The 60,948-nt window shown below is 37.6% G+C and overlaps 3 protein-coding genes and 1 pseudogene across 5 annotated transcripts; 3 read left to right on the top strand and 1 right to left on the bottom strand.

Moving 5' to 3' along the window:
- Nucleotides 1-2,570: 2,570 nt before the first annotated feature.
- Nucleotides 2,571-4,474, top strand: LOC148554087 (uncharacterized). The gene is made up of 3 exons (XM_088494979.1): nucleotides 2,571-3,161; nucleotides 3,377-3,922; nucleotides 4,373-4,474. Exons 1-3 carry the CDS (start codon nucleotides 2,571-2,573, stop codon nucleotides 4,472-4,474), a joined length of 1,239 nt encoding a protein of 412 aa, XP_088351105.1.
- Nucleotides 4,475-13,916: 9,442 nt separating this feature from the next.
- On the top strand, nucleotides 13,917-20,292 carry LOC107605837 (uncharacterized). Of its 2 annotated transcripts, none has more exons than XM_021106243.2 (3): nucleotides 13,917-14,163; nucleotides 19,598-19,814; nucleotides 19,922-20,292. In XM_021106243.2, exons 1-3 carry the CDS (start codon nucleotides 14,035-14,037, stop codon nucleotides 20,056-20,058), a joined length of 483 nt encoding a protein of 160 aa, XP_020961902.1. In that variant the 5' UTR covers nucleotides 13,917-14,034; the 3' UTR covers nucleotides 20,059-20,292. The 2 variants fall into 2 exon arrangements, with proteins under 2 accessions (XP_020961902.1, XP_016163243.1); XM_016307757.3 differs by lacking the exon at nucleotides 13,917-14,163 and adding an exon at nucleotides 18,299-18,643.
- A 192-nt stretch (nucleotides 20,293-20,484) lies between these two features.
- LOC107605835 (uncharacterized) lies at nucleotides 20,485-23,934 on the top strand. 2 transcript variants are annotated; one of them, XM_088492615.1, is made up of 6 exons: nucleotides 20,485-20,948; nucleotides 21,450-21,772; nucleotides 21,885-22,195; nucleotides 22,317-22,512; nucleotides 22,987-23,118; nucleotides 23,474-23,934. In XM_088492615.1, exons 3-6 carry the CDS (start codon nucleotides 21,897-21,899, stop codon nucleotides 23,594-23,596), a joined length of 750 nt encoding a protein of 249 aa, XP_088348741.1. In that variant the 5' UTR covers nucleotides 20,485-20,948; nucleotides 21,450-21,772; nucleotides 21,885-21,896; the 3' UTR covers nucleotides 23,597-23,934. The 2 variants fall into 2 exon arrangements, with proteins under 2 accessions (XP_088348741.1, XP_016163242.1); XM_016307756.3 differs by lacking the exon at nucleotides 21,450-21,772.
- A 422-nt stretch (nucleotides 23,935-24,356) lies between these two features.
- Nucleotides 24,357-34,859, bottom strand: LOC148554086 (thioredoxin-like 4, chloroplastic pseudogene; annotated as a pseudogene).
- Between the last annotated feature and the right edge of the window lie 26,089 nt (nucleotides 34,860-60,948).

Here is a 60,948-nt window from a genome sequence, read left to right as displayed (position 1 = left end):
TTTGAATAAAAAAGCAGTATTTCGAAACACTCCTCCACTCCCAACTCTCTTAACTTTTTTGAAGCTTACCCTATATCCTATTTCACTAAAGGTAATCTATGTTGCCATCTTCGTTACTCTACGTGAATTATTTTTTTTTACAAAGAGATTAACTTTTCTGTCACTATTCTTGATATTTTGTACAAACTTAGATAATATACTAACAAGCTATTAAGTACTGACTTAATAAGAATAAATTTACCTATTTTATTGAGAGTTTTAACTTTTCATAAACTAAATTTTTCTTTTATTTTGTCTATTATTATTATTATTATTATTATTATTATTATTATTATTATTATTATTAGTAGTAGTAATAATAGTAGTAGTAATAGTCTGTCTCAAAATAGTTACATGCGTTTATTAAAGATTATATTATATACCATAATAAGATTATATTATATACCATAATTAGTTTGAAAAAATCAAAGAATAAAAAAAATTAAATTTGAATTTATTTTGAAAATATTAAATTACTCTTTTCATTGCTTTTTAAACACTAAAATAATATTTTAGGATTAATTCTAAGAAAAAAATAAAATATTAGTTTAGGATTAAGCTAGTTTAAATATATTAGACCTTAAATAATTTAATTTTTTCTTAAGAAATAACAACACCTTTTAAAGCTTTTAAAAGTGCGTAAATATTGATTTTTGTCTCCGAAATTTTTGAAAAATTTAAAATAAAATTAAACATTTAATTTGATTTATTTTTTTAATATTTGAAATCAACTATCAATTTTATCTCTATAATTATATCCCTTATCTCAAACTTAAATTATTAACACTTCTCTCTCTTCTATAATTTAGTGTCCCCATTTAAATAAATATTTAGACAGTGTAAAAATAATTATATATATTCCTGTGTGAGTAACTGCTTCTAAGGTATAGCTCGTTCTGTTGGTGTCTTAACTTGCTTATGATGATCTCTAAAGAGAATATGAAGCAATAGAGCATACCTCTGACTTAGTAAGTCACTCATATATATTGGGTTACTTTGAGACGGTTATTCGTATCTTTTTACTTGTTTTTTGGAGTCTTTCAGCTGATTTAGTGGTTTAGTTGGAGATATTTTCGAGGAGGTTATTTCGTCTAATGATTTTCGATTCCGAATTTGTTGCTTTAAACCGATTTTGAGGTCACGGATCAATACCAAAATTTAATTTCTAAAAAGAGAGGCGAATCTTTTTTTTTAATTCAAATAAATCAAAGTTATCTAGGATTCCTGAAAACAGTCTCTGAGCTCGGCTAGATTCTGGCTGGACTCTGACTGTAGCAAAAAAAAATAATAATAATAAACCACAAAAAATAGAATGATAATAAAAAAAAGAAATATAATAAACAAAAAAATATTATTCTAATATAAACATCAACAATAAATTTTTTTTAAAAAATTCATTTGACAAAATATTATTATTATTATTATTATTATTATTGTCTTCAATTTACCAGTCTTCAATTTTCATCATAAATTCATCTTTTTTTAATCTTTACCAAAACTATTACTATTACTATTATTAGGTCATTGTTCATGCCTTGACCCAATACTATGATCCAAGTCCAAGTAAGCTAAAAAGGCCCAATCCAAAGGTTGGCCTTTACCACCTACCCAACCTCCTCAAAGAGGTCGGTTCCGATATAAGCTCCTCCCCAAAGAGGTCGGATTCAACTGGCAGATAACGCTTATTCAAATAAGTAACTACCCCCTAAAATCTCTCTTCCACTTCTAGAAGAGATATCTCAACAACCCTAAGATAAAGGGACGGTTATCCACCTTCAGAAGTGGAACTACTCCAACAGTAGTTATTGGATCATCACCTATAAATACACTGACACACTCAGGTAAACCTAAGTTCCAATACTCTCAAAACCTGCTTACCCCCTTGCTAACTTAGGTATCGGAGTATCTTTACAGGTACTATCCCCCTCCCCCTCCCCCCATTCTTTCACATACACAACTCGGGCGGCGGCTCTCAGATGCAAACCAAGTCGGAGACCATCCTCTTTTAGCATTTGGGCCTCTCCTTCAAGCCCAACCGTCCTATTCCAGGTTACCCACGTAACATTGGCGTCATTGCCGGGGACCTGGGATATCAACTCATAATGGCGGATGACCAAAACGAGGACAGACATACTGCATCGGAGTCTGAGCAAGAGCATCAAGATGCAATCAACAACGACAGAGCCATAATATCTCTGCAAAGAGCGGATAGACAACATAGAGAAGGCCCCTCAGGCGGTCAAGATTCAAGAAGAATCCCCTTTGAAGTACACGAACCAGAGAAGGAGGGACAACCTCACACTGGCGATCTCATGGGACTGCTCCACAGCCACCAAAGACGACTGGAACAGCTGGAACAAGAACTGGAACGACAGTGAGAAGTGGAAAAAAACTTGAGGAGAGAAGTTGAGCGACGAAAAGAGCTTGAAGAAAAGCTCTTAAGACTAGAATACAACCTCCGAAATAGGAATTCTCACGCTGACCAAGAAGACACCCCATTGGGGGGAGAAGACCCATTCAGTGAAGACATCATGAGGGCAAAAGTTTCCAGGAACTTCAAAAGCCCTGAGATAGATCTGTACGACGGGACTACCGACCCAAAATATCACTTGAGCAACTTCAAAAGTTGGATGTATCTAGCTAACGCCTCTGATGCTACCCGCTGCAAAGTCTTTCCAACGACTTTGACAAAGGCGGCGATGAAGTGGTTCGATAGCCTTCTCCCAAGGTCGGTCACCAGCTTCGATGACCTCTCGCATAAGTTCCTTATGCGATTTTCAATCCAAAAGGACAAAGTGAAGCACGCGCCTAGTCTCTTAGGAACAAAACAGGAGATCGGAGAACCCCTAAGAGACTACATGGAAAGGTTCAACAAGGCGTGCCTAGAAATTCAAGACCTGCCTACAGAAGCAGTGATCATGGGCCTAGTAAATGGACTCCGGGAAGACCCCTTCTCTCAATCCATCTCGAAAAGGCATCCGACTTCTTTGAGCGATGTACAAGAGAGAGCAGAAAAGTACATCAATATGGAAGAAAATACCAGACTACGGGAACTAAGCTGGCGATCCGGGCACCCTGACTTGTCAAAGGAAAAGGAAAGGGAGCCCAAGAAGAAAGAAGAGGTAAGATCTGAAAGGCCCAGAAGATATCATTCTTACACTCCCCTACGAATTTTCCTAGTTGATATTTATAGGAAAATTTGCCACACTAAAAAGCTACCTCCCCATCGGCCTATCAAGAACAAGAAGGGGGGAGTCGTAGCGAATACTGTGAATATCACAAGTTATATGGGTACTCTACCAATGATTATTACGACTTAAAAAATGTGATCGAAAAGCTGGCCAGGGAAGATCGGCTCGTCAGATATCTCATGGAAAGGTCGGACAATCATGGAAAAAGAAAACGATATGAGGAAGATCGGAGAGATCCGCCACCACGAACCCCAGAACGACATATACATATGATCTCGGGAGGGTTTGCTGGAGGAGGACTCACAAAGTCATCTCGTAAAAGATATCTGAAGGAAGTTTACCAGGTCGGGAGTGAACTATCCGACCTCTCAACCATCTGTTTCACCAAAGAAGACGGGCAGGGTATTGTTCCCGGACATGCCGATCCGGTGGTAATTACCATGATTCTCGCCAACACTCATCTACACAGAACCCTGGTGGATCACAGGAGCTCGGCAGACATCCTGTTCAAACCAGCATTTGACAAGTTGGGATTGGACGAAAAGGAGTTAAGGACATACTCTGACACCATCTTCGGATTGGGGGATACACCAATAAAACCACTGGGATTCATGCCCCTACACACCATTGTTGGAAAGGGAATGAAATCCAAAACTCTAAGCATCGACTTCATTGTCGTCGATGTGGGCTCGGTCTATAATTTCTTGATAGGTAGAACGACCCTAAATCGGCTTGGAGCAACGGTATCTACCCCCCATCTTTGCATGAAATTACCAACACTAGAGGGAATAGCAACCATCAGGGGAGATCAGAAGCTGGCAAGAAAGTGCTACAATGAAAGCCTAAACTTGAGGGGTAAAGGCAAGAAGGTGAACACTATTGAGCTCGGAGGCATCCGAGTTAAAGAAGAGTTGCGACCACATCTCGAAGGGAAGACTGAAGAAGTTTAGATCGGGCAAGAGGACGGAAAAAATACTAACATATGAGCCAATTTAAAAGGAGATTTGAAGCAGAAGCTGATAAGGCTCCTACAAGAAAATTCCGACCTCTTCGCTTGGAAAGCCTTCGACATGCCCGAGATAGATCCCGAGCTCATGGTGTATAAGTTGTCAGTATACCCAGGATCTTGACATGTTCAACAGAGAAGACGGAAGCTCAGTCCCGAACGAGCTCAAGTGGTCGAAGAACAAATACAAGCCCTTCTAGAGGCCGGATTTCTCAGAGAAGTTAAGTACCTGGCCTAGCTGGCGAATGTGGTGCTAGTCAAGAAGCAAAATGGCAAGTGGAGTATGTACTTTGATTACACCGACTTGAATAAGGCATGTCCAAAGGACCCCATATCCTCTTCCAAATATTGATACCCTAGTAGATTCCAGCTCAATATATCAATACTTATTGTTCATGAATGCATACTCGGGATATAATCAAATCCCGATGTATAGACCAGATCAGGAGAAGACATCCTTCATCATGCCTAGAGCAAATTACTATTATGTGGTCATGCCCTTCGAGTTAAAAAATGGAGGAGCCACATACCAGAGGCTGATGAACAAGGTGTTTGCACCTCACCTTGGGAATTTAATGGAGGTATACGTGGACGACATGTTAATAAAAACCAAGGATGAGGCCAACGACCTGACTGACCTCTCCCAAGTCTTCAGCATCATAAGGGCGCACGGGATGAGATTAAATCCCACAAAATGTACCTTTGCAATAGAGGATGGAAAATTTCTAGGGTTTATGCTAACACAAAGTGGGATTGAAGCTAACCCCAATAAGTGTAGAATAGTCCTGGAAATGAAGATTCCGACATGTTTAAGGGAGGTCCAACAGCTGAATGGCCGACTTGCAGCTCTCTCCAGATTTTTAGCAGGATTAGCATTGAGATCCCTACAACTTTTTTCCCTACTAAGAAAAGGATGTCAATTCGAATGGACTCCGGAATGCGAAGAAGCTTTCCAGGAGTTCAAAAGGTTTTTAAGCCAACCTCCCGTTCTGACTCGACCTAAAATCGGGGATGAACTCATCATGTATTTGTCTGTAGCCAAAAAGGCTGTGGCGTCAGCACTGATACGGGAGGATGAGGTCGGGAAGCATCCTGTATACTTCACCAGCAAAGTTCTGCAAGGCCCCGAGTTAAGATACCAAAAACTCAAGAAGTTTGTGTATGCCTTAATAGTGGCGTCTCGAAGGCTACGGCCTTATTTTCAAGCTCATACAATAAAAGTTCGAACGAACCAGCCCATAAGCAAATTCTTCTAAAACCAGATATTGAGGGCAGAATGGTTCAATGGGCTATATAACTATCCGAGTTCGACCTAAAGTATGAAACTCGGGCAGCGATTAAAGCCCAGTGACTGACCGACTTCATGGCGGAATACGCGGGAGATCAAGAGGAGGCCTCCACAACTTGGGAGTTGTACGTGAACGGCTCTTCCAATAAAATCGAAAGCAATGCAGGCATAATACTAGTCAACCAAGAGGGGACCCAAATAGAATTCTCCCTGAAATTTAAATTCCCAGCCTCCAACAATCAGGCAGAATATGAAGCCTTGATTGCCAGGTTGAAGTTAGCAGAAGAAGTCGGTGCAACCAAAATAGTGGTCTTCAGTGACTTTCAAGTGGTGACTTCTCAAATCAATGGAGAGTATCAGGCTAAAGACCCAAATATGAAAAGGTATTTGGACAAAACTTTGGAGTACCTTAGGCGATTCTCAGAGACCAAAGTCAAACACATAACTCGGGATCTTAACAGCAGAGCAGACGCCCTCTCCAAGTTAGCAAGTACCAAGCCAGGAGGAAATAACAGAAGCTTGATCCAGGAAACTCTCCAAGAGCCCTCTGTCACAAAGACAGAAGCTAAACAAGATGTCCTAGAGGTATCCGGCTTAGACCTCGGGTGGATGACCCCATTAACCGAATACATAAAATTTGACATCCTACCCAAGGAGGAAAAAGAAGCCAAGAAAATCCGAAGGGAGGCACAAAATTACACCTTGGTGAAAAATATCCTCTATAGAAAAGGAGTATCCACACCATTGCTGAAGCGCATCCCTACCTCGAAGACAACAGAAGTTTTGGAAGAGGTGCACAATGGCATCTGCGGAAATCATCTCGGAGCAAGGTCTCTAGCCAGAAAAATTATCCGAGCCTTGTTTTACTGGCCGACCTTGTAGAAGGATGCTACCAACTTTGTGAAGAAATGCCAGCCATGCCAAATGCATGCTAACTTTCATGTCGCTCCCCCCGAAGAGCTTATCAGCATAACTTCTCCATGGCCTTTCGTAAAATGGGTGCTGGACCTACTCGGACCTTTTTCCCAAGCGCCTGGACAAGTAAAATACTTCATAGTGGGAGTAGATTACTTCACGAAGTGGATCGAAGCAGAGCCCTTGGCCACCATCACGGCTCAGAGAAGTCGGAAGTTCCTCTTCAAGAATATCATTACCAGGTATGAAATTTCCCATTCCATCACCACGGATAATGGTACCCAGTTCACCGACTCTACATTCAGAAACTTGGTAGCTAGTATGAGGATCAAGCACCAGTTCACCTCGATTGAACACTCACAAGAAAATGGACAAGCAGAAGCAACCAATAAAGTCATACTGGCCAGATTAAAGAAAAGGCTTCAAGACGCAAAGGGGGCATGGGCCGAAGAGCTCCCTCAAGTGTTATGGGCCTATCGAACTACACCTCAATCAGCTATTGGAGAAACACCCTTCCGACTTGCTTATGGCATAGAAGCCATGATACCGGTTGAAGTCAACGAGCAAAGTCCAAGGGTAAGGTTCTATGATGAAGTCGGCAATATTCAGGCACATAAAGAAGAGCTCGAACTACTCCCTGAAGTCCGAGAACAGGCACAGATAAAGGAAGCAGCACTAAAGCAAAAGATGACGAACAGGTATAATAAGAAAGTCATTCGTAGAAGCTTCACCTCAGACGACTTGGTCTTGATTAGGAATGACATCGGCGTAAACAAGTCAGGTGAAGGAAAGCTCGCTGCCAATTGGAAAGAGCCATATAAGGTAAGTGAAGTCCTTGGAAAGGGATATTACAAAGTATCCGACTTGAGCGGTGCCGATCTCCCCAGATTGTGGCATGCCTCCAACATGAGGAGGTATTATAGCTAGAAGCGAACTCCGCTCCCTGATGTACTCTTTTTTCTGACTTCATGGTTTTTTCCCAAAAAAGGGTTTTCCTGAAGGGGGTTTTAACAAGGCATCAAAGTGGGGACTAAGGGTAAAAGTTTTAAATCCCTTAGTAGCTAACAACAACTTTTATAAAAGTTATCTCCATCAATCAATAAGCATTTATTTTTTCTCTTCATAATTCCATTAGTAATATTATTCTATGAAATGCACCGATTTAATCTCAAAAAAGCGTGAAAATCCTTTGACCGACCTGAGTGGTCGGCGAGATAAAACGACGAGGTACAAATCGGTGTAAAGAGGTTATAAAAGACAATCATAATAACTCAGAAATAATATTGCCAACGACTCACAAAGTCGGAAAGCCAGAGAAAAAATAAAATGCATCGCAAAAATGACCTAAGTTATAAAACAATTCGATAAGCAAAATTGAATATGTAAAGTCAAAATAATGGAACACAAAAAAAATATGAAAACCCCTCAAAGATAGAAGCGAAGGTTCTCTCGAAATAACTTGGTAAAAAGTTTTGACGATAGTGAAATTGTCTAACAATCCATATGATGAAAAGATTTCTTTACAAACTTGGAAAATTAGAAAAGGTTTTTCACAAAAAGCTTTAAGAAAAGCATCAAAGACACCAGCAAAGCATATATAATAAAAAAATATTTTGTTAAGGCCCTTATCCAAAAAAGGACCAGCAAAATGAATAGTTGTTGTTAATGACCCTATTAAGGGTCAAAAGTCAGGAACCACCACATGAAACAAACATATAAAAATAAATTGTTCAAAAAGGACCCACAAGTCGGGCCCTAGTAGCTGAAAATCATTGGAAACCAAGAAGAGAATTGGAATCATCGGCAGGAGTGGAAATCGGGTCTGCTGCAGGAGTCGGAAGGGTCTGAGGGGTCTCTTCAGCGGCAGAAGTCGGAGCTTCAGAAGAGCTCGGCAGGAATCCTTCCTGTTGCTCCTCACGAGGAGGAGACTCAACAATATGCTGCCCACGAGTCTTCAGCTCGGAATCGGTTTCAGGACGAGGAGGAGAGACAATCGCCCCATCGATGACCACTTTGTCAGGATGGAGGGGTAAAAGGTCCAAGTCGGGAGCGATAACTCCGACTTGTTCCTTGAACACCCTGAAAGCCTCTTCTGAGCTCTCGACGATAGAATCCTCTAGGTCCTGATAAGCCTCCCGGTTCGACTCCAGCTGCTTCTGTAGATCAATATTCTCAGAAAAAAGCCTAACAAAATTTTGCTCCACCTTCTCCTTCAACCCCTCGGCCGTGGCACATTGGTCCATCAATTTTTTCTCCCTTTCCTGGAGTTGGGCAAGCTCCTCCTTCAACCAGGCATTCTCCCCCTGTAGCCTTTTCTCCTCCTCCTGATACAAGACAATCCTTCCTTGAAGGTCCTCTAGGGATTTTTTAAAAGAACTCAAGGGAGTTTTGTCAAGTATATCAAGAAGGTCAGTACAGACCCTAGCTGTCCGAATTCCCCCCTCCCCCGTGCAAGAATTTGAAGATGGTTTCGTAAGGAAGCATCATCCATGGAGATTTGGCTAAAAGGAAGGATATGATTCCTTCCGAACTTCGGACCATCGAAGTTGGCCTCCCCAGCAGTGGAAGAACCAGACTCCGAGGTCTTTCGCTTCTTCTTTTCAGGCTCAGCGGAGGGCTAAACGGGTGGGGCTGGAGCAGGAGGAGGTAGGGAAGAAGTATGAATAGGGTTTACCAGAATAGGACGAGAGGAGGAGGTCCTCAAACCTGAATCTCGGAGAGGAGGAGTGCCAGAAGCTTCGACCTTTGCAGCATCAGCTCGAGCATGGGCCTTTCTCTTGGCCTCCTGGACTTTTTGATAAGTAGCGCTTGACCCACTCTTCATCATTTCTGAAAGAAAGAATAAAAATTGATCAGCCCACAAAGGAACACATTGCAAGTCGGAATTCATCAAAAGCAGCCACAAAGAAAACGAAAATCACCTAACTCAGTTTGGACGAAACTCGGAGCGCCAATGAGGAATTTTTTAGTATCCAGATTTGGAGCTCTCTCCCAGACCTCTCGAAAAAACTCAACAACGGCCTCCTCTACCTCATCCAAGTCATCTGGGCCATATTTATCTACGGGGGAAGCCTCCGACCAGTACAAAGGAAATCGGGATTCGTTATTCTCATTCAGAAAAAGGAATGATGTCCGTCTACAGCTTGGACCTTGAAGAAAAAGTGAAAGGGTTCGTCAAAAATAGAAAATACCTTCCGACCTTGGATAGCTCGAAAAGATACTCATTGCTGTGTGTTCTGCTTACTAAAAGGTCGGATAAGATGAAAGATATAGAAAAAGATTTTTAAAGAAGTAGGAAAGTCAAGCTCTTGGCTGACAAGCTGGTAAATCTTCAGAAAACCCCAGGAATTGGGGTAGAGTTGGGTAGGAGCAACTCGGCAGTGGGACAAAACTTCTATTTTGAAATCAGAAAAAGGAAGGGAAACCCCCAAACGGGTGAAAAGACAGTCGTACATGAAAAAAATGAGAATCAGAATCAGCAATCCTCCTACAGCAAACCTGGTCCTCAGGATCCGGGGCCACTAATTCATACTTGGGCTCGTCAGCCTCAAGACTACAAATCCTGTAATGTGTACAAAGCTCGGTTATGAAGTCAGTATCCACTAAAGGTTTCTCAATAAGTACGGAATCATCTACCCATCTCAAGAGGGTCTCAGGGATACGGGAAGACATTTTTTCAGCAATGAGGGAGTATATATAAAAGCAATAAAACCTACAAAGAAAAATAAATCATCAAAAAATAGGGACCCAAAAATAAGACAGTTTCTTCCAAGGCAAACAAGGAAACAATCACTAAGCGGCAAAAGAAGCGATTTTTGTAAAATAAACATGCAAAAATTCTAAAACTTTGTAGAGGAACGACAAAGGCATAAAACTTCCCTCAAACATGCAAGTGCACCAAGTAGAAATAAAGAAAGCACTACACAAATGACAAGGGAAGATAAAGAAGAACCAACTTTTTTTGTAGAAATCGAAGAGAAGCAGTCACGACGAAAGAAAGCGATGAAACACCCGAGAACAAGAAGACCAAAGGGAGTTTTTGAGTGAAAAAGCAAAAGAGCAGGAAAAGAAACTTCAAAGAGAAGACGAAAGAAAACAAAGAAAGAAGAGAGAAAAGTATTTATAACAGACCAGGGACACAATAGTAAAACAATGCAATCATTAAAGAAACGCGCCGTTACCAATGTAACTGCCCCTACGTGTAAATGCAAAATCCCAAACGGACGCGACGTTTGATTAGACGCGACGCTTGAGAAATTCAAAATCACGTCGGTTTTAAATTAAAATCACGTCGTTTTCTGACTTGAATGGACCCGAGTTTAATTAATACTCAAATCCAACTCATAGCCAAGAGATCGGACTCAAGTAGAGGCACTGTTCATGTCGTGCCCCAATACTATGGTCCATGCCCAAGTAAGACAAAAAAGCCCAATCCAAAGGTTGGCCTTTACCACCTACCCAACCTCCTCAAAGAGCTCGGTTCTGATATAAGCTCCTCCCCAAAGAAGTCGAATTCAGCTGGCAGATAAAGCTTATTTAAATAAGTAACTGCCCCCTAAAATCTCTCCTCCACTTCTAGAAGAGATATCTCAATAACCATAAGATAAAGGGACGGTTATCTACCTTCAGAAGTGGAACTACTCCAATGGTGGTTATTGGATCATCACCTATAAATACACTGACACACTCAGATAAACCTAAGTACATAATATTAATTTAAACAATATATTTATACATAAGTACATAATAATTAATTTGACGATTGATATTTTATATATACATAATATTTTTTACAAATATTTAAAATGATAAGATTTTTTTTTTTTTGTCTTTAGAATGATGAGATTTAGGCTTGGTTTAGTAAAGTTTTTATTTTTCAAGTAGCTTATAAAAGCTAACTTTTAAAAGATAATTTTTTAAAAGTTATAGCATCTATGTTTAGTAAATTAAATTAAAAATAATTTTTAATAAACATAAACAACAAGTATGCTTGATAAAATAGGTTTTAAAATTTAGAAATACTATAATAGACATTAATTTAAGAATTAAATTTGAGTATTAATTAATGTACGATGTTATATTAGACTTTTTAATTTTGGTAAGTACAAGCCAACTTTAAAAAGCTCATTCTTAGATACTTTCAAAAGTATTCTTATCTTTTAAAAATTGCAAGTAACACATTAGCTTTTTAATTTACCAAATATAAAACGAGGTGCTTATGCTTTTCAAGTGTTTGTGCTAAAGCACAAGCACATCTTCAGAAAGTTTTGCCAAACTAAGTCTTAAAGCCCAGTTTAGGTAAACAACTTAATTAAGTTTCTTTTGACAAAATAGTTTAAACAATAAATACTTATATTAAAAGTAACTTATAAATAAGTTTTTTTGTTTTAAAAATGTTTATTTTAAAAAAAATATGATAAAAAGTTTTTTATTTTGAGAGAAGTCATTTTTTTTAATTTATCCATAAGCACTTAAATAGCTTATTAGAAAGTTACAATTTAATTTTAAAAATTGCACTAGATATTAATTTTTCTACTTTCATAAGTCAAAAGTTCAAAAAAATAGTTTTTGAAACTTCCCAAATAAACCCACGAATAGTTATTTTTTTTATGAGAGAAAGAGGATCAGGGACCCCAAAACACAAAAAACAAAATACGGCTACGCAGAGTCTCTAAACTTGTAAGTCCCAGCACAATCAAATAACAATGACAAATAAAGCTCAAGAATATGATGATCAAACAAATATAATCTAATGTCAAGCTGCTGACCCTTCTTGGCCATGACGTCTGCACAAACATTTGCTTCCCAGAGGATGTGGACCAACCTCACATGGTGAATTCTACGAACAAGAACAATAATATTCTGTATAAAGGAGTAACACAGGTGCGACATAGGGCATCCTTCCCAGACAAGTTTCATTTGCGAATCCAATTGCACAATCACATGAGTCAATTCATTTGTTACTGCAATTTAGAACCCCTTAATAATAGCTTACAAATCGACATGCATGATCGAGGCTGTCCTCAAATTACAAGCGAAGCTCGTGATGCAAGACCCTATCAAATTCCTGAAGATATCCTCACATGCGGCATTATTTGTATGAGAAAAAATTGAACCATCTACATTTAATTTAATAGAACTCTCATGGAAAGAAACCATTTGATACAAGTCTCGGAGTTGGTATTTATAGAAGCAGCGACATTTTTTGGTATAATTTTTTAAGTTGTTTAAACATTATGTTTTGCGTTAGATATTTAAAAACGATATATCTATGTAATAAATTTTGTGATTAATCCTAAAAGTAAATTTGCCAATGAGTAATAGCTCAAATGGCATAGTCTTCCCATACTCAATTAAGAGGTTGCGGGTTCGAGTCTCCTATCTTTGGTAAAAAAAATAAAAATCCTAAAAGTAAATTTAGACATAATAAAAAATTAATCATCCAACAATCAAGACAGAGTTTAAGACAATGGGATTATGTCCTCCCAAAAATTTTATAAAAAAATAGTTTTCACTTGTTTCATATATATAAAGTTGTTGGATTAATGTTCATTCTTCTCATAAGTTCTTCACAATGTTAGTCATAGATTGAATTCTTACTTCAACCACATTCTCTTCTTTTATTGTCCATGAGAGAGATATTTTTTTTCTCTTTCTTTTAATGAAATTAAATCTTTTTTATTTTTATTTATTTATATCTTAATTTTATATTATAATTACAAGTAATATTTTGTAAGTTTATAATTAGAAGGATAAGGTAATTATTTTAAATTATAATAATTTTATTAATAAAATTTAACTATGAAATAATAGATAAATTAATTTCACATGATTTATTAAATAAGTAATATATATATATAATTTAAATAGGTCTAATCTTTTAATTATCTATGTTATTATCAAAATATGTTACACAATAGAATATTATTTTTATGTTCGATTTTAAATTATTATTTTATATTTCTTATTGATCTTTAATAATAAAAAAAGAATTAATTTGGATAAACAAAATATAATTCTAAACGCTATTATGGTAATTATAGTTTTTTAATTCTTTTAAAATTTATTTCAATTTTATAATTAAAATTTATAATGATTGAAAAATTAAAAAAATGACATATTTAACTTGACTATAAATACTTTTACATAATTTATATATTTAAATATATATTTGGCCTTCCTAAATCTTTTTTTTCAAGATCCCTCACCACCAACTAATGTTCTGAAAATCGGATCGGACTGGTCGGTTTAACCGAATTAACTAGAAATCGATTACTTAACCGATCCGGTCTACCTACAAAATTATTCTACAAAAAATCGATGAAAAAATTGGTCGAACCGATGGTTAACCAGCAAATCGGACAAACCGACCCGATTTTTGAAAGCATCGGTTCTCTTCCCAGGTTATGAAAACGGCATCGTTTGGATTTAAAAAAAAAATTTAAAAAACGTTGAAGAGCTCCAGCCATACAGCCACTTGCCCACTCCACCAAAATCCCTAATCCCCCAAAAGGCCAAAACCGTCGAAGACACTCACATTCCCAGTTTTCCACCCTAAGCTCGAGGCTGGAGCTACTGCAGACGGCGGACAACGGATGCCGTGTATCGAAACAGACGCCGGAGCAAGCACCACCGTCGCGGGTCGTCGCTCACCGTCACGGGTCGTCTTGTTCTCTGCTTCGAGGCTCGAGTTTCGTCACCTTCTGTTCGCTGCTTCTCTTGAAGTAAGTTCTGGGTTTCTGGCTTTTGTTCGTGGCTTTTTGCTGTTTTTAATTCTTGTTCTGGGCTTCTGTTCTGCTATTTTTTTATTTTTTTATTTTGTTTTTTATATGATTAATCAAATGTTGAATAAATTTGTTGTATGTTGAATTTGAGAATAAATTTGATGTATGTTGAATCTGAGATTCTAGGTTCTTGGTTAATTTTTGCTTTGTTCAATTTTTTATTAATTTCAATTCTGCTCTGTTCAATCACTTGAATGGCATATGAATTGTATGAACTATGAACTATGAAGTGATACATTGGTCTGGATTCTGGGTTGAATTCTGCTCTGTTCAATTTTTTGTTAATTTCAATTCTGCTCTGTTGAATCACTTGAATGCCATATGAATGGTATGAACTATGAACTATGAATTGATATATTGGTCTGGATTCTGGCTTGCTGGCATTCTGAATTTAGTTGAAGTATTGTTTGTTGAATATTGTTTCTTTTGGTTGCAAAACATTGTGTTTGTCATTTATGTGCATTTTAATTTCTTTAGTTATAAACTTTGATATTTGAAGTTGTTTATGATCTATTAATAATAAATTATGTATTGTTTATTTTGTGAAATTGTTAAATTTTGAATTTTATTAGTTTAAAATTTATTGCATTTAACTTTTTAAAATTATGTATTAAATTTTTTATAATTTTACTCTTTATTTAATTAAACCGATTTAACTACAATTCAACTCCAATTAAACCATTAAATTATTGAATCAATCACTTGACCGATTCGATGACCGGTCCGGTTCTCGCAACCTTGCCGCCAACCATATGAGGATAACCTAAACAAAATTAAGATAAACATCCCGCAAAAGCGTCTGTCTGCGCCGTTTGGTTTGGTCTGATATTAGGCCAATCGACCAACAGATTCAAGTTTTCATTAATGGAATTTGAATGCATTATTAACTTCCCAATCCTCCAGCTACCAAGTACCAACTCAGTGGAATAAAAAGATAATAAAATAAAACACGACTACTGACATAGATTAAAAGATATACATTTATATAAAAAAAATTAAAATATTAGTACATATTATATTAAATAATTTAATAAAAAATTTAATTTTAATATACAGACGATAATATAAAATATTTTATGTAATTATGTTGTCATATTTATTTTTTAAATAACTATTTATACTATTAATATAAAAACTAAAAAGTAATATTATAAGAGTGACAATGTGTAGAGTAGAATAGTATTTGGATCTAACTCTTGCTTGTATGTTGAGATTTTTATATAAACTCAACCCTATTCTATCTGTTAATTGAGAATATCTCAACGCTAATCTTATCTGTTTTTAATCCACGGGTATCCGATCCTATATGTGGGTTACTAAAAAGATACAATATTATTATATAAGTTAATAATAATTTAAAGAGAAAATTCCACTCATTTCTCTTGAGAAATGCTAAAATGATACTTTTCTTCTCTCTATTTGTAAAATGTACATTTTTCTCTCTTATAACTTTTAAAAACCTCCTCTTTAATCTATTTTAAATTTTTTGTGTTAACTAATGTTAACTTTATCTATTTTTCAAGAAAATATAAATATTTTTTACAAAAATACCCTTTAACAAAAATTTTACCTTTTGTCATTAAATTTTGTTTATCAAAATACCTTTTAATAAATTATTTTTTATTGACTAAATTGTATTTTACCAAAATATTTTTTTTTAAAAAAATTTAATAATTAAATTATTTTTTTAAAATATCTTTCAATAATTTTTTATTATTAAATTGTGATTTTACCAAAATTTTTGTTAATAATTATTTTTATATTTTACTATTAATTTTTTGATATTAATATATATTATTTTAACATTAAATTAAAAAATTTTGGTAAAATTATTTTTCGATATCAATATATATTAATTGTTATACATATTAAAAGTGGTAAGATTTTTTTATTTAATGTTAAAATAATATATATTGATATCGAAAAATTAATAGTAAAATATAAAAATAATTGTTAACAATAATTTTGGTAAAATCACAATTTAATAATTAAAAAATTATTGAAGGTATCTTAAAAAAAAATAATTTAATTATTAAATTTAAAAAAAAAATATTTTGGTAAAAATATTAATTAATAGAAAATGATTTATTAAAGAGTATTTTGATAAACAAAATTTAATGACAAAATAGTAAAATTTTTGTTAAAGGGTATTTTTGAAAAAAATAATTTATTTTTTCTTGAAAAATGGATAAAATTAATATTCATTAACACAAAAATTTTAAAATAGCTTAAAGATGAGGTCTTTTAAAGGTTATAAGGGAAAAGAATGTACATTTTACAAATAGAGAGGAGAGGAGTATCATTTTAGCATCTCTCACGAAAGGGGAGTGGAATTTTCTCTAATTTAAAATAGAATTAACTTTTTTATAAAAAATAAAAATATATCAAATTATCAATTAATGATCTTCTCTTAGTGGGTAAAGATCTTTTGTATTTAGTATTAGGTCTTTTATTTATATAAAAAATTAAAATATTAGTATATATTATATTAAATAATTTAATAAATGATTTAATTTTAATATGTAGATGATAATATAAAATATTTTATACAATTATATTATCATATTCGTTTCTTAAATGACCACTTATACTATTAATGTAAAACTAAAAAGTAATACGGTAGGGGTGGCAATGGGTAGGGTAAGGTAGAGTTTGAATCTAATTCTAACTCTACTCGCGGGTTAAGAATATTCCAACCTTAATTCTACTCGTTCTTAATATGTGTATATCTGATCCTTCCTGCGAGTTACTAAAAAGACACAATATTATTATATAACTTAATAATAATTTAAAATAGAATTGATTTTTATGTAAAAAAACGTATTAAATTATTAATTAATGATCTTTTTTTGCTAACTAAAGATTTTTTGCATTTAATAAAAAGTCTTTAATTCAACATCTATTTAAAATATATTTTTATATAAATATATAACTCTACCCTATTTGTCACCCTTATAATACTGACATCATTACATGAAAGTTAAATTATGGTTTAATTATTTTGTTGGTCCTATAGTTTCGCGAAATTTTCAATTAGATCCCTATACTTTTTTTTTTCCTTTTAATTGGGTCCCTGCACCAAAATTTTTTTTCAATTGAGTTTCTACACTTTTTTTCCTTTTATTTGAGTCCCTGCACCAATATTTTTTTTAGTTGGATCCCTATATAATTAAATCAATTACTACTAAGAGGGACCTAATTAAAAAAAAATTACTGTAGAGACTCAATTAAAAGAAAAAGAAGTATAAGGACCTAATTGAAAATTTTGCGAAACTATAGAGACTAACAGAGTAATTAAACCTTAAATTATTTAATAAATTATTATTTACATCTTGTGTAGTTACTATTTTATATCACATTCAATTTAAGAGTGCTGTCACGATTTTGGATATACTCCAACGCTCAATCTCTTGAATTAAAACTAAATTAGTCTAACTCTTAGGATTTAACAAGAAAGATAAGAATACAAGAGAAAAAAAATTTTGGTACAAAGAACACTTTATTACTCAAATATTTATTATAAATGACTCACACTTTCAAACTCTAACTCTCACTTCCTATTTATAACAGCCTATTTTTTTAATGAATAGTTAGTATTAAATCTAATTAACAGTCTAAATTAATCATTCAAAACTTTTATTATAAATATTTATTCTACTACAACTTTTTAAATATTTTTAAATTATTTTATACTACTCTTTATATTTCTATATATATTTAGATTTTTCTAAAATAATCTATAATTTTTTAAAGTGTTCTAAATTTTTTTTAAAAATTTTTAAAATTTCTAAAAATATTTTAAAAAATTTTTAAATTATCTAAAATATTCTCAAACACTCCAAAAAATTATACAAATATTATGAAAAGTATACAAATACAGTGGAATCTAACTTTTTAAAATTTTCTGTGACAGTGCGCTATCATCGCCCATTCGCCCACGTAAAATCAAAGGCATATCATAAATGGAATATACAAAACAATGGACCAATAAAGACGGAAATAAAATGTACTAAATTTATAATGTGCCCAAAAAAGAAAGAAAAATAAGAAAAGAGAGTAGTAAATGATAAGTGATAATAGAGATATTTTGGGATGAGAATGAAAATATCTACTGCACTGTGATGACCCGTTGGGTTGAGCTGATTCTAAATGAAACCCCCACCGGTTGACGTGGCGGTGCTTTGGACCCACTACGGTACTACACATGTAAAAGTGCTCATATCTCCGATCTTCACCGCTTTCTCTATCTCCTTCAATTCCTCCTTCACTTTTCTTATTCTTAATAATTCATCTTTCTCTGTTTCATCACGCCCACTCCCCCCAAATCCCGCAAATGAAGAAGAACAATTTCAAGATAAAAGAAAAAACTGCCATGTGTTCACCCACCACTGATCTCCTTTTGCCACCACAACAGATACAGGTAGCTAGTTTCCTTTAACTACTTCTCCATGTTCATTCCTCCTAACAATTATTAGTACAAGACTCTGCCATTAGTTTATATATTCACAGTGACGAAGCAACCCATAAAATTCATCTTCAATAAATAGAGGTATGCCTAAGTAAATTGTGATCATAATCATATACGCTTTACAACTTCAACCAGGTCTAAGATTTACTACTGTACATAGTTTAATTTATCTCCATTTTTGTTTAATTTATTGCCTACCTCTAATTTTCATTGGTACAAAGACATAGACAAAGATCCTTTTCTTTCTAAAAACTCTTTATCTTTTTGGGACAAGGCATTGCAATACTGATTATGTTGTTAGTAGGCTATAATTTTTTTGGTTCTTTAAAAAAAGTGCTGAACTTTTTAATTACTTAGGTTTTCAATCGCCATTTTTCATTTGTTATTAGTTTAGATTTAGATTAAGAAAGTAAAAGTTATGACCGAAATTTTCTATCAGTGATAATGCATTATATTTCTTCTGTCTAATTAGCTATATTATCGGGATTTAGAATTCGATTTATCTGAGATCTAAAGGACGAGGTGACCAAAATTAGTCCAAATAGCATCAAATTGTTCCGAAGATTTTTCTTTTTCTTTTTCTTTTTTTATTTTTTTAAAGGTCAGATTCTTAACAGATATTTCATTACCTGAGGAGATAATTCTCTCTTTTCCTTTTTTGGAAAAGGAGAATATTCTAATAGGAAAGGATGTGTCATTGCTAATTTGCTGTATAGAAGCTAAGGTGCAATATAATGGATTTTGTTGTTTTGACAAATGCAATATAATATCTTTGTTGGGCCCTATAAAGCTTCCAACATTGGACCTAATCAAATTAGATTACCCGGCATGTTCTATGGCTTATTAGCTGGTTGAAGCAACAACCAACAACTTTGGTTTTGTGTTTGATATCATTATTATTATCAGGGATCAGTGTCTACAGCAGAGTGGACAGACGAGAAACACAGCATGTTTCTTAACTCTATGGAAGCATCATTTGTCCACCAATTATATGACTTCAAGCAAACATTCGCCTCAATCACTAGACTCAACGAGTCTCATGATTTAAAAACAAATCCGTGGATTCAGCACTATGGATCTTCACACAAACTAGGTGCTCCACATGCTCCAATTGTTCATGCAGGTGCGTGGATATCTGAAACAAATATTTGGGACTTGGGAGGGTGGTTGTGGTTCCATTATTATTTTATCATTACTAACTCAATAAAGCTAAGCTCTTATAAATTACAGAGATGTCGGATCAGAACTTTGCCGATGAAGAAGCTGAAGAGCAACAAAAGGAAAACAACAAAAGAGATGTAAAAAGACTTAAAAGGCCTTTGATAAATGATGATGCTGCTGCAACAATGAGATACTGTAAAACATAGTTTTAGTCGCTATGGATATTGGAGATGAGTGGGTTGATATCCATTCAAAATGTTGCTTCAGATATCCTTAACAAGTGGTGTAGAATGTAGAGATTAGAATCGAGAGAAGCTAAGCTAAGCTTTTAATGTGCATGCTAGTATTAGAATCATGAGAAATTTAACTATGAATATATATGCACACGCACTTATGGTTATGGCCAGTTTCAGATTTATGATAGCAGCTAATTTGAGTAATTTCTTCGAAAGTCCAGGAACCAAGGAAACACAAATATAAACAACAATTGTTAATATAAGTTTTTTAATTAAAAAATGCTAACCAATAACCATCATATATATCAAACCCGGAGACCCGGCCGGTTTATAAAACCCGGACCGGGTCATGTACTATTCTTTTTTTTTTTTTTTTTGAATTTGGAATGATCTCGCATGAAGCATTGAAGCTCGCCCCACCCCCATCTCTCTCTCTCTCACAAACGGCACACCACCCCAGCTCTGAAGCTACTCACCCCAACCCCATTTCTCTCTTTCTCTCACTCTCAGCTTACCTCGGTTCACCGTCACCACCGCACGCTCGCCGCCGTCGCCGCGCCTCTCGCCGGATCCTTCGATTCGTGTTCTCGCGTCTCGCCTCTCTCCTCCGTCTGTGCTCGGCTGCTTCGCCTCCCTCCGCCAGTAAGTGCTCGAGCTGTGCGTGTTTGTTGCTGCTCGTCGTCCGTGGTTGTCTCTGCTCGTCTCAGTCGCACTGACGGCGTCTCGTCGTTCGTCTTTCTCGTCTTCGGCGTGTCTCGCCCTTTCCTGGGCGCCTCGTCGCCGGCAGCAGAAGCAACTCGTGGGGCTGTCGCTTCTTTCGTCGCCTTCCGTGGGGTCGTCGCCGTGGACCGGGACCGTTGGTGAGTTTCTGCATCATCGCTTCTCCTGTTCTGTCTTCTCCAGATTTTCCTTCTGTATTTTGAGATGTTGAATTGCTAATCAATTAATTTGACTGATTGATATCTAAATGTTGCAGTAAATCATGACTGAATTAGGATTTGTTAAATTTGTTGCTGATTTTGTTGCCGTAAATATCGCTGAAAATATCATTGAGCTCATTTTTTGGTTAACAAAAATTATCATTCAGTTGAATTTGTTGTTGACAATCATCATTAAATCTTAAAATTTTTTTTCTCTTACTAAAATAATTAGTTAGATAAATTTTTTGCATTATTAATTAGTTATGTTTAAGAATTAATATTGATATAATTAATGTATTTGTGAAGATTTATTTTTGAATTTTGAATTTAAATTTATTTTTTGTAATTTTATATTTATATTTAATTATTATGATGGCAGTATGGCACTATCAATTGAATTAGTAATTCACTGATTCAGTTATATGTCCGAATCGATTACAGATTCGGTCCTCATAACTACAGTTTCTTAAGTTAAAAAAAAGGGGGAAGTTCAGGCGTTAACGACAAGGAAGGGGGTGAAGTAGTCCACGTGTATGGTCAACTAGTATGATAACATAAAGGGGGTGGCGTGTTAACCACGTGCGGTGTTTAGATCTTTGAAGTTTGGACTTTGAATCCCACCGTCATCACCGTCTTCGCCTCCTTTAACCAACGCCCACCAAATCTTCACCCCTTCTCTATTTCTATCCCAGCGTTTCTTTCTCGATTCCGCGTCTTCTCTCATTCCAAGATTTTCTCCATTCCCCCGCTTTTCCATATTTTAGGTTTCACTTTGGATTTCCAATCCCAATCTGCCATCCTCCCATTCTTATTCTTTCATTTTAAAAAACTTGCCAATTTCTCAATTTAAGTTTCCTTTCTCCAATTATTTACCAGTTGAAGAGAAAAATGCCGGCATTCTTATCCACCGCGAAGGCACTCCGCTCCTTAGCGTCATGCAGAAGCGGCGTCGCTCAATTGATTAGGAGGAGCAGCAGCCACAAATTCGAAGGCTGCCGGTGTCTTACCTCCATCGCTGGCGGCGCCACCAATCAGATTCAGTCCCTTGGATGCCACATTGGCGGTTCCCCGTTTACGGGAGCGTTGAGTAACAGCAATGCTGCTCTCCAAACGAGACACTTCCTTGGATGTGGAGATGGTGAAGAAGGTGTTCTCTCCAAAATTTACGAGGAGAAGCGCGTTTTGGGGTAACACCCTTCTCTTCCTTCCCAAGCTTTAATCCCTATGCATGTTTTAGTAGCTTTGAATTTAAACAATTTGATCATTTTGGTGCGTAATAGTTGGAATTTGACACTTTCTGATTATCAGGTATTCGGCAGAGCAATTATTTGATGTTGTTGCAGCTGTTGAATTCTACCATGGGTTCGTTCCCTGGTGTCAAAGGTCGGAGATACTTAGGCACTATCCAGATGGATCATTTGATGCTGAGTTGGAGATTGGATTTAAATTTCTTGTTGAAAGTTATGTTTCTCACGTTGAATTGGATAGACCAAAACGTATAAAGGTAGTTCATTTTCTCTACTTTGGAATATTATGGTTACCTTCTCTTTTTCCTACCATTAAAATCTGTTGGATTCTACTTTTATAAAAAGTTGGCAGTACGTTGTTCATGCTAATGCAATGGGGTCGCTTTGCCAATATGTCGTTGCTACACAACTTTACATAATGTATTACATCATCGGCCATTGGTATCACTTTGATGTGAAAACTGCTAAAAGAGAGTTAAGAGGGTATCATGTTACATCTCAAAACTAGAGGCGGTGAAAATGCATGTGGTATTTGGGTTTTTGGCAATTGTTCCCACTTTTATGGGAGTGGGTCAAGCCAAGTGACCACTATCAGGATTGGGGTTGGCTGCTTTGTTGAAAGGGGCAGCCCGAAATCAACTTGTTTACGGCAATAGAATTTGGTTCTTCGTTTCTATTGATTGCTATTTTGTTGTGCTTATAGCCTTATACTATATGTTTTGTATTTTCAGACAACCGTTTCTCAGAGTACCCTGTTTGATCATTTGATAAATATATGGGAATTCAATCCAGGCCCAGTTCCAGGGACGTGCAATCTTTATTTTTTGGTGGATTTCAAGTTTCAGTCACCACTTTACAGACAGGTATGGTTTTGTCATTTTGTATCTGTCTTGATCAACTTGTTTTTATTGTCATTATGCTTTCTTGGAATCAATGTTCTTTCCTCACTTTTATGTTTTCCTTTCCCTGATTTTTGAGGACTTAATCTGTTAGTTCATGTATATATGCCAAGGGTTTATTTGCTGATAAAATACTGCTGAGTATTATTACCAGTAACTTGACTAACCCTCTTATATACCTGCATCCGTGTTCATACAATCTGCTATGTAGCCCATTCCATCACAAGAAACTCCGTTAATGTTAACATTATAAAATCAATGTTAACATTATTATGTATTTCGGATGATGACTAATCAATGTTCCTTTTCTGTTGGTTAGATTGCATCTATGTTCTTCAAGGAGGTAGCCTCTAGGATGGTTGGTTCATTTACGGAGCGTTGCCGTTTGATATATGGACCAGAGGTGCGGGTCCATGAAAGGTCATATGGAGAAAGGGCATAATTTAATTGGTTTAGACATCAGTTTCTTGTCTCGAACAGGGCTAAGGTCAATTTACAGGTTCAACATTAATTGGGAAGGTTTTTGATTGTGTGCCGCCCAATGCCGAATGAGTACGATTGATCATTTCTCTTTCTAATCCCTGGTGATATTTGTAATTTGTGTAGATGAATTCTACAATACACTCTGTACAGTCTTAAAAGTGACCTGAATTTAACATGAATTTTTTTTCCTTGAAAAAAATGTGACCTGGAATGGAAAAAAACTATCGCAGATCCCTTCTTGGTTTATGTAAAATGGACATTTATTTCTTCCCAATACAATACACACAAGTTATCGTATTACTAGCAATTGAATAACATTCACAGGCACTGTAGACCTGTAGCCCTGTTAGCCTGTACTATTATTTAAATCTATATGCAGTGAAAGGTTTTCATCAAATATAAACAAACGAGACGCATAGGGATAACAAGAAAAAAAAATTTATTTATTGTAGTCTTTGTAGATTGTTAAATTGAAACCCTCTGAAGGGGTCTATGAGAAATTGAGGATTTCTGTACTAAGTAAAAGGCGAGGGTATGTTCTACTTCTATCCATGTCTTCGAACTCTACAGTCTACACTCGAGATTTTGCAAACAAGTGTTCCAATTAAGTGAAATACAATTGCATGGCTAAAATATTTAATGTATGGTCTACAAATTATGTTTAAGGAACTTGTGTCATGTAGAATTAATTTTGCATGAGAGTGATCCTTCCCATGAAGTTAACACAAAATATCTTGGGGTTCTAGAGATGAATACTTGAGGATGGCTATGACAATCTTTTCTTTATTTTTGGTTGGTTCTAGAGATGAATACTTGAGGATGGCTATGACAATCTTTTCTTTATTTTTGGTTGGAAATGCTTCTAACAGGACTCCATCTTTGTAGAATTGAAAGAGAGGCGAGGCACAACCTGCATCAGTTGAATTACTATTTTAGAATTCTTAGGATCATAAAACATGAAGACTTAAAATGTTGTTTTCAGCACAAATGAATGAATAATACATTATCAGATTCGTACTCCCATATATAGAGAAGATCGAATCATCCAAAAAGGAGAAGGGAGAAATACTGATATTTCGAGAGAAAAAAAAACACTCAAGTTAGTACTCAAAATCTCTAATAAATTTTTATTTTCTATAAGTCCTTAAAGAGTTATTCATGTTGGACATATTGGTGCTTTTATCATTTTAAAGAGAAACTAATTTATCTTATAGTAATATTCTTTTATGTAATTGAAAATGGTGGAGGGACCAATTTATCTTTATGAGAATAGTTTTTGAAGACTCCTAGTGAACAAAAATTTATTGGGACCAAACTCTCGGATTTAAAATTCTTTGAGAATTCACTGTGAAAAAAATTACACAAACATGTTATAACAAACTGTTACGGCCTGGCCCAAATCTTTCGCTGGTTTGGGCCGACCCGAGCTCCACCCGACCCGACCGGTCAGGGGCAGGGCGCTCCGTCACCAACCTGGACACACGTCCGTAACAGCTCACCCTTAGCTGTGAAGGAAACGTCTCGGGAATAGTGGGCCTGCCTTCACAGGGCCCACCTCTGACAATATATAAGGGGAAGATTTACTCTTCCCCAGAGGTACGTAATACACTCTATCACCCTTTCCGCCTGCACACCTTACTGACAAGAGCGTCGGAGTGTCTTTGCAGGTGGCACCCCCCTCTCACGTGAAGTACCCGAGACCTCACGCACCGCTGACCGGCAGTCCACGACCTGACGAGCCCCTACCATCATCCCGGATCACAACCCGAACCGTTCAGCAACCGACCTACCGAATATTGGCGCCGTCTGTGGGGACTCGTCCATGGATTTCGTGCTAGTCAAAACGGAGGCGAGCCGCGAGGCCGTACCCGGAGGCGACGCCGCCGGGACGGGAACCCGACAACATCCGAGGTCCCCCCCAGGGACGCAACCCAGGAGCACGAGAGACGCCCCTTCGGGGGGACTGGCGACAACCACGCCAGAATAATGCAAGAGCTACGCCATAAAATGCAAGACTTAGAACGCCGGTTAGCAGACAGGGAACGCGACCAGCGTACCCCGGAACAGAGTCACTCCCGCTCTCGCTCTAGGAGCCGCTCCCGGCGCACGCCTAGCCCCCAGGTCGAGTCAGAAAGCACTGGGGAGAGAGGGCGCGCGAGAAGGCGTCATGACCCCGTCATTTACGCCAGGCGCGAAGGGCGGCGTACCACAAACCGAGGGGACGAAGACGCTCGTCGGGAGAACGACGATGGGAGAACGAACACCCGGGGACACGTGATAATAGGGGCCACCCCATTCCACCGCTCCATACTCGAGGTCCGGCTGCCAAAACATTTTGACAAGCCGACGGACATGAAGTACGATGGAACGCAGGACCCCCTGGAGCATCTAACGGCCTTCGAGGCCAGGATGAACTTAGAAGGAGTAGGAGATGAGGTAAGATGTCGCGCTTTCCCGGTCACTCTGGCGGGACCTGCAATACGGTGGTTCAATAATCTCCCGCAGGGCTCGGTGACCCAATTCTCCGACATCAGCCATGCCTTCCTGGCTCAATTCACGACCAGGATCGCCAAAGCCAAGCACCCGATCAATTTGCTAGGGGTGACCCAAAGAGCCGGGGAGCCGACCAGGAAATACTTGGACCGTTTCAACGATGAGTGCTTGGAAATTGATGGTTTGACGGACTCAGTGGCGAGTTTATGCTTGACGAATGGGCTCCTGAATGAGGACTTCAGGAAGCACCTTACTACAAAGCCAGTCTGGACAATGCAGGAGATCCAGTGCGTGGCTAAGGAGTATATCAATGACGAGGAAGTAAGTCGGGTCGTGGCTGCCAATAAACGGCAGCCCGCCTACAACCAAGCCCGGCACTACGAAGGCAGAGAAAAACCAAGGGAACACGCCAGGGACGGCGGCCCAAGCAAAGCCTCGAAGCCGTTCCCCCGAGTCGGGAAATTCACCAATTACACCTCCCTCACGGCACCGATCACGGAAGTCTACCAACAGATAGCAGAGAAGGGGATACTGACGAAACCCCGACCTCTGAAGGGCAGGACGGGGGGAGACAAGAGCCTCTACTGCGAATATAATAAGGGATACGGACACAAAACCCAAGACTGCTTCGACCTAAAAGACGCCCTGGAGCAGGCAATCAGGGACGGAAAACTTGCCGATTTCTCCCATCTTATAAGGGAGCCGAGGAGACGCAATCGGGATCACGAAGGTGAGGACAGCTCGCGGGCGGCAAGACAACGCCGAGAACCAGAGGGGCACGACCACGGTCTCACGGTGGTGAACGTAGTAACAGCGAGAAACTCCGCCCCAAGGTCGAAATCAGCACAGAAAAAAGATGCCAAGGTCCTCGCGGTCTCCTCCTCGTCTGCCAGAAGTTCCCGGGGACTCCCATCCATCTCCTTCGGCCCCGAAGACCAATGGTTTGACGAGATGCCAGAAAGTCCCCCCATGGTCATCACGGCCAGGGTCGGAACCGGCCTTGTCAAGCGGATCCTGGTGGATACGGGGGCAGACTCGAACATCATGTTTTGAAACGTTTTTGATGCCCTGGGACTACGAGACGCCGATCTGGCGACCCACCAGCACGGTGTGGTAGGATTGGGAGACCACTTCATCAAGCCGGATGGAATCATCTCGCTCCCGACCTCCGTGGGGCAAGGGCAAAGGCGAAGGACTGTGATGGCCGATTTTGTAATCTTACGAGATTCCACAGCTTACAACATTATCTTGGGGAGGAAAACCATCAACGACCTGGGGGCTGCCATTAGTACTAAGCTGCTCGTGATGAAGTTTGTTGCTGATGACGGATCCATAGGATCCATCAGAGGAGACTTGGAAACGGCGGTCGCCTGCGACCACGCCAGCCTCTCTCTCAGGAAAAAGTCCAAAGAAGCTTCAGGAGTCTTCCTCGCCGACCTGGACGCCAGGATAGAAGATAAGCCCAGACCTGAGCCAGAAGGGGATTTGGAAAAATTTAGGGTTGGTGATGGGGACGAGAAATTCACGTTCATAAACAGAAACCTTCCCCATGAATTAAAGGAGCCTCTGATGGAGATGATCAGAGCCAATGGCGACCTCTTCGCTTGGACGCCAGCCGACATGCCAGGGATAGATCCCCAGCTCATGTCACACCATCTGGCCGTCAAACCAGAAGCCAAGCCAGTGGTCCAGAGGAAGAGAAAGATGTCATAGGAAAGGGCAGAGGAGGTGGCCAGGCAGGCGGCCAGCCTCCTTGAAGCAGGGTTCATCCGGGAATTGGACTACTCGATCTGGCTGTCGAACGTAATTTTGGTGAAGAAACACAATGGGAGGTGGAGAATGTGTGTAGACTACTCTGACCTCAATAAGGCATGTCCTAAGGACTACTACCCGCTGCCCAACATTGACGCACTCTTCGACGCAGTGGCGGGGTACCGGTATCTGAGCTTCATGGACGCCTATTCTGGGTACAACCAGATACCGATGTACCGACCCGACGAGGAAAAAACGGCGTTCATAACGCCAGGAGGGACCTATTGCTACAAAGTAATGCCATTTGGTCTGAAAAATGCTGGCGCCACATACCAGAGATTGATGAACAAGATATTCAGTGAGCTTATAGGCAAGACAGTGGAAGTCTACGTGGACGACATCCTCGCAAAGACCACATGACCAGACGATCTCCTGAGCGACCTGGGGGGCGTATTTGCATCCCTCCAGCAACACGGCATGAGGCTTAACCCACTCAAATGCGCCTTTGCCATGGAGGCCGGAAAGTTCCTGGGATTCATGATCACCCAAAGAGGAGTAGAAGCCAACCCCGAGAAGTGCCAAGCGATTCTCCAGATGAAGAGCCCGGGTTGTATCAAAGATGTCCAACGATTGGCGGGGAGACTGACGGCATTATCCCGTTTCCTCGGTGCATCGGCAGCAAAAGCCCTGCCCTTCTTCAATCTGATGAAAAAGGGAATAGCATTCGAATGGACCCCAGCGTGCGAGGAGGTATTCAACCACTTCAAGGAGATCCTAGCAGCGCCTCCGGTGCTCGGGAAGCCCAAGGCCGGAGAATCACTCTACCTCTACCTGGCAGTAACAGAAGAAGTGCTTGCAGCGGTGCTTGTAAGAGAAGAAGGGAAAGCTCAGCAGCCGATCTACTTCGTGAGTAGGGCTCTACAAGGAGCCGAGCTGAGGTACAGCAAACTGGAAAAACTGGCGTTGACACTCCTAACTTCATCCCGAAGGTTAAGGCAATACTTCCAGGGTCACCGTATAGTCGTGAGGACGGACCAGGCAATTCGCCAAGTACTCCAAAAGCTTGATTTGGCTGGTAAGATGATGACCTGGGTCATCGAGCTCTCCCAATATGAATTGCAGTATGAGCCCCGGCACGCAATCAAGGTCCAGGCAATGGCAGACTTTTTGGTTGAGGTCACGGGTGATCCCCCCGAGGAAACAGGCACACGGTGGAGGCTCCACGTGGACGGGGCCTCCAACCAAACGTCCGGGGGAGCCGGGGTCATCTTAGAAAGCCCGGCAGAAGTCATCTACGAGCAATCGACCAAGTTCGAGTTTCCTGTGTCGAACAATCAGGTGGAATATGAAGCTCTCCTAAGCGGACTAATACTAGCTCGGGAAGTCGGAGCAACAAAGATCGAAGTATGCAGTGACTCACAGGTGGTCACCTCGCAAGTAAACGGAAGCTACCAAGCCCGGGACCCCCTCCTGCAAAAATACTTGGAAAAGGTTAAAGAAATGACAAGTCAGTTCCAAGAGGTCACGATCCAACACATCCCAAGAGAAAGGAACACATGGGCGGACCTCCTGTCCAAACTAGCGAGCACGAAGCCAGGAGCAGGTAACCGGTCTCTCATCCAGGGCATGGTGAAGGAGCCAACGGTTGCCCTCCATCTGACGGAGTCAAGCCCCTCATGGCTGGACCCCATCATAAACTTCCTGGAATTCGGCAAGTTGCCTGACGATGAGATGGCAGCTAAAACATTGAGAAGGGAGGCGCCCAGATATGCAATCATACAAGGGCAACTGTTCAGAAAGGGGCTCAGCCAGCCCCTATTGAAGTGCTTGCACCCCGACCAGACGGACTACGTACTTAGAGAAGTCCACGAGGGATGTTGCGGCCACCATATCGGGGGCAAAGCCCTAGCGAGGAAGCTCATCCGAGCTGGATACTACTGGCCATCAATGATGAAGGACTCCAGAGAATTCGTTAGAAAGTGCGTAAAGTGTCAACAAAACGCCAATTTCCACAAGGCGCCGGCCTCCGAGCTGAGCCTTCTGACGACTACACGACCTTTCTCTCAATGGGGAGTCGACCTTCTAGGACCCTTCCCGGTTGGCCCAGGACAGGTCAAATATCTCATAGTGGCCATCGATTACTACACCAAATGGATAGAGGCTGAGCCGCTCGCCAGCATATCTTCCTCTAATTGCAGGAAGTTCATGTGGAGACAGGTGATAACCCGGTTCGGCATCCCGGAGGTCGTCATCTCGGATAATGGAACACAATTCACTGACAAGAAATTCACGGAGTTCCTCACCGGCCTAGGGGTAAAGCAAAAATTTTCCTCAGTTGAACACCCCCAGACGAACGGACAGGTAGAGTCCGCAAACAAGGTCATCTTACTTGGCCTCAAGAAACGCCTAGACAACAAGAAAGGCGCATGGGCCGATGAGCTCGCTTCGGTCCTGTGGTCCTACCGAACAACCGAGCAAAGCGCTACGGGGGAAACTCCTTTTCGCCTAACGTACGGGGTCGACGCCGTGATACCCGTCGAAATCGGCGAACCGAGCCCGCGGCTACTGCTCGCAGGTGTGGACGAAGCGGTAGAAAAGGACCTGGTTGAGGAGACGAGGGAGATGGCCCATTTGTCAGAAACAGCATTGAAACAAAGAATAGCCCTGCGCTACAACGCTAAAGTCCTCAGGAGGGACTTTGGGGAAAGAGACCTCGTTCTGCGACGCAACGACGTCGGTCTGCCGACCCCTGGGGAAGGAAAGCTGGCGGCAAATTGGGAAGGTCCCTACAGAATTAGAGAGGTGCTTGGCAAGGGTGCCTACAAGCTCGAGAGACTTGATGGCAAAGAAATTCCTAGAACATGGAATGCAGGTAACCTGAGAAGGTTCTACTCCTGACTTGGGTAAGCCGACCAGGAGGCCTAACGGACTTATGCATGCTTGTTCTGTTCACATGTTAATTTTTAATCACTTTCTAGCTATTTACTCTTATTGAATACTTACCATATTAACAAGCTTTCCTAGCTGACGATTAATTCTCACTTGTCAAAATATTCTCCTACTTATCTATTGCTTCCCAATACGCGTTTCACACGATTGCGTCCTAAAACGGCAGCTCGGGATTGATCACCCCGAGAGCCAGATGGACCACTGCCATAATTAACACGGCGACAACACGACCAAATCGGTCCGAATCGTTACCAACGTAAAAACGACAAACGGGCACAAGCAATAAGCCCACCACGAAAAAGGCGGTAACAAAAATAATACGACGAGCAAGGCGAAAGATAGTAACGGCCACTCGGCCAAACGACTAACCGAACATAAATGTTACGGAGTATCAAATTACAAAACACGCAACAAACGTTCAACAAATCTACATCAAAATGTTCAAGTTATAAGAAATCACTTCCTAGGTATGTCGACAATCTTGCCATCTTGGATCATTTTGAAGACCCCAATAGCCGAGGTGTCGAAGTCTGGTGCCACGATCTTCACCTGAGCCTTCAGGGCGTCCTCAGTCATAGAAATCGCATTCTTCCCTTGCTCTTTGGTCGCTTTCAGCTTCTTCCTGAGCTCCTCGACCTCGACCCTAGCGGCTTTAGCCGACAACACGGCTTGGTCCCGCTCCTTTTCCAAGGCTGCCACACGCCCTTGGGCGGCGTTCAGCTGGCTCTCCAAGGTCATCTCTTGCTCAGCTAAACGGGCCACCGTCTCGTCGGAAGCCTTCAATTTCTCCTCGGCAGATGTCGTCTTTTCCTCGGATGCCTTGAGCTTCTCCCCCATCTCAGACAACTGACTCTGGAGCAGCTCAAGCTGCGCCTTGAAGTCATTGTTTGCTTTGACGGAAGACTCGAGCTTCCTCCGGAGGGCCTGCATTCCCGACAACTCGAACTCAACCTTTTGAGCTATCATGGCCCCCCGGACCAAAGTCCGATACATCCATCTCGCCTGCCCGGCTAGGTTGGTCCCGTGGAAATGCTCCTCTATCCCAGGGATCAGCTGCGAGTCAATAAAAGTTGTGGCATCGAAATTCCTCTCCATGATGGTAAGAGCTCCCTCCGGGCTCGAAGACGCCCTCCGCCTCTTAGGGGTGTGGATGAGTTCCACATCGTCATCTACCTGAGGAGCAGAGGGCGAATGCCCGCTAACGATGACCTCGGGAGGGGGAGAAGCTTGCACCCCCTCTGGGTTCAGACCGGACATATCGGTATCCTGGGGAGGGGGCTCAGTCTGGTCCTCCTTCTCCCCAGAAGGTCCAACCGATTTCCCGGCATCCTTCCCTTCAGCTTTCTCGTCATCGCTTTCTTCGAAGAAGGTCTTCATCAGGTTCTCGAGACCCGTCACTGTAGCAGACATTTCCACTGCAACAAACAAACACATCAGCCGTTAGATCGTGTAAAGCAAACAATAATAAACAACACAAAAATAGAAAACAAGACGACTCACGGATATAGCTCCTGGCGGCCTCCCGTTCACCCATAAGGAGATGAGGATTTACAGGGTTCTTTTCAAAAATAGCAAATAGCACATCGGCTATTTGCTTATCTACCGAGGACATCCTCTTATATGTTACCTTAATAAAAGAATTTGATCCCGCCCCAAAGCTCCAGTAAGTGGGGATGAGGCGCTCCCCCTCCAAGGATAACTAAAAGGGATGGCGACCTCTAACGGGACGGACTTTGAAAAACTTATCTTTAAACCCATGGTAGGAGTCCTCAAACAAACCAAATATTCTCCTACCCTGGGCAGACCGGAAAGAAAGGAACCGTTTCCTCGCCTTCCCTTGTTTGGAAGGGTTGGTAAGGTTGAAGAAGAAAAGGAAGACATCCACCGACACCGGCAGCTCGAGATACTCGCAAACCATCTCAAAACAGCGGATGGAAGCCCAACTGTTCGGATGGAGCTTTGACGGAGACACGGATATCCGATTCAAGAGCGACATCTGGAATTCGGAAAACGGAATGCGAACCCCAACCTGGGTGAACATGGATTTGTAAAACCAAATCCAGTCGGCAATTCAGGGAGAATGAAGATTGACCTCGTACAGCCGCTCATGAGGGGCAGGCACGAAGGTCTCATAATTGGCCTCTTCGTCTGTTCCCCCGCACAAGTACCCAGCCTGCCGGAACTCCGTCAACTCCGCCAGATCCATCTGGTTTGGCGAATCCTTTACATCCGAGGTTATCCAAGCGTACGGATCATAGCTCGCCTTGGAAGGGGAAGCCCGGGAGACGACACGAGGCATACCTACAGTGGGGTACCATTCCGTTAGTCTACGAGATCGGGAGCCCGGAAAATACCCAGAAGCTATGATTCGTCCTACTGAACAGTTAAAATCAAGTATGAACCAAGCAAGCCGCCTAAAAATCTACCCTGGAATGGTACCCCTCCCCTAATACTCTACCTATCATCAGAAAGCCATGTAGCAACAAAACCCAAATAAGGCAGCAAAAACAAACACACGCAAACAGCAAGCATACAATGCCAGAACGAAGAAGAGGAAGGTCCGAGGATTACCTGGATTTTGTTAAAAACTGGAAGGACAAGAGGAAGATGTTCGTAGAAATTGCAGCGACACTCTGGAACTTCTGAGAGAAGAAGAAGGAGATAGCAAGGAAATGGGAGAGGCAAGAGCGTAAAAAGAAGAAAAGTGGGAGATAAACTATTTAAAACTGCCTCCCAGGAAGCGCGAAAGACTGGGGGCAAAATGGTCTTTGCATGCGGGGTTTCCCAACCCATTATGAGCATTCAATGCTCAGCACGGAGAACGAAGCAATGAGCGGTTACCTTAGTAACCAAAAGACACGCGCGCAGGGGGCACGTTCCCCCCACGGACGGCCGGTCTGACGACGTGTGGAGAAAGAAGACAAACGCGCCACCAATAGTCCTCACGGCTACCACTGGCGCGTGGGGGCACTGTTACGGCCTGGCCCAAACCTTCCGCTGGTTTGCGCCGACCCGAGCTCCACCCAACTCGACCGGTCAGGGGGCAGGGCGCTCCGTCACCAACCCAGACACGCGTTCGTAACAGCTCACCCTTAGCTGTGAAGGAAACGTCTCGGGAATAGTGGGCCTGCCTTCACAGGGCCCACCTCTGACAATATATAAGGGGAAGATTTACTCTTCCCCAGAGGTACGTAATACACTCTATCACCCTTTCCGCCTGCACACCTTACTGACAAGAGCGTCGGAGTGTCTTTGCAGGTGGCACCCCCCTCTCACGTGAAGTACCCGAGACCTCGCGCACCGCTGACCGGCAGTTCACGACCTGACGAGCCCCTACCATCATCCCGGATCACAACCCGAACCGTTCAGCAACCGACCTACCGAACACAAACTAAAGAGAAATACCTTGATTCTTAGCCGCTCTGCAATCTCGGATTGCTCATCATACTCGTTCATTACCTGCAAGGAGTAGCATTATAAAAGACTTTTAAGAGAGCATGAGTGCTCAGTCCAGTAATTAACGAAAAACAAGAATCACTGATGTTTATATATACTTACATTATACTTTAGGAAAATAATCAGAGTTTCATCATCACTAGCCTTCTTGCACAACTTGGCAAAACATGCTCTATATATTTGCAGCTTCCACAAGAGGTACGGTAGAAATATACTATCACAAAAGATCCTGTTCCTTTAGCCTTGTCCAGAATTCTGCAGAACTCTTCATCCGTGGTGAATTCCCTTACACAATCAACGGGACACAGGTCCTCATCTACATTAGGAAAGTCTTCTTGATGTTCATCTGCAAAAACTCATGTACTACTACACGGGCAAAATGTGCCCCTCATCCTTTTTAAAGGCTTAATTTTTGTGTCACCAAGACAAAGTTTGCTATGATTGTGCCTTGAAAGCAAGCTGAAACCCACATGGAAAATTCTAGAATCAACTGGTTTCTTCAAGTCCTGTCTAAAACGGGCAAAGGAATAGGTATGCAAAATGTCCTACCTCGGATTTACAACTTGTGGCATCTTTTATATGTATGACTTGTGATAAAAATTTTGTAATCTTTGCTGCTAACTTTTGGTATCTCTTAGAAAGGACTAATGGAGTTGAGCATAAGCGCGTACATGACTTTCACTTTCCCAAGCTAGATTGATTACTATTTCCAAACGAAATGTCGCAAGTAAATACATGACCTATTTGGAAAACAAAAATAAATAACATTATAAATGGTAGTGATGAATAAATTACTAAGATTAGAACAAAACTATTGAAGGGTTAAGCATTTAAAGTGAATCAGCAAGAATTGTAGTTACCAATCAGTAGTATTTTGATTTAGGAAAAGTATAGGTAAACAATAATTCTAGTGAATAATATGAACAATGAGGTTACAAAGATAAATTACTCATAAATTTAATTAACGATGTAATTAATTTAATTATAATAATAACCATTTTTCAAAATTTTAAAAATAAGATTTTTGAGTAGGGAACAGTTACACGTTTCCCATCCTCTCACACCATATCTCTTCCCTCTTTTGGTGGACCTTCCCAACAACGAAGCCAGCCTTCTCCGCCCACCCACGATCAACGCTGCCTCTCCTTGTGCCAACGTCCGGCCAGCCCCCAATTGGAGAATTTTTTTTTCATCACACCCCACAACCCTCTTCGCCTACCCCCTCTCTCTTCCCTCTCTTCTCTTTTTCTTTCCTCTTTCTCCATTTCTCCTCAATCCCCTGTACGCTACCTGACGTTCGAGATTTTTGCTGGTAAAGAATTTTATAAAAATAGTTGCGTTGTAGCTATAGTTTCTAAACCAACAGAAATTCCTTCGTACAAACATTTTGGTTGTCATAAGTAACAAACCCCTAAATAAATTGATAACCGAAGTATTTAAATCTCGGGTCGTCTTTTCAAGGAACTGCAGGGAAGTATGTTCTTATTATTGGTTATGGAGGTTGTAAATTGGGGTTTTGAGAATGAGGAGCGAATGGTTTAATTAGCAATTAAAGTAAATGAAGAACAAGTAATTTAAATGGCAAGTAAAATAAATAAATGACTGTAAATAAATAAATAATTGTAAAATAAACTTTTGGCAAGGTATGAGAAATTAGAGGTCCTATCCTAGCTATTCTTATCAATGATGATGAAAATTGAATCTTAATTCCACTTTGTTAACCTTTACTAAGATAAAGGAAGGTCAAGGGATTAATTGGTTTGATCTTCGGATCCTATTTATTTCCTAAGAAAAGATTGGGATTATTGAAGTTCAATTTAATTAACAAAGATAACAATTATCAATCATGTTTGAGTTTGATAACTCCTGAGTTACTGATTTCTTAACCAAGACCAAAAGGAGAAAAGTAAATCTACTGGAATAAAAATGTCTTCAGATGGGAATAACAATAATGTAAATAAAATAAAGCAAGATTAAACTGAAATACCTCAAATAACATTAATTCAAAAGAGTAATCTGTAACATGGAAGAATTCATAAATTAAATTACAAAAGTAAATAAAAGGGAATATTGAACCTGATAAAGAGATAATCCTGAAAGCGAATAAAATCCTAATTCTAAATCCTAATCCTAAAGAGAGGAGAGAGAGGAGAGAACCTCTCTCTAAACTAAATCTAAATCATGAAAACTAACTAAAGTGGAGACTCCCTTTGAATGGATGCATTCCCCCACTTCATAACCTCTGGTCTATGCCTTCTGGACTTGGATTTGGGACAAAAAGGGCTTCAGAATTCGCTATTAGCATTTTCTGCAATTTTTGGTGCGTGGCCTCTATTACGCGTCCGCGTGGGTCACGCGGTCGCGTCATTCGGAGTTTTCCTTGTCACGCGGTCGCGTCAGTCATGCGGCCGCGTCGATGCCTTTTCGCGCTAGCATGCGGCCGCGTCGCCCATGCGATCGCGTGGCTGCCAGTTTCTTCAAAAACTCTGTTTTGTGCTTTCCTTCCATTTTTGTATGTTTTCTTTCCATCCTTTAAGTCATTCCTGCCTTAGAAGATCTGAAACTACTCAACACACTAATCACGGCATCGAATGGAAATAAAGGTGATTAAAATAATTAATTTTAAAGCATAAGAAACGTGTTTTTCACATACATCACATAATAAGGAAGGAAAAGTAAAACCATGCAATTAATATGAATAAGTGGGTGAAGGATTGAATAAATCACTCAGATTAAGCACAAAATATATCATAAAATATGAGTTTATCAACCTCCTCACACTGAAACAATAGCATGTCCTCATGCTAAGTCCAAGAGTAATGTTAGGTTAAAGTGGTGGAATGCCATGCAATGCAATTTAATCTAAATGCAACTACCTAGATGCATCATGCAATTCTAATTTTTATTCACTTGTATATAAAGCTTGCATGTAGTTGAATTAATTCACATTCTCAAAGAGTCATATATATATATACATAGCCAAACCTTAGATAGTTGATAAAGTGCCTTTACAATTGAAATGGGAGAGAAAAATATTTTATAAACTTGCAAGACAATTAATAATTTCAGCAGAGATATATGTTAATGAGCTATTGAACCCTCACTGGATTTTGTGTTTACTCTCTAGTCACTCAGTGTTTATTGGGTTAATCACTCTATTCTTCTTTTTATTCTTACTTTCTATAACTTTGTTCTTCATCTAACCAATCAACAATTATAGAATATAGACATACCAAAAATCATGAGGTCTTTAGTTAAGGTTGTAATGGGGCCAAGGTAAAGGTAAGGGTATATGTATAAGACTAAGTGAGCTAATAAGTGAATCCTTAATTAGTCTAAGATCTCACCTAACATACATACTTTGTAAAGCAAAGCTTCTTTACCTATGTTCCCACTTTTTTCCCACTTTTGATGTAACATGCTCATGTTTCAATATTTATTATTTTTTTATCCCATGTGCATTGCTTTATTTCACATTTGAGGAATTCTTTTGTGTCCCCTTTATTCAACTACTGAAAAATAACATTTTTTTTTATTTTTTTTTAATGCACATATATTATTCAATTATTTGATTTTACATGAGCATGCTTCCCAAAATTTTTATTTGAATAATTTTATTCTTCTCAACTTTTTTACCTTTTGTTTTTATCATCCATGTTTCCAATAGGTTTCCCACACTTAAACAATTACACACTTTCTATCTTAAACTAACCAAGGATTCAACTTGGGATTTTTATTTTATTTTTCTGCTTAAGGCTAGTAATGTGGCTGATAGAATAAAAGGGGATTTAAAGTTTCAAGGGGCTAACAAGGGTGATGTAAAGGGTAGGTTAATTTGGGATAAGTGAGCTAAAATTAAACAATGGCCTCAATCACTCTCTTGGTATGTATTTCTATTCTATAATCGGACATATAGATTAAAACAAAATAAAGAACATCAGAAAAAAAAGAAGGGCAGAACACACAAGAATAAAAATTATGGTTTGAATGTAACCATACAATTAAGCTCAAAACTCACAGGCTGTGTATTCTCTAGCTCAAAAATCATTTATCAGTTATGTATGTCATGCAAGTAAAATTAAAAGTTTCCATTATTCTCAATGTAAAACTTAAGGTGGCTTTAAAGTTCTAGTGTTTCTCCTTGATGAAATGTTGTTAACTAACTAACATGTAATGCTATATATACAAGTCGTGTGGATTGTTTCTATTATGTTCAAGTTCCTAGTTTACTTCCTTTTTATATTTTCAATATAAACTAAGCTATCTTATGCTAAAAAGGATAAACTATACTAATTAATCCACAATTTCTATAACTAATAAGTTAGAATTGCTACTAAACTAAATGGCTAAAATATGAACTAAAAATACAAAATGCAGAAATAGAGTAAAAATACATAAAAATAGCAATATATAAGTACTGAGAAAAAATAATAAAAATAAAAAGAAAAATACAGAAAAGTAGCAAAATAAAATAAAAAGAATCTGTAGTGGTTCACCAAAAAAATACGCCAGAGATGGCGGCTTCCCCACACTTAAAATGAAGCATCATCCCTGATGCTCACTCAAGCAAGGTGTGAAGGGGTGTCATCACTAGAAGGACGGGTAGCTGGAGTCTCTGTGGTGGTGGTCGGAAGATCTGCCTGCTGCAGAGGAGGTGCTGACTGGATAGGGATCTCGGGGTCTACAGCCTGAATCTGAGGCGGAGCCTCCTGATGTGATGCGGCCTGCTCTGTGCCTGCCTGTGCAACCTTGCTCTGTGGATGGGTCTCTGCCTCGTGATCATCCGCCTCCTCCTTAGATGCCTCGGATGGTGTGTCAGGCTCGGAGGGATGTCGCCAGATCGTATCATTAGCTTCAGGTGCTCATAGCGTCGCTTGTTGCGACGCTCCATCTGGTCAAGCCGTCAAAATAGGCGGTGCACTAGATGATAGACGGGCTCTGGGGCAGGTGGAGGTGGCATGGTGGTGGCAGGGGTAGCTGTGGAAGAAGAGGGGCCGGCAGATGGTGTGGCTGTCTCAGCAGTAGCAGTGAGGAATGGAGGTCTGTAGCCCAAAGCCAGAAAGTTCCTATTGTGAGGGATAATCTTCTTGCATTCTGCAGCAGGTGGCTTTTCATCAGCATCCTCCCAAGGCACGTCAGCTCGATGACCTAGCTGTGTAATCAGATAAGGAAAGGGAAGAGTACCTCGGACGTGGACCCTGGCCATATAGTACCGGATAAAGCGTGGCAGGTACATGTCCTTACCCTCCATCACACACCATAGGAGGGTGATCATAGCGGCTGGTATCTCAGTCTCGTGAGTACTCAGCATAATGAAGTTGCTAAGTATCTGATGCCATAGCCGAGCCTCATCATTCAAATAAATCCGCTTGATTCCCTTTGGCATGGTGGTGTTCTGACCCATAATCCAAGGAACGGTCGGGTCAAGGGCTATCCTGGCCTTGACTGCATCCCAATCAAACTTCATGAAGCGCATATCTTCCTCAGCTTTTTGATAACCATCCAGCTGATCAGATTTAGGCAGAAGTTTCAGAACATCTTCAATGGCCTCTTCAGTGACCAGAATCTGCTTCCCTCTAAGGTTCACTGCATCTAGGGAAGTTTTGAAGTAATTGCAGTAGAATTTCCTTACCCAAGATGCATTGACCTTAGTTAGGTTTCTTTCCAGGAAGAACCAGCCTCTTTGTTTGATCTGATCAGAGGTGTATTGCTGGAGTTCTTCTGGGATCTTCAGAGTCCTCTCCAGGTATAGGTTCCTGGAGGCTGCAAACACTGGATACTTCAGCTCACAGTATCGGTTTGTAAACTTTACAGGATCAGTAGCAGGTAGCAGCTGGTCGGCCTTCTCCTGCGGGGTAAAGTTTTTCTCCCGCTAGGAGTCATCGTGCATGATATCCATGATGGACATAGCGGATTCTCCTCTTTTACGTTTTTCAGTAGTAGCCTTTGCTTTTTCTTTTCTTTGGCTGGCAGACATCCTGAAAGACAGAAAACCAGGATATAAAAAAAAGGGAAAACAAATAGGTAAATAATCAAAAGAAACACAAAGTGGCAAAGGAGCAATAGCATAATGAAAATGAGTTAAGTAAATGTGCATTAAGGATTGTATAGGAGTTAAAAGTCCGAAAAGAAGAATTCACAATCCAAAATGTAATAGAGGGCATGTTAATTAGAAAAAATTATCAGTATGCCATGGTTAGAAGGTTAAAGAGAAAGTGAAAAACCAAGAAGAGAGAGTATGAAAGGTTAGGTTGGTTAGAATTGAAAAAGAGTTGAAGAAGTTAAAATTAGTGAGTTAGTAAAAAGTGGGTTAATGTAAGTGGCATACTGATAAGTTTCTAAGTAACAAGCATTCACAATTAAAGGCTACAGGTAACTCATAACCAAATAAGGCATCAAAAATGCAATTTATGAACTAAGAAATCAAAAAGGATAAGAAAGCTTGCCCTAGCATTCATGAATTGGTTTGGTAAAAGCAGAGTAAAGCAGAGTTTAAACAGCCAAAACCAAAACATGAATGAAAGTCAAAAACATTTTATAAAAATTTGGGCAGCATTCCGGCTGAAATTGGATTGTCCCGGAAAATAAACAGCAACAGAATAGTTCATATGAATCAAAATTAAAGCTGCAATTAAATAGTATGAATAAAAAAGAGCATAGCAGCATGAACTTGAAAAGCAGCATATGAACATTACTAAACTACACAGCAACAGCAGAATTGCAAATTGATAAAACAAGAAACACGAACAGTGCAATTAAACAGGCCTAAATCCACTAACCACATCCTAGGCTACCTAACAACCTAAAATCCACTACAACATGCATATCTAACTAGCCTAAATATGAACATAAACAGAAAAATATGAATTAACTACGAATGGATAGAAGGGTGGCGTTCGTCAGAACCTGGTAGGTGAATTAAGGAGAGTGGGGCAGAGAGGTGGCTAGGGATGGTGGCGGTGGTGTCTGGCGCGGCAGCGGTGGTTGCTGTTCGGAGGCAGGGAGGGAAAGGTAGGGGTAATGGGGGTAGGGGGTTAGGGGAAGGAAGGGGGCGTGGGTGGCGCTGGGCGGTGACGGCGGCGCGATGGTGGTGATCGCGGAGGAGGGCAGGGGCGGTGGAGGGAGGAAGAAGAAGGAAGAAGAAAAAAGAGGGGGGGGGGGAAGGAAAGGGGTGGGTGGCGGCGGCGTCTGGGTGGTCGGCGGGGTGGTGGATGGTTTGTGATGGTGGCTGGGTGGTGGTTGGGTGGTTGGAGAAGAAGAGAGGAAGGAGAAGGGTTTGGGGGGGCGCAAATGGTAGGGTTCGCGTGACTGGGGGGTTATAAATTTGAATCCACACGATCGCATGGGGCACGCGGTCGCGTGGCTGGAGTGAAATGGGGGTCGACGCGATTGCGTGAGTGGCGCGATCGCGTGGGATAACTAAAAGAGTGAATGACGCGATCGCCTGGGGCATGCGATCGCGTCGCTGGAAATTGTATGAGCTTCCTGTTATGGTGGCTTGTGCTTAAATTCATCCAGAAATCTCCACCAACGCTTGGAATGCCAATAGCCTCCGGGGTCCCAAACTAGGCATGTAAAGCTTCTGAGCAGCTTCAAATAGATTCTCAGGCTCCCGGGGTGACGAATGTCAGAATAGATTCCAGGATCCCAAACTTGGCTTTTAAATCCGCCTTCGTCTTGATCTATATTTTTCCATCCGGGCGGTTTAGAAATTAGATTCTCACCAGGATGACCAAACATTTTCCAAGATCCATCCGATTGATCATGATGCCAATCCGTGCACTTCGAGTTGAAGCATGGAACCTTATTAAACCTTGTGCACCAGCTCTGAGTACGAGCTATTTTCCGCTTACTCTTAAAGCCGTAGAGAGCTCTAAGCTGGCCATCTGTTTTAAGTAAACCGTATTCAAGTGGAAAAACACAGTTAAAGGTTAAGGATTGTACCCACTTGAAACTTGTATTGGGTGGTAATGGCCTTGGGATAGGTGGTTCCAGTGGTTCTGTGAGTTCTACTCCCTTGTGCTCTTCTGTGAAATTCTTCACTTCTTTGCAAGATTCTTCAGATGTATCCATGTCCTGATTAAAGCCTTCTATGTCTTCCTCGTCACTTAAGTCATAAACGGGAGGTTGAGAGAAATCTACCTCCGCATCGTCTTCGTATTCACTTGGGGAAGATTCTTCGATCTCAGAGAATTCACTTGCTGGTGCAAGTTCACTACTGGGAGAACTTGACTTGAGATCATCATCATCAAGGAAACTTGCTTCTTGGATTATTCCGTCCAGTTCTTCATAAAAGACTTGCCTTGGGGGCTGTGTACTATCCTCCTTAGAATTAATTGTAACGTCCTTGACAGAATTCTCCACAACTCTGGATTCCCATGGAGGCTCAGCGTCTCCTAGGTCTTTAACCAACTCTTCTTCTTGTGTAATGACAGCTTCCTCTACTTGTTCCAGTACGAAGTCATGCTCTGTTTTGTCCACTGGAATTTCTAGTATCTCCTTCATGCTACGCTCTTTGTTAGATTGTCCACATGGGGCTGTGGGAGGTCCTTGAATGTTCGAACGTCTAGAAGATAATAGACTTACTGCTTGCTCCAGTTGATGAAGGGTTGTTTGAAGTTGATCTACTGTTTCCTTGAGGCGAACCTCTGATTCTCAGGGAGATAGATTTGGATATGGTACATAGGGAAGTGGTGATGTTTGGGAGTAATTGGACTGGAATCGGGGTAGATGAGGATCATACGGTGGTGAATGTTGAAAAGGAGCTTGTGAGTGTGGTGGTTCGAAGTTATGTTGAGAGGATGGTCTATAAGCACATGGTGGGGCTTGTGGGTAATTACAAGGTTGTCCACCATGTCTATTGGCTTGGGCATTGTGGAATGGTCTTTGTCCATGATATCTTGGAGGGTGTTGTTGCCTAAAGGGTTGATCAGATCCTCTTGGCTCCATCCATCTTTGATTGTTCTGACCTTGATGCATGTTCCTGTTATAACTTTCATTCCTTTCAATAACATTAGAACCAAACTCAAAGCGAAAGGGGTGAGAATTCATAGTAGCTAATAGAAATAAAAGGGGAAAATAAAGACAAATAAACAAGTAAAAGAAAAATATTTACAATAACCAATAATAAGGCACACGATTGCAGTTCCTCGGCAACGGCACCATTTTGACGTTCGAGATTTTTGCCGGTAAAGAATTTTATAAAAATATTTGCGTTGTAGCTATAGTTTCTAAACCAACAAAAATTCCTTCGTACAAATGTTTTGGTTGTCACAAGTAACAAACCCCTAAATAAATTGATAACCGAAGTATTTAAACATCGGGTCGTCTTCTCAAGGAACTGCAGGGAAGTATGTTCTTATTATTGGTTATGGAGGTTGTAAATTGGGGTTTTGAGAATGAGGAGCGAATGGTTTAATTAGCAATTAAAGTAAATGAAGAACAAGTAATTTAAATGGCAAGTAAAATAAATAAATGACTGTAAATAAATAAATAACTGTAAAATAAACTTTTGGCAAGGTATGAGAAATTAGAGGTCCTATCCTAGCTATCCTTATCAATGATGATGAAAATTGAATCTTAATTCCACTTTATTAACCTTTACTAAGATAAAGGAAGGTCAAGGGATTAATTGGTTTGATCTTCGGATCCTATTTATTTCCTAAGAAAAGATTGGGATTATTGAAGTTCAATTTAATTAACAAAGATAACAATTATCAATCATGTTTGAGTTTGATAACTCCTGAGTTACTGATTTCTTAACCAAGACCAAAAGGAGAAAAGTAAATCTACTGGAATAAAAATGTCTTCAGATGGGAATAACAATAATGTAAATAAAATAAAGCAAGATTAAACTGAAATACCTCAAATAACATTAATTCAAAAGAGTAATCTGTAACATGGAAGAATTCATAAATTAAATTACAAAAGTAAATAAAAGGGAATATTGAACCTGATAAAGAGATAATCCTGAAAGCGAATAAAATCCTAATTCTAAATCCTAATCCTAAAGAGAGGAGAGAGAGGAGAGAACCTCTCTCTAAACTAAATCTAAATCATGAAAACTAACTAAAGTTGAAACTCCCTTTGAATGGATGCATTCCCCCACTTAATAACCTCTAGTCTATGCCTTCTGGACTTGGATTTGGGCCAAAAAGGGCTTCAGAATTCGCTATGAGCGTTTTCTGCAATTTCTAGTGCGTGGCCTCTGTCACGCGTCTGCGTGGGTCACGCGGTCGCGTCATTCAGAGTTTTCCTTGTCACGCGGTCGTGTCAGTCATGCGACCACGTCATATGTGTTTCGCTCGAGGCGCGCAGTCGCGTCAGTCATGCGGCCGCATCGATGCCTTTTCGCGCTGGCATGCGGCCGTGTCGCCCATGCGATCGCGTGGCTGCCAGTTTCTTCAAAAACTCTGTTTTGTGCTTTCCTTCAATTTTTGTATGTTTCCTTTCCATCCTTTAAGTCATTCTTGCCTTAGAAGATCTGAAACTACTCAACACATTAATCACGACATCGAATGGAAATAAAGGTGATTAAAATAATTGATTTTAAAGCATAGAAAACATGTTTTTCACATACATCACATAATAAGGAAGGGAAAGTAAAACCATGCAATTAATATGAATAAGTGGGTGAAGGATTGAATAAATCACTCAGATTAAGCACAAAATATATCATAAAATATGGGTTTATCACTACCCCTGTTCTCTGTGCAAAGCCCAACCCCGGCAAAAATCCCAGTGCAACCAGCAGTGGCTGAGCTCCGTGCCGCTGCAACACCGCGTCTGCTACCCCTCTCTTTCTATTCTTCCCCTTTCACCAATGCAGGTTCCATGCTTCCTCCTGTCCGTGTTCTTTCGTTTATTTATTTTAACTAATTTTTAATTCTGCTTTTAGTGTTTATATTAGGCTTAGATTAATGCATTGATACTTTTTGGATTCCAAAATGTTTGATGGCTGATTTTTCTGGATTGATTGCTGCTTAAATTGAGTTTAAAATTCCTGTTTACATATTGTGCACACCATATGCTCGACGAAATGCCTGAGTGAAACTTTTTGTTTAATTCTTATGTTTGGCCAATATTTGTCTTAAATTTTGTTATCTTTAGGCATTATAATTTAGAATTGTGTAATGTTATGCTATTTTTAATGATGTTTAGATTGATTTTTGATAAGGCACTTGATTATTAGTTTTATTTAAACACCAAATTGGTTTAAAATTTTAAATTTGGTAATTTGATTATTATAATTTAAGAAGTGCATATCATGTTTAGTTAAGTGAATTGAATGAAACTACCTATTCATGTATGTTTTAAACATTCCACATGGTTGCCATTAGATTATTTTAAATTCTCATCCTTATGCTTTCATGCCATGCATGCACAAACAAATTTAGTCACAACTCACTTCATAGATAGAAATATATGCTCTAAGTGGAGATGCTGTTCATTTTGGATGCTCACTAAATGTGTTTTTTGTTTTTGCATTCTTTTTTATTTTTTCACGCTATATAATATTGCTAGAAAATATATGTACAGTTGTACATAACATACAATATAGTACTCAAAAGCCCCAAAATTCTAATTAGCAAGTCCACAATACATACAACACTGATTACTACTATAAGAAAAATAAATTAATTAATAAACAAATAAGAAGAAGAAGAAATAAGAGAGGATTGGCAAGGAAGGAATTGAAGAAACAAAAATGGAGAATGGATGTGTATCATTCACATCGAAGAAGAAATAATAAGCTTTTTGACTTTTCAAAGCATAGAAATGGACTTGGTTTAAGGTTGTGTAGGTACGATTCAGTTGTGGCAGATCCATGCATGCTCTATATAAATACTTAATATAAGCCTAACTAATTAGGTGAGATTTTATATGAAGACACTTTTCATTGTTATTATTTCTTGTAAGTTATGTATAGAAATAAATTTTTAATCATACTTTTGGAAAAAGTATTAATAAAATCTTTTTAGTTGAAACTTGTTTAATAGTACGGTATCTAATTAGTTTGTTTGTTTGTGTATATTTGATTGTAGGTCATAGAATGTATGGACATTATTGGAAGTGACGACACGGATCTTGTTGATGAGGTTTGGTCTCTAGTATATTGCTGGTTTTTTTGTGAACCGCATATTTGAATCGACCATTAATCCTCATGTTCATCGAATGATGTCTGTTTTGAATTGATTCGCAGTTATTGGATCATAGTTGCCTTGTCGAAGACGAAATACCAAGAGTTGGGATGCGGTTTGAGCATTTGAAGCTGGTTTAGGATTTTTATGCAACATATGCAAAGAAAGTCGGTTTTGATTCAATAGCGTAGCGAATGGTTATTTCTATTGGTACTCAGATGGTTATTTTGTAATGGCCTTGGTGTGGTGTGTATAATTAGCTACAATTATGTTAAACTGGATATTCGATTTAATAGGATAGCAGATGTTTATTTCTATTGTTACCCAGATAGTTATTTTGAATAGTTTGGGTGTAGTGTGTGTGATTCGTTAAAAGTATTATAAACTGGATGTTCGATTTAATAGGAAAGCGAATGGTTATTTCTTTTGTTACCCAGATGGTTATTTCGAATAATCTGGGTGTAGTGGGTGTGATTCGTTAAAAGTAATTTAAATTGGATGTTCGATTCAATAAGGTAGCAGATGGTTATTTCTAATGGTGACCAGATGGTTATTTTGAATAGTCATAGTGTATTGTGTGTGATCAGTTACAAGTATTTTAATTTGGATGTTCGATCAAATAGGCTAGCGGATGATTATTTCTATTGATACCCAGATGGTTATTCGGAATAGTATGCCCGTATGGGTGTAGTGTGTGTGATCAGTTGCAAGTATTTTAATATGGATGTTCGATCAATAGAATAGCGGATGGTTATTTTTACTGGTATCTAGATGGTTATTCGTAATAGTCTTGGTGTAAAGTATGAGGTTAGTTACAAGTAGTAAAGGCTGGATGTTCGATTCTATAGGCTAACATATGGTTATCTCTATTGTCACCCAAATAGTTATTTAGAAGAGTCTTGGTATAGTGTGTAAATAGTAACAAATAGTAGAGGCTGGATGTTCAATTCCATATGATAGCGAATGGTTATTTTTATTCCTTTCTGTTGTAACAAAACTCCACCACAAAAACACGTAAACAATGTGAAAAAGGTATTTGTGGTCTTAAGTCTAAGGTCCAATTTGGGTTAACAACTTAAATAAGCTTTTTGAAAAAAGAGCTTAAAATAGAAGGACTTTTATTAATAGCAACTTATAACTAAGTTATTTTATGTTAATTTTTAGTTATAAAAGTACTTATTTTAAAGTTGTAGTGTTTGGATAAATAACTCAAAAAATACAATTTTTTTACACAAGAGAATGGATATTAAAATTCTAATTCACAATAATCTTGATGGCAATGCAAAAGAAATTATTGTATAGTTAGTATTTGTTGTTTTATTGTGCATGATATGGTAGGTGAAAATAAAAAATAAATATGAAATGTGTATCAATGTATATTTTGTTGCTGTTTTTTAGTTTTTTTATTGTGACTTTTCATAATTTAAAAGTAAAAAAAAAAAAAGTAGCTTCTGCTACTTCCCAAACGGGCTCTAGGTACATCTATTGCTTTCTCTGATTCCGGTTCTTCCTCACAGGTTCATCAATGTCCTAGTACTTGGTGCTGTGAAAGGTGATTTAACCTCCTTCATTTTGCTGTCAATCTCCGCTAGCTTCGCATCGGCATTAATTTCTTGCAAGTGGGTAATCATCCCGTTGATGTAGCATGGAGAAAATCGTGTCTCCATTAATTTCTATTAAGAAACATAATACAAGTTATTAGAAATAATAGGAATTAATACTTCGTAATAACAAAACACTGCTTACCTTTTTCCCATTTAAATGCTATTCAGCAACTAAAACTCAGAGCAGGTTCTTGCTTGTTAGGAAACATTCAACCATAAGTCTTGATACCAATGACACATTATCATTTGACTATAATTGCAAACCCAACCAACAATCCGAAGCTCTGGACACACACATCATCATGTTTCTAGAAGGATTAACAAATAAATATGTTGCCATCAACAATTAAGTTGCCATAATAATGACTCCCATATTAATACATATGTAGGTTAGCCACCAAAAAAGACTTCTCCATTTAGGTATGATGTTTTTTTACAAAATTGAACATTCTATAGTGTATAGAGTTCAAAGTTAATCACATGAACCACACATAGATAAACAAAATAAATCAAAAAAATCAATCACCAAACTGCAACAAATTTCATACGATTCGCTTTAATCCAAGCATCCGTGCACCATATGATATTACTAACTATGTTGTAATGTTAAAAAAAAAAAACTGTCAATAGCAGAACAACAGAATGTCGTGCACAAAATTGAATTTTTAACTACGTAAGTCACCAAAACAAGTCCTAATATAACCAGGTTACTAGGCTCAAGAGATTTGCAACATCAGAAATTGCTATCTAAATGATGTAGATGATGTCACATTTTTTGCATCCATCTTTTCTTACAAAATTGAACATCCGTAATTTATAGAAATTAAAGGTCAATCAAATGAACCAGAAACAGATAAAGAATTAAATACTAAAATATCAAGTCTAGGCTCCATAAAATTTCAAACATGTTTGCTTTAATCCAACAACCCATGAACTATGTGATATTACTATCCATGCTTTAATTTAAAAAAATGTGAAAATCAACAGCATAACACCCACAGTCGTGTGCAGTAAGAGTACATAGGCAGTTAAAAAAAAATCAAGTTAAACAAGGTCCTTGGAAGCATACTTGTAAAAAATTGAACTTCTAACTACGTAAGTCACCAAAACAAGTCTTAATATAACCAGCTTGCTAGGCTCCAAAGATTTGCAACATAAAAAATTGCTACCTAAATGATGTAGATCATGTCACATTTTTTGCATCCATCTTTTCTTGCAAAATTGAACATCCGTCATTTATATAAATTAAAGGTCAATCAAATGAACCAGAAACAGATAAAGAATTAAATACTAAAATATCAAGTCCAGGCTCCATCAAATTTCAAACATGTTTGCTTTAATCCAAGGATCCATACACCATGTGATATTCCTATCCATGCTTTAATTTAGAAAAAAAAACATAAGAAAATCAACAGCATAACACCCACAGTCGTGTGGAGTAAGAGTACTAAGGCAGTTAAAAAAAAATCATGTTAAACAAGGTACTTAGAAGCATAGCCATTACAAATTGAACTTCTAATTACGTAAGTCACGAAAACAATTCCTAATATAACCAGCTTGCTATTCTCCATAGATTTGCAACATCAGAAAATGCTACCTAAATGATGTAGAGAATGTAACATTTTTTCATCCATCTTTCGTTACAAAATTGAGCATCCGTCATTTATAGAAATTAAAGGTCAACCGAATGAACCAAAAATAAATAAATAAAAGAATACTAAAATATCAAGCCCAGGCTCCATCAAATTTCAAACATGTTTGCTTTAATCCAAGGATCCATGAACCATGTGATATTACTATCCATGTTGTAATTTAAAAAAATATGAAAATCAACAGCATAAAACCCACAGTTATGTGTAGTAAGAGTACATAGGCAGTTTAAAAAAATTCAGTTAAGCAAGGACCTTGGAAGCATAGCTGTTAAAAATTGAACTTCTTATTACATAAGTTACCAAAATAAGTCCTAATATAACCAGCTTGCTAGGCTCCATCGATTTTCAACATCAGAAATTGCTACCTAAATCATGTAGATCATGTCACAACGCTCAACTTTAGCCATTCATCCAGTGTAATTTTCCCACCGCAAGTATTAAAAAAATCAAACAGACAAATTAACTTGGAAAAATTCAAGGCAACGCATTTTTTATTTCGATCTGGTGTGTCAAAGGGACTAATCATACAAACTTACTCACTGCTTTAAAAGTCTAAAGCTAGTTTATTTATCACACCTATCTCTTCAATATCAAACATACATAATCAGATAATTTAACAGTTTTTCAATTGTGACAGCCTCTTAGGTTAGGTTTTGTAATGAACAAAAAAATTTAACATCCTCAACCTAATTTCAAACACCTGTAAAAAATATTCAACCATCCGTTCATGTATAAAATGACCATCCGATTTAGATTCGTAAAACAACTCACAAAGCAACATATTTATAGCACGTGCTTCACACGAATTGCTGACTTACTAATACCCGGAGGTAAAACAAACCTAAATACAGTAAATCATTAAAAAACAATACGCGAAAACCCAGATGCTCAAAAACATGTACGTGTCATTATTCCTTTCAACTTCCATATGTTCACAAACACTTGGAGAAGAGGCCCAGAAATTTTCGCAAGCAGCAAAACCATTCTATGCAACCAGAACATAAAAGTTACTATGAACATCTAAACCTTCAATTAACGATTATCGGGTTACTAACCTTCAATATGGGAAGGGAAACAGAGCCCACGGCTTTTCTTGTTGTATCCGAGGATGACTCCAAGCGACGCAAACATGCAAGGGCTATAACCTACGTAGATTGCGGGTAAAGGACAACGCCGATGGTTTCTGGGTGACTTCCATGCGACGGGGCCATGGATGCTCACCTGCTGCTTCACGTCTTCACATTGGAGGCACCGGGGGATGGTTGGTTTCGCGGGTGGCAGGATGGACGACGAGTTGCAGCGAAAAAGAAGCGGCTAATGTGGGAAGGTCCCCCTTCGTCAATACCATTTCAAATGGCGGTGAGGAAAGGATGTTTCCTTTCCTGAATGGTGTTCGAAAGGTAGGGAAGGGGAAAGGTTTTTACTGTTAGGTCAAAGATGGGGGGTGTGGATGGGATGATTACGATGATAGTAATTAAGATAATTAAAATTAGGATTTAGGGAAGGGGGTGTTTACGAGTATACCTATGTTAGTAATCTAATTGGGCTAGTTTCTAGGGCCCGTTGTTCATATTGTTCAAGTAAGTCATTGTCTCCCTAGCATTCCCCTTTGATTTAAAGTATGCGATTGTAATTGAATCTAATTTCCGCTTGTGAGAGAGGGCCACAGAATCACTACCTAACTAATGCTTTTTAATAAGGTACTTAACTTTATCTATTAATAAATCTTAATTTGAGCAAAAACAAGATAGTAATGATGTCTTATCTGAAAAACACATCGATGCTTTAATTTGCATATAAAAACAAGACGCTCTTAGGAAAAAAAGGGGGCTAAACTTTTACACTTTGTTTGGTTCAAAAGAATTTGTTTGGTTCTGTTTGGATCACCAAGAAAATTGTATGGAAAACAAAAAAAAGTGTATGTGGAGTCCATTTTAATTTTTTCTCTCCAAAGATGAGAAGAAAACTGGGACTGAAATGTAAAGATGGGTAAAAGTACATATTTACCCTTTTTTAGTAACAGATCAAAATCCCTAATTCACTCTTTGAAAAAATGAAAATACGTGTCTTCTTCTTCTTCGTTTTGCCGTCTTCAACAGCGAAACCGGAGCTTTCTAACGTCGTTGGCATCGCTACAGTAGCTTCGTCATCGTGGTGACAGCTCCACTGCATCTTCATCCCTGCATCTTCAAGACAAAGGTGCGTTCTTTTTTCGTTGTAGTCATAATTTTTCCAAAAAACGAAATGGAAAAATAATCACAGTACATATTTTGTATTCTTTTGTTTTTCGACTGAGATATTGTTTTGATTTTATGTTCTATGTATGATTCTTATCTTTGTAGAGAAAAATTAATCCATGCTTTCTTCTCTGTTTTCAAATGGGTCTTTCATCCTAATTGAAAAATTCAACCATATTCAACATTATATTTCACTGCCAGTTTATGTTTGGTCCAAAAAGAAAGGATTTTTAACGCATTAGAATTTGATAAAAAATATTAATCGTGTAATATTTTGCATCTTTTATTCAGTATTATAATTAGGTTTCATAATAATCCTCCATGCAACTGTCTCGTACATGAAATGTGCTAGTAATAACAGAGTAATAGAAATGTGGTAAGCATATCACAAGATGTAGAACATAAGGTCTTTTTTATTTATGATTTATGATAATATTATACAATTAAAGTAACTAAGTCCGAGGTTAGGGGGGGCTCTTATCCAATTCGGTTTTATGCTCTGATTGTTTGACTTTGAACATAAGGTTTTCTATAAATTCCACAAAAAGATTGTATATGGTTGAATATAAGAACCAAAAGGATTCCACAAACTCCACTTTAGGTCATGCATCATTTGCTTAGTGTATCAGGTACTTGCTTTGTAGATATTTTTTTTATAAAACTAAAAAAAAAAATTTTTTAGATCAATAATGAAAAATTCGACCTTTTTAGGGAGTACAGAGTTCTAATGTCAAGTGATTAAATTTAATCCCTTTCGGCGTTGCCATCAAGGACCAAAATCAACCATAAAGTACAGATTAAACCATAAATGTGAAACTAATAAACAAGTACACAATACATACAGGACCAAATCATTCCTCAAACGTAATACATTGAATTGAATCTTTTTTGTTGTGTTCTTCCATCACCTGTACTCCATAAGAAGCTAATATACTCACTTTTCTCACTTTATCCATCTATAGTCTTCAATTATTGTCCTTGATTCACACTCTTTTCTTGACTTGTATTCACTTTCTTCTTTGAACTCCACATTTGTGTTCTGAAATATATGTTTTAAAACTAAAAAAAAGATAATTTAGATAAATTCCCCATTGCACATATTTAGAAAATTAACATGAATCAAAATTAAATTCGTTTAATCAAAGATTGGTGGTGGATAAACCATGACAATTACAATTATTTTAGATAGTAAGTATTAAATTGGAGATATCATAAAAAATAATTCTATAATTTGTCTGTCTGTTGTATATGTCATAGGAAAAATTCCTATAATAATCCAAATAGCTTGGGGACATAAAAAAAAGTATAGTTTGCTCAACATGGACTAAACAGTTTGCAGCGTTCATAGAATATGTACACATGGTTTAGGCATTACTAATGTTTATATAGCTAAGCCCACTAAATTTTGGTGCTAAACTAATGTATTGATTAATATATCATGCGATTTATATTTTTTATTTATCATTTATGACAGTGAGCTTTAGAATCGAGTTTAGCGTTTACGAGTTCGCGATATATCATGCATTGTATTCTTTGGAATTTTTATCACAATATAGGCCTAGGCAAATTAATTACGAAAAATTGGAAAGAGAAAATAGGCATACGCAGTTAATGACACAGTTACTGATGTCTGAAAAATGCCGAGATTTCATACATATGGGCCCTGAAGCAGTTAGGAAGTTATGTCAAAAGTTAAGAGTAATTGGTAGAGTAAAGGATTCAATTCGCTCTACCGTTGAAGAGCAAGTCGCTAAATTCCTACATATTATAGGCCATAATGTGAAAACTAGAATCATGTCTTTCTTCTTCCACCGCTCAGGAGAGACAATTAGTCGTCACTTTCACAATGTCCTACATGATATTCTATCGTTAGAGGAAGAGTTGTTCAAGCAACCATCTGGTGAGGATGTTCCTTATGAATACATAATAATAGTCAATTCTATCCGTTTTTTATGGTACTAACTCTTTTAATTCAGTTAGTGACATTTATGAAATTGTGTATGAAATAATCATAAAACTATTATGTTAATATGTCAATATACTTTTCAAACAAGGACTGCATTGGAGTCATAGATGGAACTCATAGTTGTGTTAAGGTATCAAGGGTGGAAGTCCCTCGTTTTCGAAGAAGAAAAGATCACCCCACACAAAATGTTTTAGTTGCCTGTGGGTTTGATATGAAATTCACTAATGTCTTGTCTGGTTGGGAAGGAACGGCCTCTGACTCTAGAATTTTGAAAGATGCTTTAAGTAGTGAACATCCACTTCGAATACTCTAAGGTCTGTGATAGTGTTAATTATGAAATTGTCTATATAAAGTTAAATTCATAGTCACAGTATGTAATACTTTAATTTGTGTATGTAACTGGTGTAGGAAAATATTATCTAGGCGATGCTGGATTGATGCTAAAGCCTGGGATACTGACACCATATAGAGGTGTTCAGTATCACTTGAAAGAGTATTCAGTACGTGAGCCACAAAACCCTAAACAATTATTCAACCACCGACATTCTTCATTAAGAAATGTCATCGAAAGATGTTTCAGAGTTCTAAAGAAAAGATTTCCAATTATAGCCGACGACACTGAACCTTATTATTCATTTGAAACTATGGGAGACATTTTTTTGGCATGTTGTATACGGCATAACTTTTTGATGGGTGTCAATGTTGATAAATCTATAATTGATGCGGTTGATCGAGAATTGCTACAAGAACAGAACATAGATATATCACAATCAAATCAACCACGTGATGAAGAATATAGACATGTATCATTGTTAAGAGATAACATTGCATTCGAAATGTGGAATCCGTATCAAATATTTTGAGTGATTATATGTTTTATATATGTGAATATGTATATATATGTGTAGTTTACACTCAGAATTGTTTGATTGGATTTTTTAAGAGATTGTCACAGGTTAGATAATGCCGAATAAGGGAAATAAAACAGCAGAAGCCAATCAACCTTCGAAAGACAATTTAAGATGGTCTTATGATATGGATGAAGTTTTGCTAAATGCATTAGCAGAGGAAGCATCGAAAGGTAATAAACACAATGGCTCATGGACAATTGAAATATATGCCATGTTGAGAAGACTTTGAGCATAGCAATAGGCCCGTACAAAAAAAAAACCACATAAAGAATAGAATGAAGACATTAAAAGATCATTTTTCTGAGGCATACAACTTATTTCATCACTTAAGTGGATTTGCGTAGAATCCTGTTACTAGAAAGTTTGAAGCTAAAGAAGAAGTATGGCAAGACTTTATTAAGGTAACTTAAACTTTGCTTTTATTACTTATACTATTGATGAAGTTAGTCAAAAAATAATTTTCACATTTTTTATGTAGGAGAAACCACAAGCAAAAAAATGGAAAAAAATTCAAATTAAGCATTATGATACTTTGAAGGAGTTGTTCGGAGCTGATAGAGCTACTCGTAAGAGAAAGGATTCAAGAACTTGATAGAGATCACATTGACTTGAATGACTCGTTTGAAAATATCGGATTTTCTGACATAGATGTTAATGTGGGACATGATATCCCAATATTTTCTGCTAATATAGATTCACCAAGTGCTTTGTATACTCAGCCAACTCAATTAGGAGGGACTTCAACTTAAAGAGGTACAAAGCGTAAGGCTCCAATGAATGATTTTTTGGAGGCACAATGTGAAAAAGTTGCTTTAGGATTTACTACAATGGCTGATGCTGTAAAAGAGGGTAATAATCTTTCTAGCAAGCTACATGACATCGCTGAGAAACAAGCTTCTGTTGCTGAGAGGCAAGTTTCGGTTGCCGAAAAATAAGTCTCATTAATTGAAAGACAAGTTGCAATTGTTGAAAAAGGGTTAGCTATAATGCAACAGAGTAGGCCTCGCCTTTATAGCGAATCAGATGTATGTGATATGTTGACTGAATTGGGTTTGATAGGTTCATATCGGATGCAATGTTATCAATTCTTATATGAAAATGAGCAAAAAAAGTGCCAACTTTTTAGTATCCCACCTGAACTGTGACTAGATGCTCTTTTTCATTTCATGACTGCTGCTGGTGTTCATCTAGGAAATATGGTACTTCCAGAAAATATTCACCATTACAGGTATGAAGGACTTAATTTATGTGAAATTTGAGGTTATTGTTTTTAACAATTGATTATTATATTTTTATTGCCGTAATCTATGAGTATATATCCATGTGTTTCACTAAGATATCATTCAATGTTTTATTTATTTTAAGACATGGTTACAAATTACTATTCAGTGATATCATTCTTTGAATAGAAAAATGTCGAAAAAATAATTTATTATGATCCACTCTTTATGTTAAGTAATTTCTATTTGTTGTGTATGCTTGTGCAGGGATCATAATAATACTTGAAGATGTTTGTGAACAAGTATACTATTTAGTACAAGCAGAAATAGATTATGTGTTAATATCTTTAACTAGAAAAAATATTCTTTTTTGGAAGTAGATATGTACAGATGGCTCTAGCTATGTGGAATTAATTTTTTGGGAGATAGGCATACGCTGATGACTCTAAATATGAAGAATTACCCTTTTTGGAACTGGCGTGTGGTGTTTAAATATTACTCTCCTAGAGTCTTGGTCGTTGTTATTCTTTTGGTGTTTTATTATATGGTTATAAGCAGGGCTGGGCAAAAAAGAAATCCAAATTTTGAATTTTAAACCAAATCCAATCCAAACCATTTAAAAAAATCAGTTTTAAATAAAAAAAATCCAAACCAAATTTGATCTCTTTTATAATTTGGTTTTCTAATCCAAACCATTTAAACAGTTTAAATCCAGATCCAAATCCATATCTAAATTAAAAGCCAAAATTGAAAAAACCCTAATCTAAGACTGAATAAAAAAAATCGCATCCACTTTTTGCATACATATCACAAAGTGCATTTTTCACGCAGAGAAAAATGTCGATTCCATGTTATAACATCATAAAATTTGGATCAGAAATAATGTTCTAACTCATTATAATTACCATTAGTTATCATCCCAATTATGTTTTAATATTACAATAAAAATATTTGAACATAAACTTTTATAGTGTATGATTTATACGGTGACTACTATAATCTCAATTTGGTATTATTATTAGTTAATGCAACTTCTTTGTCAGTCTTGTTATAATTCTGTTTCAAAGAAGATTGGCCTTTTATTTGTGTTTTATTTTTATTTTTTGTTAGAACTTTGTGTTCATGCTTCTAGAGGCTTATGTAACATTGGTTCCATCTTTTTTTTGACCTTTTAGAACCTTTTGTCTTTATAGCTCAAGAGAGGCATCACTATTAAGGTTGGAAAAGTTTTATTAATTTCTTATATATTATAAAATGTATAAGTTATTTTCATTGAAACATTTTTATTAAAAATTATTTCAATAGACTTGTATATACAAATAGTTAAATATATTGAGAACACATTTACATTAATACTTTAATTTAAGAATCTTGAAAAAAATTGGTCAACAAATTAAAGAAAGAAAACTTACATCTAACACATTTAGCTATATATCTATTTTTGGTTTGCATGTTCCTTAGTTAAACCTGATATTTCTATATAAACAAATCCAAACTTCTCTAGTGTTGACCTTTATTTTAAGTATTATTATTTTGATGTTTTGAGAATAATTAAATGTTATGTAGATTAACTATTGTCATTAGATTTATAAAGAATCAAATTCTAGTTGTAATGAACCTATACACTTTAAAATGACTTTAGTATTAATTTTACTTTAAAAAAATTATGGTTTGAAAATTGAATTTCTAAAAACTGGCTTTAAAAGTGAATTTTTTAAAAAAAAAAATCTTGTTTGGAAATTGGATTTTTAAAAACTAGTTTTAAAATTGGATTTTTGGTTGAAAAAACTGGATTTTTAAAAATTGGTTTAAAAAAACTGGATTTTTGGTTAAAAAATCTGGTTTTAAAACTGAATTAAAAAAAACCGAATTTTAGATTTGGATATTAAAAAATCGGATTTAAAATTAGTTTGTAAGTAAAACTGAATTTAAATTCTAAAATCGGTTTAAAATCGGTTTTTATTTTCTCAAATCAGTTTAAAACCGGTTTTTCTCTTCAATCCAGTTCTGGTTTGGTTTTATGAACCACAAAACTGGTTTTGAAGTAGATCCATTTTGGATTTTTAAAAATTCAAACTATGCCCACCCCTAGTTATAAGAATTGTATATGGTTTTTCGTCGCTTGTAGTAAGAAAGAAATGTTAGCAACTTTTAATGTTACTATTTTATTTTTTGAAAGACGATCTAGTGACATTTTCGTTGCAATATAATTAAAGAAATTAATGACGTAACCTATGAGTAATTTTTATTATTCTTTTACACAATTATTTATTTGTATGTGTTTGAAAAACAAAGATATATCTTTTTGTTTATGACATTTAAAATTTTGAAAAATCATTTGGATGATTTTTTTGTATTGGAAAAATAATTTAAATACATTAATAAATTATAATATGTATATAACATATGTAAGGGTAATAAGGTAATTTTACTCCATGATAATTTTCTCTCTTCTTACTTTTTTTTATATCCAAACAAAAGAAAATTTTTTTCTTATTTTCTTTCCTTCCATTTTCTCTTCATCCAAACAACATACAAAGAAATTCACTTTTCCTTTTATTTTCTTTCCTCTCATTTTTTCTTCATACATCCAAACATAGTGTTACACTTTGTTTGGTTCAAAAAAATTTGTAAGGAAAGAAAAGGGGGAGAAAAAAGGGGAGAAGAAAATGGATGGAAAACTTAATTTTTCTGTGTTTGGATCAGCAGTGAAATTGCATGGAAAATAAAAAAAGTGTATGTGGAGCCCAGTTTAATTTTTTCTCCCTAAAGATGCGAAGAAATCTGGGACTGAAATGTAAAGATGGGTAAAAATACATATTTACCCTTTTCTAGTAACAGATCAAAATTCCTAATTCACTATTTAAAAAAATGAAAACATGTCTCTTCTTTTTCTCCATTTTGCCGTCATCTTCAACAGCGTAACCAGAGCTTCCTAACATCGTTGGCATTGCTACAGCAGTTTCGTCATCGTGGTGACAGCTCCACCGCATCTTCATCCCTTCATTTTCAAGCCGAAGGTGCGTTATTTTTTCGTTGTAGTCATAGTTTTTTCCAAAAACGAAATGAAAAAATAATTACGGTACATATTTTGTATTCTTTTATTTTTCGACTGAGATATTGTTCTGATTTAATGTTCTATGTATGATTCTTATCTTTGTAGTGAAAATTAATCCATGCTTTCTTCTCTGTTTTCAAATGGGTCTTTCATCCTAATTGAAAAATTCAACCATATTCAACTTTATATTTCGGTGCCCGTTTATGTTTGGTCCAAAAAGAACTAATTTTTAACGCATTAGAATTTGATGAAAAATATTAACTTAAAATATTAATTGATGTTAATATAAAATATTAATTGTGTAATATTTCACATCTTTTATTCAGTATTATAATTGGGTTTCATAATAACCTTCCATGCAACTGTCTCACATATGAAATGTGCTAGTAATAACAGAGTAAGAAAGATGCGGTAAGCATATCACAAGATGAAGATCATAAGGTCCTCTTTTTTGTTTATAATTTATGATAATATTATACAATTAAAGTAACTAAGTCCGAGGTTAGGGGAGGCTCTTATCCAATTCGTTTTTATGCTCTGATTGTTCGACTTTGAATATAAGGTTTTCTAAAAATTTCACAAAAAGATTGTATATGGTTGAATATAAGAACCAAAAGGATTCCACAAACTCCACTTTAGTTCATGCATCATTTACTTAGTGTATTAGGTACTTGCTCTGCAGATGATTTTTTTTATAAAACTAAAAAAAGATTTTTTTTAGATCAATAGTGAAAAACTCGACCCTTTTAGGGAGTACAGAGTTCTAATGTCAAGTGATTAAATTTAATCCCCTTCGGCATTGCCATCAAAGACCAAAATCAACCACAAAGTACAGATTAAATCATGAACGTAAAACTAAACAAGTGCACAATACACACAGGACCAAATCATTCCTCAAACGTAATACATTGAATTGAATCTTTTTTGTTGTGTTTTTTCATCACCTGTACTCCATAAGAAGCTAATATACTCACTTTCCCCACTTTATCCATCCATAGTCTTCAATTATTGCCCTTGATTTCCACTCTTTTCTTGACTTGTATTCACTTTTTTCCTTGAACTACACATTTGTGTTCTGGAATATATATTTTAAAACTAAAAAAAGATAATTTGGATAATTTCCCATTGCATATATTTAGAAAATTAACAGGAATCAGAATTAAATTAATTTAATCAAAGATTGGTGGTGGATAAACCATGACAATTACAATTATTTTAGATAGTAAGTATTAAATTGGAGATATCATAAAAATTGATTCTATAATTTGTCTGTCTGTTGTATATGTCATAGGAAAAATACCTATAATAATCCAAATAGCTTGGGACATAAAAAAAAGTATAGTATTCTCAACATGGACTAAACAGTTTGCAGAGTTCATAGAATATGTACACATGGTTTAGGCATTTCTAATGTTTAAATAGCTAAGCCCACTAAATTTTGGTGCTAAACCAATGCATTGATATATCATGTGATTTAAATTTTTTGTTTATCATTTATGACAGTGAGCTTTGGAATTGAGTTTGGCGTTTACGAGTTCGCGATAAGTGACTCATAACAAGGTATTTTTATATCGCGTAACGTGACACCATAATTTTATATAAAACTTTAGTTTTAGTTTTTTTCCTCGCAATTAATGAATTGCTAAAACGTGACAACATATGTTACTTTCTAGTTACTTTTATTATTGAAATATTCACTCAACAACTTATATTTTCATAGATGACTAGCAAAAATATCGAAGATGCGAATGTAGAAGACAAAACGAATGTCATACCTGACTCAGGATTTCAAGTAAATCAAGTCACTTCTACTGACCTGTATCATCCTGAACCAATACAAATCTTAACTCGTGTCAGGAAAGATTTCAAAAAT

This window comes from Arachis ipaensis, chromosome B7, assembly GCF_059453495.1.
Source record: "Arachis ipaensis isolate K30076 ecotype BB chromosome B7, ASM5945349v1, whole genome shotgun sequence".
NCBI classification, from domain to species: Eukaryota; Viridiplantae; Streptophyta; class Magnoliopsida; order Fabales; family Fabaceae; genus Arachis; species Arachis ipaensis.
This window is presented reverse-complemented; position numbering and strand designations above follow the sequence as displayed.

Excerpts from the sequence above, each read along its gene's own strand:
- LOC148554087 (XM_088494979.1), top strand. The coding sequence starts at position 2,571 with ATGAGGGCAAAAGTTTCCAGGAACTTCAAAAGCCCTGAGATAGATCTG. Across the intron at positions 3,162-3,376 it reads AGCCCAAGAAGAAAGAAGAG|CTGGCCAGGGAAGATCGGCT; the intron begins GTAAGATCTGAA and ends GTGATCGAAAAG. Across the intron at positions 3,923-4,372 it reads TTGTCGTCGATGTGGGCTCG|AGAAGACGGAAGCTCAGTCC; the intron begins GTCTATAATTTC and ends CATGTTCAACAG.
- LOC107605837 (XM_021106243.2), top strand. The coding sequence starts at position 14,035 with ATGCCGTGTATCGAAACAGACGCCGGAGCAAGCACCACCGTCGCGGGT. Across the intron at positions 14,164-19,597 it reads TGTTCGCTGCTTCTCTTGAA|GGATCAGTGTCTACAGCAGA; the intron begins GTAAGTTCTGGG and ends TATTATTATCAG. Across the intron at positions 19,815-19,921 it reads TGCTCCAATTGTTCATGCAG|AGATGTCGGATCAGAACTTT; the intron begins GTGCGTGGATAT and ends TATAAATTACAG.
- LOC107605835 (XM_016307756.3), top strand. The coding sequence starts at position 21,897 with ATGCCGGCATTCTTATCCACCGCGAAGGCACTCCGCTCCTTAGCGTCA. Across the intron at positions 22,513-22,986 it reads ATAGACCAAAACGTATAAAG|ACAACCGTTTCTCAGAGTAC; the intron begins GTAGTTCATTTT and ends TTGTATTTTCAG. Across the intron at positions 23,119-23,473 it reads AGTCACCACTTTACAGACAG|ATTGCATCTATGTTCTTCAA; the intron begins GTATGGTTTTGT and ends TCTGTTGGTTAG.